Raw genomic sequence first — 72,089 nt, forward strand, 5'->3', positions numbered from 1 at the left:
AGTTCTGCAAAAGAACAGGACAGCATTCGCGACCAACAAACACGACTGTGGACGGATGACTGGTTCCGTACAAATCACAGGACCTGACCCTAGACCCCCAAAACAATATGGATTTCCCCAAGAGGCAGCGGGAGAAATTGCAAAGGTAATAGATATCTTATTAGAGCAGGGCGTACCTAGATCAGTAGCCTCCACTAATAATGCCCCGATTTGGCCAGTGAGAAAGCCCAATGGATCATGGCGACTGACCATCGATTACCGGGAACTCAACAAAATCACCCCCGCAGCAGCCCCCACAGTAGCCACAAGTCCCGAGACCATGCTCAAGCAGGGACTCAATGCCCGATTCTTTACGGTTTGGGATGTCAGTAATGGATTCTGGTCCATTCCATTGGCAAAGGCGTGCCAGTACAAATTTGCCTTCACCTTTAAAAATCAACAGTACACGTGGACATGCCTGCCACAAGGATTCCACAACTCCCCCTCCATTTTCCACTGACAGCTGGCAAATGGTTTAGCCAAATTCTCTCGCCCACATGTCTGGTTCAGTATGTAGACAACCTACTACTGCAGACAGACACCAAGGAAGAGCACATTGAGCTTCTGTCCGAACTCCTGGAACTCTTACACTCAATTGGTTGTAAAGTTAACCCCAAAAAGGCCCAGATTTTGGAAGATAAGGTGATATATTTGGGAACAATTATCACACATGGTAAACGCGAGATCGAGCATAAAAGGATTGACTCGATTGCTAAATTGCCCCTTCCCCAGAACGTTTCCGGTCGTTTTTAGGACTGGTTGGCTACGGCCGAAACCACATTGATGGTTTCGCCAGCAAGGCAGCACCTCTCTCAGACCTCCTAGAGAAAGGAGCCCCCTGGGAATGGCTTCCGCAGCATACGGATGCTGTGGACTCTTTAAAACAGGCACTCATAGCAGCCCCCGCACTACAAGTTCCAGACCCGCTTTCCCCTTACGCTTTCGAGGTAGCAACCACAGATCACACCCTTTCGGCCGTGCTCCTCCAGGAACGGCACGAACAGTTAAGGTCCGTAGCTAACGCCTCCAGAATTATAGATGCTGTGGAGCAGGGATTTTCAGCCTGTGAAAGGCACCTGCTCGCGTATTTTGGGCAGTTCAGTATTTTTCGTTCATTACCGGACTGAACCCCATCACAATTCTCACAGAACACCCCCCCACCCAACTTTTACTGGACGGACGACTCAAGGACGGTACAGTCAGTCAAATAATAGCAGCCAGATGGACCCTTCTTTTGCAGGGACGGGACATCACTGTTAAACGGACAAAGACCCACACTTTTTTAGCCGACAACCTACAGTACCCCGGAACCCCCCCATGAATGTGAAATTATCTCTCCACACCACAACACAGGCCCCTTTATTGCGAAAACACCCCCCAGAAAGATAGGTAGTTCAATCCAGAGCCCCCCGCACACAGACACGTGCGAGCCCATAAAGATATATGTGGATGGATCTTCCACAGTATTGGATGGGAAGCGCATAACAGGTTGCGGTATATATGTCGAGGACGCGCAGGGACGCGCCCTATAAGAAATAGCAATCAAACTTCCAGGACACTTAAGCACGCAGGCAGCAGAGCTTGCGGCCATCGCATATGTAGTGGAACACCTAGATTCCTTCCCCAGCCCAGCAGACTCGGACAGCCTCTCTGTCTGCAACAGCCTTATGGAATTCCTGCCCCTGTGGAAAGCAAGAGGATTTGTTTCCGCAGACGGAAAACCCCTCCCCTCAGCCCCATTGCTCCGTCACATCTCAGAGAGAGCACAGAACAGGACCTTTGGAATAGTCAAGGTTCGAAGACACCATCGTTCCTCCCCCCCTGGAAATGTAAAAGCCGACGCACTGGCTAAAGCAGGTTCCAGGCACGGATATTTTTGGACACCCCCCGAAAGCGCACCAGTGAATGCAGTTCAGGTCTCACAGACTAAGATTGAGGATATAGTGGAGGCCCAGAAGCAGGACAGCAATCTCAGGGAGATTTTAAAAGGAAACTATCCAACACCCTACGAGAGATTTTAAAATGCTCTGACCACACATGACGATGTGGTGTTAAAAGACACCCTTTATGTGGTTCCTGAACAGGACAGGAATCAACTGATTTGTTTGTTCCATGACGGTCATGGACATCAGGGAATCGATCCCACTACAGCCCACCTCAGGCAGCTTTGTTGGTGGCCGAATTTAAAGAACGATGTAAATCACTACATCGAGAATTGTCTTATCCGTGCCCAGAATAATCCGGACAGATATGCCAAAAAGGCTGAGCTTAGTCACACCCGACCCGTTAATGGCCCCTGGACTAACCTCCAGATTGATTTTATAGGACCATTGCCTCCTTGCAGGAATGGTTACAAATATGTACTCGTGCTGATTGACACATTTACGAAATGGGTGGAAGCATTCCCAGCCAGAACAAACAAGGCAAAAACCACAGCCAAAATGTTGACCCACCACATCTTTACAAGATGGGGACTCCCCCGCAGCATTGAATCCGATCATCAAGGCTCCCATTTTACGGGACATGTCATGAAGAACGTCCTCACGATATTTGGCATTACCCAAAAATTCCACATTGCATACCACCCCCAGTAGAGTGGTATCATGGAGCGTATGAATCGGACCCTAAAATCCACCCTCAGAAAAATGGTCCAGCAAAACAGCACCACTTGGGACTCAGTCCTCCCTTTTGCGCTGATGTTTTTGCGTAATACAGTTTCAACTTCTACAGGTTACATCCCACAAACCCTCATGACCGGACGCCCCATGAGAGGCACAGAATTTTTATTAGGTTTAGACTTGACCAGCCCCGAAGTGACGGCCCTCACACACGAGAAAGAAGTAGAGCAATTAGTGGAGAATGTTAAAACGGCTCAGCTCGCAGCCGCAGTGAAATTGGGCACAAGAAAGAAACAGAGCAAGGCTTGTTTCGATAAGACAGTGCATGCGACTGAGTACTGAGTACAGTGGAGTAAGTCATGCTCTCCGTATACAACCCCAGCACATTCCTGTCACCTAAGTACTCAGGTCCGTACTCCATTGCGGACAAAGTAAGCCCTTCCGTCTACAAGATAAAGTATCCCAACGGTAAGACTGCGTGGTTCCATATCAACCAGCTGAAGGCATGTGGAACACAGTCTAACCACGCACACCACGTCATGCTCGACGCAGCACACCACACCCCGCCCACAGCCAACGTAACCCTACCAACCCCCAACACGTCCAGCCCAGCCACGGACTCGACGCCGACTCCACCCCCTAAATATACACTCCGCCCCAGAACGCCCACAGGCTGCAGCAGCAGAGACAGCGACTGTGACTCGGACGATAGCCACAGCACGCCTCCCTACTATCCCCATGCAACAGGACCCACACCCAGCGAATCTGACCACGATTCGAGTGATCCCTTCATGATCACTTTCCTAAACAAACCCCACCACGACCACCGACCCACAATGACGACCCCGATTCCGTCCCCACACAACTAGACATCACCTATTGGCACAGAGACAATTCGTTCAGACTCGTCCGGAATGACGAGAGCGATCCAAAATCATACCAAGCAGCCCTTTCAGCTCTGATACATTCAAGAGTTTGGCATCCGGGAGAAGATGATGACCTTGAGTCTGACTCCCAAAACGAGAACCCCTTTGCGACCCTGTTCACAACCAATAACTGAGGTGTCCAGATGATGTTTTAAAAGGAACCGCTTGGGTGAAAACGGTGTCCTTTCTGATGGAACCTGCAGCATGTTTTATGTTGTTTGTAGTGTTTTGTTAAATGTTGTGTGTCAGACCGGAAAAAATCTATTTTTCACGGCCCCACGCCTTTTCGGCCGAAACCTCTGAGGACTTGCCCACAGAGACTTCTAAATGTCCCAGACGCCAGTTCAGCGGAACTCGTCTGTCGACAGATACCACACACCCGTTCATAACTGCCCTTCTGGTTCGAGGGAAGAACCAATACGGCAACCCCCCACGATGACTACATTTCTTGCCCGTTCTTGTCGGTTGCTCAGGCAGTGGAGAAACGGCTTGGGACCCGCGCCCTGCCTGGGAACCCCCCTCTGGTCAGCTACGCTCGGGTAGGGGAGACACGGCATTGGTCGCCGTCCTACCCGAGGACTCCATCCAACTCTTACCTGTCGCGGCCCATACGTACATCATTTTGGAAAATTTTAGTTCAAAAAGTTTTGTTTTGTTTCAGGTAACCCTTAGGTTGCCAACCACATGCTATTTACATCCTCAAACATTTGGATGGTAAACTGCACAATCTGCGAGACGGCTCGCACTGGTTCATTATTTGTAAGTGTGTCTTGTCCTGAAATTCGGTTTGAAAAAAAAATGAGGGAGTCACACATAGTGACCAATTATAAAGGGAGTAATTGGCACTAAAGGACAGTCAGGCTATCATACGAGATGTTAAACCAAGATAGTAACAGATACTATGCTTGTTTCCACAGAACTCCAGAAGTTCCAGGACCGGAGAAGAGAAGAGAAGAGAAGAGAAGTGAAAGAAGAAGAACCATGAGGACATCCTCCGCGTGGTTCATCGTTATAATGGACATTTGTTTGCGCGCGAACCCCATGACCTCAAGCCCCCCAGCCGTTAATGATTCACTTCCCCACAGTACCCAGAGACCAGTCACAAGCGACACCACACCATCTTGGTGTGCCAGGTTTATAACCTGGTATTCCCTGTCCTACGTGATAGAATCCTTATTGTTATTGGCGATACTCTGCTGCATTGTGCAGCTATGCTTCTGAGAAAATGGACAAGGAGAGCCTACCGCGCTTGCACCCCGGTATATAGGATCAGATCCCCTATTTTCGGATATGACCAGACCCTCGACCCCCACAATCTATAATAAAGAGCATTCGTCTGCGTTCTTGTTGTAAATAAAGAAATGTTCATGAGCAATTGTACGATCCTGAGCTTGACTGCCAAGCCAGAAAACATGTGTATAAACTGCTATGATTTTGTTTGTATGGTTGAGGAAGTTAGAGTGATGAAATGTTTAAGTGAGAGTAGTGTATTAAGGATGGTTAGAGGTGGACTTCTGGTTGCGGCAGGGATGAGCTAGCCGCACGTTTCGGCGGCTCCAGCTCTGACGGATATTCGGGCTCTTTTAAGAGCCCCAACGGGGACTTTGCCGGCCGAAAAACCCGGTGTGAGGTGCGTGGGAAGGGAGTTCCCCCCCGAACAACGGAGGGAAAAACCGGCGGCGGCGGCTGCAGCCCGAAGAATCTTCAACCACAAGGTCAGAGGGAGTGGAGAACAAAATGGCGGCGGAGAAATCGCAGGCGACATGGGGGCCTGAGCAGGACGAGGTTGTGAGACGGTGCGTGGATCTGCAGAAGAAGGAGGTAATGACCCCGATGTTACAGGCAATTGAGGGGCTTAAGGAGACTTTAAAGACCCAGGAGACTGAGCTTCGCGTGGTGGAGTAGAAGGTGTCAGGTATGGAGGACGAGGTCCTGGGCCTGGCGGTTAAGACTCAGACGCACGAGGCACTTCATAAAAAGTGTGCTGACAGGATTGAGGCCCTTGAAAACGGAGCGCGAAGGAAGAACCTTAGGATACTAGGTCTCCCGGAGGGTGTGGAACGAGTGGACTGTGGAGCGTACGCAAGTAAGATGCTGAGCTCACTGATGGGTGCTGAGGCCCCTGCGGGCCCCATGGAGGTGGAGTGGGCAAATCGGATCCCGGGAAGAAGACCAAAAGCGGGAGAACCACCGAGGGCGATAATCGTGTGATTCTACCGCCTTAAGGACAGAGAAGAGGTCCTGAGATGGGCTAAAAAGGTGCAGAGTAGCAGATGGGAGAATGCTGTGGTAAGGATATACCAGGATTGGAGTGCGGAGGTGGCGAGAAGGAGGGCGAGCTTCAACCGAGCCAAAGAGGTTTTGCACAAAAGGAAGGTGAAGTTTGGGATGCTGCAGCCGGCAAGACTATGGGTCACGTATCAGGAGAGACACTATTATTTCGAGACGGCAGAGGAAGCATGGTCCTTCATCAATGAAGAGAAACTGGACCGGAACTGAGGGACTGATGCTGCAGGGAACTGTTATTGTTGTTATTGTTATTGTTTTTGTTAATATGATGGTGAAAGTTAATCGAGAAGTAAACAGGGAAGGGGGGGGACACTGGAGAAATGTGGGCGCCGGTGAGGGGGGAAAGGCAGGACATAGTCGGAGAATGGGGAAGGAGAGGGGGAGGGGAAAGGGAGCTGCGCCATAAGAGGCGGGTCAGGTAAAGGGATGTTCCCGCGCCAGAAAGAATAAGGCGGGAAAACAGGCGCAAGGCGGATGGGAGTTCCCTCACACCGGGGGGGTCGAGGAGCGAGCAGGAGTAGCCGGGGTCAGTTGAAGTCAGCTGACTTACGGAAGTGATATGGGGGGAGCAATCAAGCTAGATAGGGATCTAGCGGGGGGGGGGGGGGGGGGAGGGGGGAGTGGCGGGGGAAGGGGACAACTGGGTTGCTGCTGCGGAAATCCAAAAGGAAATGGCTAAAGAGTGGGTGGTCGGGGGCGGAGTGCGACGCTGGGGGAGCGAGCGGGAGCGCGGAGGCGGGATATGGGACTGGCCTAGAGAAGGTAATGGCTAGTCGACACGGGAGGGGGGCAGGTAGCCCCCCAGTGAGGCTGATCACGTGGAACGTGAGAGGCCTGAATGGACCGATAAAAAGGGCCCGAGCGCTCGCGCATTTGAAAGGACTAAGGGCAGACGTGGTTATGCTCCAAGAGACGCACCTAAAGGTGGCGGACCAAGTTAGGCTAAGGAAAGGATGGGTGGGACAGGTGTTCCACTCAGGACTGGACGCAAAGAACAGAGGGGTGGCCATTTTGGTGGGGAAACGGGTAGCATTTGAAGCAAAGAACATCGTAGCAGATAGTGGAGGTAGATATGTAATGGTGAGTGGTAGGCTGGAGGGAATGGAGGTCGTGTTGGTTAATGTGTATGCCCCAAATTGGGACGATGTGGTGTTCATGAGACGGATGCTGGGGCGTATTCCGGACCTGGAGGCAGGAAATTTGATTTTAGGAGGGGACTTCAATACGGTGCTGGACCCGGGGCTAGATAGATCCAGCTCAAGGACCGGAAGAAGGCCGGCAGCGGCCAAGGGACTTAAGGGGTTTATGGACCAAATGGGGGGAGTGGATCCATGGCGATTTCTTAGACCCAGGGCTAGGGAGTATTCCTTCTTCTCCCACGTCCATAAAGTGTACTCCCGGATAGATTTTTTTGTTTTAGGAAGGTCGTTGATCTCTAGGGTGGAAGAAGCTGAACACTCAGCCATAGCGGTTTCGGACCATGCCCCACATTGGGTGGACCTGGAAGTAGGAGAGGACAGGGAGCAGAGAACACTCTGGCAATTAGATGTGGGACTGATGGCGGATGAGGGAGTGTGTGCAAGAGTGAGGGGGTGTATTGAGAGATACCTGGAGGTCAATGACGACGGCGAGGTCCCTGTGGGAGTGGTCTGGGAAGCACTAAAGGCGGTGGTCAGAGGAGAGCTGATTTCTATTGGGGCCCACAAAAGGAAAACAGAGGCCAAGGAAAGGGATAGATTACTGGGGGAGATTTTAAGGGTGGACAGGGAATTTGCAGAGACCCCGGAGGAGGAGCTGTACAAGGAGAGGAGACGACTCCAGACCGAGTTTGACCTTCTGACCACCAGAAAGGCGGAGGTACTGTGGAGGAAGGCACACGGGAGGAGGTATGAATATGGGGAAAAGGCTAGTCGCCTGTTGGCGCACCAACTGCGAAAGAGGGCAGCAGCGAGGGAGATAGGAGGAATTAGGGATGAAAGGGGAGACACTGTGCGAAGGGCAGGAAAGATAAATGAGGTGTTTAAGACCTTTTATGAGGAACTGTATAGGTCTCAGCCCCCAGAGGGAGAGGAGGGGATGCGGCAGTTCCTGGACCAATTGAGGTTCCCGAAAGTGGAGGAGCAGGCGGGGCAGGCCTGGGGGCGCCGATTGAGGTGGACGAGGTTATTAAGGGACTGGGAAGCATGCAAGCAGGGAAGGCCCCGGGGCCGGACGGGTTCCCGGTGGAATTCTACAGAAAATATGTGGACTTGTTGGCCCCGTTGTTGGCGAGGACGTTCAATGAGGCCAGGGAAGGGGGGACTCTACCCCCGACGATGTCGGAGGCGACGATATCGCTAATTTTGAAGAGGGACAAAGATCCGTTGCAGTGCGGGTCCTATAGACCTATTTCACTATTGAACGTGGACGCCAAATTGCTGGCAAAGGTGCTGGCATCGAGGATAGAGGACTGTGTCCCGGGGGTGGTGCACGAAGACCAGATAGGGTTCGTAAAAGGGAGACAATTGAATGTTAACGTGCGACGACTATTAGGGGTGATAATGATGCCCTCAGTGGAGGGGGAGGCAGAGATAGTGGCGGCAATGGACGCAGAGAAGGCATTTGATAGGGTGGAGTGGGAGTATTTATGGGAAGTGTTAAGGAGGTTTGGGTTTGGGAACGGGTTTATTCGCTGGGTTAGACTACTGTATGGGGCACCAACGGCAAGCGTAGTTACAGGTCGACATAGATCGGAGTATTTCCGATTATATAGGGGAACATGACAGGGATGCCCGCTGTCTCCATTGTTGCTTGCATTGGCAATTGAACCTCTGGCCATGGCGTTGAGAGACTCCAGGAAATGGAGAGGGGTGACTAGAGGGGGAGAAGAACACCGAGTCTCGTTATACGCGGATGACCTATTGTTATACGTGTCGGACCCAGCGGGGGGGATGATAGAGGTTATGCGAATTTTGAGGAGGTTCGGGGAATTTTCGGGGTATAGGTTAAACATGGGGAAGAGTGAATTATTTGTGATACATCCAGGTGACCAGAGTAGAGAGATAGAAGGCTTACCGCTAAGGAAAGTGGAAAGAAACTTCCGATACTTGGGGATTCAGATCGCTAGGAGCTGGGGAACCTTGCACAGACTTAATCTGACACGGCTGGTAGAACAAATGGAGGAGGACTTTAAGAGGTGGGACACGCAGCCTTTATCGCTGGCGGGCAGGGTGCAAGCAATTAAGATGATGGTCCTCCCGAGGTTCTTATTTGTATTTCAATGTCTCCCTATTTTAATCACCAGGACCTTTTTTAATAAAATAGATAGGAGCATTACGAGCTTTGTGTGGGCAGGGAAAGTTCCGAGAGTAAGGAGGGGGTTCCTTCAGCGCAGTAGGGACAGAGGAGGATTGGCACTACCGAACTTGGGAGATTATTATTGGGCCGCCAATGTGGCAATGATACGTAGATGGATGATGGAGGGTGAGGGAGCGGCGTGGAAAAGGCTGGAGAGAAGGTCCTGTAAAGGGACGAGTCTAGAGGCGCTGGTGACGGCACCGCTACCGCTCTCACCTAAAAAGTACACCACGAACCCGGTGGTGGCGGCAACACTGAACATATGGGGACAGTGGAGGCGACAGAGAGGGGTGCGGGGAGCCCTGGTGGGGTCCCCTATCAGGAACAACCATAGGTTCGCCCCAGGAAGAATGGATGAAGGATTTCAGAGCTGGTACCAGTTGGGAATTAGGAAGGTGGGAGATTTATTCATAGATGGGACTTTTGCGAGCTTGGGAGCACTGGAGGAAAAGTATAAGTTACCCTGGGGAAATTTCTTGAGATATATGCAGGTGAGGGCGTTTACTAGACAACAGGTGAGGGAATTTCCGCGGCTCCCGACACAGGGGATACAGGACAGGGTGCTTTCAGGGGTGTGGGTCGGAGAGGGCAAGGTGTCAGAGATTTACAGAGAGATGAGGGAAGAGGGGGAGGAGTCGGTGGGCGAACTAAAAGGAAAGTGGGAAGAAGAACTGGGGGAGGAGATAGAGGAGGGTATGTGGGCTGATGCCCTAAGCAGGGTCAACTCCTTTTCCTCATGCGCCAGGCTTAGCCTGATTCAATTTAAGGTGCTACATAGAGCACACATAACGGGGGCAAGATTGAGCAGGTTCTTTGGAGTGGAGAACAGATGTGGGAGGTGTGGCGGGAGCCCGGCAAACCACGCACATATGTTTTGGGCGTGCCCGGCACTGGTTGGATATTGGAAGGGAGTGACGGGAGTGATCTCGCAGGTGGTGAATGCCCGGGTCAAACCAAGCTGGGGGTTAGCTCTATTTGGAGTTGCGGAAGAGCCGGGAGTGCAGGAGGCGAAAGAGGCCGATGTCGTGGCCTTTGCGTCCCTCGTAGCCCGGTGCAGGATCCTACTCATGTGGAAGGAATCGAAACCCCCCGGACTGGAGGCCTGGGTAAACGATATGGCGGGGTTTATTAAACTGGAGCAGATAAAGTTTGCCCTGAGAGGATCGGCTCAAGGGTTCACCAGATGGTGGCAGCCATTTCTCGACTACCTAGGGGAACGTTAGAGGGAAGACAGATGACCAGCAGCAGCAACCCAGGGGGAGGAGGGGGGAGGGGGGGAGGAGGTTTAGTTGAGTATAGGTCAATAGAGTATGAGGTTTTGTTACTTGTGTATTATTATTATTATTATTATTGTTAAAAAGTTAAAAATTTCTGTTTTGTTATTGTTATCGTTTCGTTTGTTTTGTAAGCGGGAAAAATGTTGCTCAGGGAAAAAAATTTCAATAAAATATATATATATTTTTAAAAAAGGATGGTTAGAGGTTCCCATTTTTTTTGTTTTGTAATGCATGTCCCTGGTTGACATAGCGCCTCTTAGAATTGTCAGTTAAATTTTTTTTGCATAGTTATGGTCAGTGGAGAGGCCATGAAAGAAGTGCTCACCGGGTCAGGGAATGAAAACAATGTAGTGATGTGATCCTTCACACTTCGCGTCAGGATCACAAGGAGGAAGTGTAGCCACCTAAATTGGCCAACTCCCGATTTAAAATGGCGAACGGCAAAGACTGATGGGAAAGTCAGCCAACACAGGCAGAAACCAGCAGGTGCTGGTTTGCTGTGTATTTAACTCTGCAAAAGCCCCGACAGCATCGATACCAATGACCATCAGCATAACAATGTAGCAGCCATCTATATACTGATGAGCAATCCCCGGGAACAATAAGTAACATTTGGGACACACAAAGCAAAGCCAGACTCCCCGGCGCCAGCAGGAGCCAACACAAAAGAGGTAAACGAACACCTCAAGACCGCCCATCGATCAGAGAACCGCTCCAGTATTGGAGAAATCGAACCAAGCGATTGGAACAAAGTCCAATCACCTAGAACCAGGTACAGGGTCCGCCCCGAAAGGCGGGAAGCCCCTGGGGACTATAAGAGTTAAGCCCCAAGTTCAAATCGCTCTCTTCATCTCTTCGTCCTGCCCGGGTCACCCAGCAACGCGAACCAACCTTGACCGTGACCGGTGCGGTGACCGCCGAAAGAAGTAAGTCTTAATTCAATGCTCGCTACGAGACAGGCGCTCCCAGCTACCAATCCGTACCAACTTCGAATCCCGCAGACTCAGAACCCGAACGAAAGGCCATTTGTTCCCCTGACCTGGTGGGCCAGTCTGAAGTTAAGTATAGGCCTGTTAGTTGTAGAAGTAGCTTAGACGTAGAATTTGTGCATGAGTAGCGATTACTGTGGATAATAAATGTGCTTTGATTTGAATCTTACTAATCGGTGTATTGGATTATTGATCATTACTTGGACTTGAACCTCGTGGCGGTATCATAAAGATACCTGGCGACTCGAGAGCAAAGGTAATAAAACAGAGCAATTGAACCAACCGGAAAGTTAGCAACAAGAGTCACCAGTGGAATTTTCTGGTGAGCAGTATCAGCACCACAAGAGTAAGCATAATTTAATTTTTTTTTCCCAAAGGTTTCTTGTGGGTCAGGAAGAGTTGTCTGTGGTCCTCCTCTTCCATGTGCTACCATTATTTTCATAGATGCAATCATGCCCGAACGCCTGCCCACCTTACTTACCTTACCATGGATTGTATTATTCAGATGCAATGGCAGCCTGTGGAAAATCACATTGTGGCCTTCAGACCACCTCATTTCCAACCAGTAGATATTTGTGTTGAAACATGATAACGAGTCTCGGCTGGCAAAATTAATTCCCAACTTTTGAATTCATGATGTGTTTCTGTCCCCACACCCTGATTTAAATCAATCCCAGTGTGTCAGTGCACTTTACAATCTGTTTGTGCAGTCAGCGATGGGTTCATTCCTACTTTGAACTCCAGTGGACTGTCATTTCAATATTTCTTGCAGTTGTGAACAGGAGCGGAAAATGAACGAGCAGCAGATCAGGAAATCGGCTGTAAATTAATAGGAAGGTTTCATCTATTTGTCTATGTGTCATTTTAAAAAGGAGAAAAGGGGGTGAGGTTCATTTTAGGAAGCCAACCTCCTGCACACAAACAACACAGAAACGCGTCTGACACAGTATTTGTTTTTTGGTACTGTAGAGACACCTCTGGCACCAGCCTAAAAGTGTCAAGTCCTTTCAATTTGCTAATAAGGCACCTAATGCCTGTATTCGACCAATTCTGGAAATTAATTTATTCTGGTGAAGCATATGTGGGCCTGCACTACTCGGGTTTACTTTGTCCCCATGTAGTTTAATTAATGACACATAAAGGGACCATTGTAGGCCAGCGCCACAAAATCAACGTATTCTTAATGTGAAGTTGAGAAGCGTAGGAACATTTGACCTCCCTTCAGGTGACCTCTTTACTCTTATAACCCACCTGAGGGCCAAATTTAATGCCCTCCCCTATGGTATGTTTTGTGGCAAAGAACACTTAATCAGGCAGGAGAATGGTGGGTGGAGACAGCGCTCCTCTCCCACCTCAACTGGAATTAAGTCCGTTGCGGGACGGATTGTGGACGGCCTTCTCACCCTGCCACCAATTGAGGCACGTAGGTGGGTAATTTATGTCCATTTAAGGACCTCCTCGCCACTGCTGGGCATACACAATGGCAGGTAGGATAATCACTATGCAGGGAACATGACAATCAAATCCATGCTGGGCTGCTGTGGGCTTTCGAGAGTGGTTCCAAGTCCAAAGACACTGTTTGAGAGGTCCGGCATTGGGAAGGGGGGTGGGGGGGGGGTGCTGATATCTACCTTCCAGTCCTTACTGCCAATAACCTCCCTCCGAACCCCACCCCATGACCTCCATCCCGCCATTTCTCATGTACAGCCTAGGATCCACCCATGATCCTGTATCGGCAGCAGCCACCTCTTCCCAGGTGATGCTACTGGGGAATAGAACTGATGGCTTTTGATTGGCTGACAGCTCTTGGTGGGTGGGACTTCTGCACCCAGCTGCCACTGTCCAGTTAAGTGCCAGAATGATACATGGGTCTCACTAAAAAGAGGAGACATGGGCCCTCACCAACTCTTCACCTAGTGAGCGAGATGCATCACCTCCATTAAATCCAACCAGAGGTTTCCTGCATTTAGTTTTCACTGGTCTGCTTGTGTAAGTCAATTTCTATCCGTTAAGGTGGTATCACTGAACCACTAATTCTGTATTTTGTTTTCCTTTTCTCATACTCTACTCAATCTTGGATGAGCCCTGAGCTATTCTATTTAGCCCTTTTGTCTAGGCTTCATAATAGTATAAAAACAATTGAACCCATTGCAAAATATTCGATGTAATTCTGTGTACAAGAAGCATGACCAAACAAAATGTGCAGCTATTTGTAATACTTTATTACCTGCACAATTTGCAAAACCTCCTCGGCAAATGTAGTACTTCTAAAACACTAAAGGAGAATTTGCCCACATAGTACCTCAGTGTGTTTATTTCAACGTAATTGATGTAATCTTAGGCTTGTTGAAATGTAAACATGAAAGCATAAGTAGTTTTAATCAGTTTTCCATCCATGGGCCTAACAGAATGTTCAGCTGTGCCAGGGAAGGTTCTGCTGAGATAGAAACAAATGAACATCTGCTATGTCCTCATAAATCAGGTAACACTTACCAAACAATCTTAGTTTCATTTGGGAGGTCACTAACTAACGCTATTGAAGTTTTAGAACTAAGCGCTACATTATAACATAAATTATATCCTTAGTGAGATACAGGCCTCCAGTATATGCAAAATCCACTGCTTGGCACCTGCTTTATTGGAAAAAAACATTATTATGATAGAAAATTGACAGTTATTTTTGTACATTTATATGTGAATTCTACAATGACAATGCTAACTTAGCTCTTTGTACTGAAGAAAAACAGTGTTGTTAAATTCTATTCCCAAATCTCTATGTTTCATGCTGATACTGTGCAGCTGAACCATGTTTACAAATCAGCCTGACTCGGTATCACCCACTTTAAAAGAACCCAAAAGAACACATTCAAAATCAAATTAAATGATGTACGTGGCTTTATAATAATGCTGCAGAGACAACACTTTAGCGTGGGCAGTAATATTTAGTGATTCCTCTTTTGACTTCTATGTCCCATTTATTTTCATCTGTTTTAAAAAAGATAATGAAAAATGGTAGATGGCAATTTCCCCAACTCTTTAAACACTCATTGCACTTGCTGTATTCATTCAACACTCTTTGCATCTTTAGAAATACAGCGCAGTGATCATTAGCAGTGGATACACAGGCAAAGATGCTCTGTTGTGAAGCATTGTTATTGGTCTTTGTCCCCTAAACCCGGGAGAGAAAAAATAAGCCAAAATTCTTGCTGTGGATCACTAGTTATTAATTCCCCTTCCAGGAATGTGGATCTGTGTGGATGTTGGATCAGAGTTAGGTGTGATTTCCCCGATTGTAGAATAGCTGCCACCCAGGACTTGGGCATACTGAAGGAAGAATGACTACTTGGGTGAGATAACCAGAGAATGCCAGTACTGTAAACTTGTACCTAAAATTCAAAGTGGGAAAGGGAATAAAATGAGAATCTTTCTATTAAATAGCATATGGAAGCTCTTGGGTATATCGTATGGTTCCTGTTAGTGCATGTAGCAATTTAAATGCCAGCAGCAACCAAGAAGGGAAGTATTGGCAGCAAAACATTCTGACAACGTAAAAAGAACAGACCACCCAGCTGAAGCAACTAATACATTAAGTAAAATGAAATGAATTCTATTAAGAAAGCAAAGAAATTGAACTCACTTGTTTTTCAATTCCATTCGAATTAATGGATTGAGAAATTGGCAGGTTCTATAATGTACAGGTGATGAACCCCCTTAGTTTAGTTTATCAAATAAATTACCCCAAAGTTTCACCAGAAACTGAAACAGCCATTTTGCTTTAACAAACCGTTGTGAGTAAACCAAGCCCCAGGACTTGAACCCAGCTTACTTTAGCAAAGAGCTCATTGTTGAGATCACTACTGAACATGGGTAGATAACCCAGGCTCAATGTATTAACATAAACATTACTGGAGACTTGCCAGTGATTGGGTACAAATGAGTAAGGGTGACATGGGAAATGAGAAGCAGCTACTGGATTTAAACAGTGTAAGCGGAGAATTACAGCATTACTAGATGACCATAAGACCCTAATTTGCAAGTTGGAATGGGCCAGCTGCATAAAACAAGTGGGTACTTTGGGTGCCAGTAAACAGCCCATTTCAAAATACCAGCATCAGCAGGGCCAATGGGGCAATAAGGTTACTGACCCCATTTTGAGGCCTGTTCCTGCCAGGTGATACAAATTAAAATGAACTCTGGTGTCTCTTATAAGCATTTCTAACATTTCTCAGATCAAGCTTAGGAACATTCCTTGGATCTAACTCATTATTATTGAATTTCATTCTTCGCTTCCAGATGCTCTTTCCTCTCCCTTGGAGGTTCCTCCTTCCCTTCCACAGCATGGAATTTAAAATACAACGGAATGCACATAGGTATTGCCATTTTTTAAATCACTTTGGATGGATTACCTTTAAGAGCTGGATTAACTTCCCCTGAATCTCTCCCTAGCAAAACCACGGCTTCAACTCTCAGAAAATAAAGGGGTAAACCTTCATGGGTCCAATTCCATCAGGCAGGAGGCAGATTTGCACAGTGTCAGTGGGTTGTTTGTGCTTGTACATTTTCAGCAGTTCTCACGTAGAGACAGTTTAAAATTCAAAGACTCCACTGCAGTCTGGCCCTGCAATTAAGTGGGGACAGGCAAGTTTTGGGGGAGTCTCTGAAGGGTTGGGCATTCTGAGGGTTGGTTTTAATTCGGTCATCCAGACCTCACAAAAATCATTTCAAAAGTTTAACTTATCTTTGTTTGAGCTGCCTCCTGCTGTCCCTTTAAGGGCGGCTAAATTCCAATAGCAATGGCACGTGTGTAGTCCACTTGCTTTCAACGAGCGTGTTGCCTAGAATGAGATGGCTACTGTTGCTACTACCTTGTCCCTGCTGAAAACAGGGACTCAAATTAGCCACAAGCTATTGAAATTAAAATAAAGCAGTCAAATCAAGACAATGCAGTATAATTACTCTCTACCTGTGGTAAACCACTGTGTTCCTATATTAAGGGTTGTACGGTAGAATCTGCACTACAGGTTCACCTGTGGCCCCTGCATGCTAGCTCCGGCCAGGAGGCGGGTTATAAATATGCGTGGCCTCCAGCTCGCAGCCATTTCGCCAGCTGCTGTGGGAGGCCACACATCAGATACTAATAAAGCCTCAGTTTGGATTCAACTTCGTCTCCAGTCAAATTGATCGTGCCTCAATTTATTAGTATCAGATTCAGGAGATGGACCTCCGGATTAAACCAGATCGCCTGCAGCTGGATCCACACTCAAGCGACGCCAGAAAGGACTTCCAGCACTGACTAGCTTGTTTTGAAGCGTATATCAATGCGGCACCGACTCCTGTTCCAGAGGCTCAGAAGATCCAAATATTGTATTCCAGACTCAGCTCCAAAGTCTTCCCGCTGATCCAGGATGCGCCCAATTACGCTGATGCCACGACTCAACTCAAAGAAAATTATGAACAGAAGACGAACACGCTCTTTGCCTGACACCCACTCGCAACGCGTTCTCAACTACCTGGTGAGTCAGTCGAGGACTTCTGGAGGGCCCTGATCCCACTAGTTCGGGACTGTGACTGCCAGGACGTTACAGCTAAGGAGCACTCAGATCTCCTTAAGCGGGACGCTTTTGTGACTGGGATTGGGTCTGATGTTAACAGGCAGCGGCTCCTAGAAGGGGCCACGCGCGACCTCGCAGAGACTAAAACACTAGCGCTCTCCATGACGGTCGCCCTGCACAATGGCCAGTCCTACGCCCCCAACCGTGTGGCCCACTCATCCTACGCTTCATGGGCCCCACATGCAGCTGCCCCAGCGGGGGCGCTATCCACTCAATACGCCTGCGCTTCGCACCAGCCAGTGATCTCCGGAGGGCCCCGATGCTATTTTTGCGGCCAGCAAAAACACTCCCGCCAATGCTGCCTGGCTCGCGCTGCCCTCTGTAAGGCCTGCGGGAAGAAGGGCCACTTCGCTGCGGTGTGCCAGGCCCCCTCAGCAGCAGCGGTCGCCCCCACCCCCCCCCCCCCCCCCACCCCCCCCGGTAACGGACACAATGGGCGCTGCCATCCTCCTCTCCTCCCCAGGCCATGTGCGACCAATGGGCGCCGCCATCTTGCTCCACCCCCGCAACGTGCGTTCCATGGGCGCCGCCATTTTGTAACCCCCCAGGACCTCTGGGCGCTGCCATCTTGTCCACCCCACAGCACACGGACACCAACGGCGTTCCAGGACCTCAACTGAACGGCCGCCTCACTACCCGACGATCAACCACGGCTCGCCTCCATGGCAATCGACCAGTCCCGACCACATAATCTGACCAACGCATCCACCAGCGTGAAGGTCAACAGCCATGTGACCTCCTGCCTACTGGACTCCGGGAGCACCGAGAGCTTTGTACACCCGAATATGGTAAGGCACTGCTCCCTTAAGGTACACCCTACCAATCAAAGTATCTCCCTGGCATCCGGATTCCATCGCATAGCGATCCGGGGGTACTGCACGGTCACGCTCACAGCCCAAGGCGTGGAGTTCCACGGCTTTCACCTCTATTTCCTCCCTAACCTCTGCGCTGCACTTATCCTCGGCCTGGACTTCCAGTGCAACCTCCAGAGCCTGACCCTTAAATTTGGCGGACCCTTACCACCCCTCACTGTGTGCGGCCCCGCGACCCTAAAGGTCGATCCTCCTTCCCTCCCTGCCAATCTAACTCCAGATTACAAACCCGTCGCCACCAGGAGCAGACGGTACAGCACCCAGGATAAGGCCGTCATAAGGTCCGAGGTCCAGTGGTTGCTTCGGGAAGGCGTTATCGAGTCTAGCAACAGCCCCTGGAGTGCTCAAGTGGTAGTGGTTAAGTCTGGGGAGAAAAAAACGAATGGTCGTGGACTACAGCCAGACCATCAACAGGTACACGCAGCTCAACACGTACCCCCTCCCACGCATATCTGACATGGTTAACCAGATTGCACAGTACCGGGTCTTCTCAACGGTGGACCTGAAATCCGCTTACCACCAGCTCCCCATCCGTAAATCGGAGCGTCCATACACCGCCTTCGAGGCAGACGGCCATCTATATCACTTCCTTAGGATCCCCCTCGGCGTCACCAACAGCGTTTCGGTCTTCCAAAGGGAGATGGACCGAATGGTCAACCGGTACGGTTTGTGGGCCACATTTCCGTACCTAGACAATGTGACCATCTGCGGCCATGACCAGCAGGAGCACGACGCTAACCTCACTAAATTTCTCCGCACCGCCACTCTCCTCAACCTCACGTACAACAAGGAGAGATGTGTGTTCCGCACAAATCGCTTAGCCACCCGCGGCTACGTGGTCCAGAACGGAGTTCTGGGGCCCGATCCCGATCGCATGCGCCCCCTCATGGAGCTCCCCCTCCCCCATGGCCCCAAGGCCCTCAAACGTTGCCTGGGGTTCTTCTCATATTACGTGCAGTAGGTCCCAAGCGGACAAGGCCCGCCCACTCACACAGTCCGCTCATTTCCCCCTGACGGCCGAGGCCCAACAGGCTTTCGCCCAGATCAGAGCTGATATTGCCAAAGCTGGAATGCACGCTGTAGACGAAACACTTCCTTTCCAAGTAGAAAGTGACACATCGGACGTCGCCCTTGCCGCCACCCTCAACCAGGCAGGCTAGGCCCGTGGCATTCTTTTCCCGCACCCTCCATGCCTCTGAAATTCGGCACTCATCTGTCGAAAAAGAGGCCCAGGCTATCGTTGAGGCTGTGCGACATTGGAGGCGTTACTTGGCCGGCAGGAGATTCACTCTCCTCACTGACCAACGGTCGGTAGCCTTCATGTTCAACAACACACAGCGGGGCAAGATCAAAAATGATAAAATCTTGTGTTGAAGTATCAAGCTCTCCACCTATAATTACGGGATTAACTATTGCCCTGGCAAACTCAACGAGCCCCCAGATGCCCTATCCCGAGGTACATGTGCCAGCGCACAAGTAGACCAACTCCGGACCCTGCACGACAGCCTTTGTCACCCAGGGGTCTCTCGGTTGTACCATTTCATTAAGGCACAAAATTTGCCCTACTCCGTCGAGGAAGTAAGGACAATCACCAAGGACTGCCAGGTCTGTGCGGAGTGCAAGCCGCACTTCTACCGGCCGGACCGTGCACGCCTGGTGATGGCCTCCCGCCCCTTTGAATGCCTCAGAGTGGATTTCAAAGCCCCCTCCCCTCCTCCGATCGACACACATATTTCCTCAGTATGATCGATGAATACTCCCGGTTTCCCTTCGCCATCCCATGGCCCGACATGACGTCTGCCACCGTCATTAAAGCCCTTAATTCCATCTTCACTATGTTCGGCTTCCCCGCCTATATCCACAGTGACAGGGGATCCTCATTCATGAGTGATGAGGTACGTCAGTTCCTGCTCAGCAGGGGTATCGCCTCCAGCAGAACGGCAAGCTACAATCCCCGGGGAAACGGACAGGTAGAAAGGGAGAATGGGACAGTATGGAGGGCCGTCCAGCTGGCCCTGCGGTCCAGAAATCTCCCGGCCTCCCGCTGGCAAGAGGTCCTCCCTGATGCACTATATTCCATTCGCTCATTACTTTGCACTGCTACTAACAGTACACCACATGAACGTCTTTTTGCCTTCCCCAGGAAGTCCACATCCGGGGTATCGCTCCCAACTTGGCTCACAGCTCCGGGAACCGTGCTTCTTCATAAACATGTGTGGCTCCACAAGGCAGATCCGTTGGTGGAAACGGTGCACCTGCTCCACGCAAATCCACAGTACGCCTACGTGGCGCTCCCCAACGGCCGCCAGGATACCGTCTCCCTCAGTGACCTGGCACCAGCAGGTTCCACCCCCACACCACCCCCGTCACCCCCGGCGCCACCCTCCCCTCCCCTGTTGCCCCCATCACCCCACCTAGGACCGTCCTTCCTCCCGCTGCCCACCCCCGTTGATAAAGAGGATTTTGGCACGCTCCCGGAGTCAACTTCGACCACGACAACGCCAATATCGCCGTCACCGCTTTGTCGATCTCAAAGAACCATCAAGGCACCGGATGGGCTGAACCTCTGACCGGCCCACCGGATGACCAGAGACATTTTTTTTTTGCTCTGTAAATAGAAAAATTTCTAATTGTATATAGTTATCCACCACCCCCGCCGGACTCAATTTTAACAGGGGGTGAATGTGATAAACCACTGTGTTCTGATATTAGAGGGTGTACGGTAAAACCTGCACTACAGGTTCACCTGTGCCCCCTGCATGCTAGCTCCGCCCAGGAGGCGGGTTATAAATATGCGTGACCTCCAGCTCGCAGCCATTTCACCAGCTGCTGTGGGAGGCCACACATCAGATACTAATAAAGCCTCAGTTTGAATTCAACTTCGTCTCCAGTCAAATTGATCGTGCCTCACTACCCAATCACATCAAATAGTTAGCTGATAGAATTTGAATCTGGTGTCAATGTGTTTATTGTGAATGGTCATGGTTGTTCAGCTGTTGGGTTTGTAAATAAAAGGAATTCTGGTGATGGGACTATACCCCCCTCACTGTCTGCGGCCTCGCGAACCTCACCCCGGATTGCAAACCCGTCGCCACCAGGAGCAGACCGCACAGTGCCCAGGATCGGATTTTTATTAGGTCAGAGGTCCAAAGGCTACTGAGGGAAGGAGTCATTGAAGCTAGCAACAGTCCCTGGAGAGCTCAAGTAGTGGTGGTAAAGACCGGGGAGAAGCATAGGATGGTCACCGACTACAGTCAGACCATCAACGCAGCTGGATGCGTACCCTCTCCCTCGCATATCTGACCTGGTCAACAGGATAGCGCATTACAAGATCTTCTCCACGGTGGATCTTAAGTCCGCCTACCACCAGCTCCCCATCTGCACTAGTGACCGCAAATACACTGCCTTCGAGGCAGATGGGCGGCTCTATCACTTCTTAAGGGTGTCCTTCGGTGTCACCAACGGGGTCTCGGTCTTCCAGCGCGAGATGGACCGAATGGTTGACCGGTACAGCATACAGGCAACATTACCGTATCTCGATAATGTCACCATCTGCGGCCACGACCGGCAGGACCACGACACCAACCATCAGAAAATTCCTCCAGACCGCTAAGATCCTTAACCTTACATATAACAAGGATAAATGCGTGTTTAGCACCGACCGCCTCGCTATCCTCGGCTGCGTAGTGCGAAATGGAGTTATAGGCCCCGACCCTGAATGCATTCGCCCCCTTATGGCGTTCCCCCTCCCTCACTGCTCCAAGGCCCTGAAGCGCTGCCTAGGGTTTTTCTCTTACTATGCCCAGTGGGTCCCCAACTATGTGGACAAGGACCGTCCCCTGATTCAATCCACAGTTTTTCCCCTGTCGATAGAGGCCCATCAGCCGCATCAAAGCATGCATTGCAAAGGCCACGAAGCACGCCATCGACGAGTCCCTTCCAGGTCGAGAGCGACGCGTCTGATGTAGCTCTGGCGGCCACCCTCAACCAAGCGGGCAGACCCGTGGCCTTCTTCTCATGTACCCTCCATGCTTCCGAAATCCGCCACTCCTCAGTCGAAAAGGAGGCCCAGGCCATAGTAGAAGCTGTGCGACATTGGAGGCATTACCTGGCTAGTGATTCACTCTCCTCACTGACCAACGGTCGGTTGCTTTCATGTTCGATAATGCACAGCGGGGCAAGATAAAAAACGACATGATCTTGCGGTGGAGGATCAAACTCTCCACCTACAACTACGAGATCTTCTATCGTCCCGGGAAGCTAAAAGAGCCTCCTGATGCCCTGTCCCGCGGCACATGTGCCAACGCACAAGTGGACCGCCTCCGAGCCCTCCACGAGGAGCTCTGCCACTCGGGGGTCACTCGCTTTTTCCACTTTATCAAGACCCGCAACCTGCCCTACTCCATCGAGGAGGTCAGGACAGCCACCAGGGACTGCCAAATCTGCGCGGATGCAAACCGCACTTCTACCGGCCAGAGAAAGCGCACCTGATAAAGGCTTCCTGTCCCTTTGAACGCCTCAGCATGGACTTCAAAGGCCCCCTCCCCTCCACCAACCGCACGTACTTCCTGAACGTGATTGACGAGTACTCCCGGTTCCCATTCGCCATCCCCTGCTCCGACATGACCGCAACCACCGTCATCAAGGCCCTCCATAACATCTTTGCACTGTTCGGGTTCCCCTCTTACATGCATAGTGATAGGGGGTCCTCCTTTATGAGCGATGAACTGCATCAATTCCTGCTCAGCAAGGGCATCGCCTCGAGCAGGACGACCAGTTACAACCCCCACGGTAATGGACAGGTAGAGAGGGAGAACGGAACGGTCTGGAAGACCGTCCTACTGGCCCTATGATCCAGGAATCTCCCAGTCTCCCGCTGGCAGGAAGTCCTCCCGGATGCCCTCCACTCCATCCGGTCACTGCTTTGTACCACGACCAACCAAACACATCACAAACGTCTCCTTGTCTTCCCCAGGAAGTCCTCCTCTGGGACTTCGCTCCCGACCTGGCTGGCAGCTCCCGGACCCATCCCGCTCTGAAAACACGTGCGGGCGCACAAGTCGGACCCGTTGGTCGAGAGGGTCCATCTATCCCACGCTAACCCACAGTACGCCTACGTGGTGTACCCCGAAGGCCGACAAGATACGGGCTCCCTACGAGACCTGGCACCCGCCGGATCCCCACGCACACCCCAGCCATCAGTCCCACCCTCCCTCCCACCAGTGCACGGTACAGGAGGATCGGTCCTTCCACCGGCCCTGTCTAGGCCCCCCCACGCAGCGACACACCTCGCAGACGCCCCCTTCCCAGGTCAACCGTTTTCCCCACCAGCGCCGTCTAGGGGTGTTGAAACTGCCACAGAGATTAAGTCCACTCTCCCGGAGTCACAGATGCCCGAGCCTCCAGCGGAGTCACCACCGAAGCTTCGACGATCACAGAGGACGACCAGGGCCCCCAATCGACTGATTGTTTCATTTTAAAGTGTATAGTTAATTATGAATCTGTAAATAGTTACTAAACGCTGTACGGAGGTATTACGGTACCTCCATAACTATAATTTCTACCACGTTACCATGTTGTAATATCAAGTCACCACCCCCGCTGGACTCCTTTTTAACAAGGGGTGAATGTGGTAGTCTGTGTAGAGGTATTACGGTACCTGGTAATGCTGGAACACCATTTGTAGATATTGTACGTTTCCTATTGGACAAGCTGTATGGTAGCTCCGCCCTGCAAGGTGGGATATAAGAGCCTGTGCCGCCCCAGCAGCCTTCTTTCTGTTCCTGAGCTGCTGGGGGAAACATCTAGCTTATTAAAGCCTTCAGTTGGACTACAACCTCGCTTTAGTGGTCATTGATCGTGCATCACCGGGGCGATACAAAATCTCGTAATTATAGGTGGAGAGCTCGATTCTCCACCGCAAGATTTTATCATTTCTGATCTTGCCCTGCTGTGTGTTATTGAACATGAAGGCTACCGACCGTTGGTCCGTAAGGAGAGTGAATCTCTTACCGGGCCAGGTAATGCCTCCAATGCCGCACAGCTTCAACGATAGCTTGGGCCTCCTTTTCGACGGATGAGTGTCGAATTTCAAAGGCGTGAAGGGTGCGTGAAAAGAATGCCACGAGTCTGCCTGCCTGGTTTAGAGTGGCGGCAAGGGTGACGTCTGAAGCGTCGCTTTCTACTTGGAAAGGCAGTAACTTGTCTACTGCGCGCATCCCGGCCTTGGCGATGTCTGCTCTGATGCGGGCGAAAGCGTGTTGTGCCTCGGCCGCGAGGGGGAATTGGGTGGACTGAATGAGTGGGCGGGCCTTGTCCGCATAGTTTGGGACCCACTGGGCGTAGTAGGAAAAGAACCCCAGGCAGCGTTTGAGGGCTTTGGGGCAGTGGGGGAGGGGAAGTTCCATGAGGGGGGCGCATGCGCTCGGGGTCGGGCCCAAGAAGTCCGTTTTGGACTATATAGCTGAGAATGGCTAACCGGGTCGTGCTGAACACACACTTCTCTTTGTTATAGGTCAGGTTGAGAAGAGTGGCAGTGCGGAGGAATTTATCGAAGTTGGCATCGTGGTCTTGCTGGTCATGGACGCAGATGGTGACATTATCTAAGTACGGAAAGATGGCCCGCAAACCATACTGGTCGACCATTCGGTTCATCTCTCTTTGGAAAACCGAGACCCCATTTGTGACACCGAAAGGGACCCTAAGGAAGTGGTAGAGGCGACCGTCCGCTTCAAGGCCGTGTATGGCCGGTCCGACTTCCGGATGGGGAGCTGGTGGTAGGCGGATTTCAGGTCAATTGTTGAGAAAACCCGGTACTGTGCAATCTGATTGACCATATCAGATATGCGTGGGAGGGGGTATGCGTCGAGCTGCGTGTACCGATTGATGGTCTGGCTGTAGGCCACGACCATCCTGTGTTTCTCCCCAGTTTTAACCACTATCACTTGGGCTCTCCAGGGGCTGTTGCTGGCCTCGATAATACCCTCCTTAAGCAGCCGCTGGACTTCAGACCTGATGAAGGTCTTGTCCTGGGTGCTGTACCGTCTGCTCCTAATGGCAACAGGCTTGCAATCCGCAGTTAGATTGGCAAAAAGGGAGGGGGGATCGACCTTGAGGGTCGTGAGGCCGCAAACGGTAAGGGGGTAAGGGCCCGCCGAATTTGAGGGTGAGGCTCTGGAGGTTGCACTGGAAGTCCAGGCCCAACAGGAGTGCAGCGCAGAGATTAGGAAGGACATAGAGGCGGAAGTTACTAAATTCTACGCCCTTGACCGTGAGGGTGACTGTACAAAAGCCTTGGATCGGGACGGAGTGGGATACGGAGGCTAGGGATATCCTTTGATTGGCAGGGTGGACCGCGAGGGAGCAGCGCCTTACCGTATCTGGGTGAACAAAGCTTTCGGTGCTCCCGGAGTCCAGCAGGCATGAGGTCACGTGGCCGTTGATTTTCACCGTCGTCGACGCGGTGGCCAGGTTGTGCGGGCGAGATTGGTCCAGCGTCATCGAAGCGAGCTGCGGGTAACCGTCGGATGCTTCGGGTGGCGAGCGTGTGCAGTTCCGATTTCAGGATGTCCGGAGACCCTGTGGGGGACAAGATGGCGGTGCCCATGGTGCGCACATTGCTGGGTCGGGACAAGGTGGCGGCGCCCACGGTGCGCACATTGCGGGGTTGGGGCAAGATGGCGGCGCCCATGGGGCGCACGTGGCCGAAGGGGGACAAGATGGCGGCGCCCATTGGTCGCACATGGCCCCGGGAGGAGAAGATGTCGACTCCCATTGTGCGTCTGGCGTGGGGGAGGGGGCGATCGCGGGCGCGATCGCAGCGACTGCGCGTGCCTGGCACACAGCTGCGAAGTGTCCCTTTATACTGCAGGCTTTACAAACGGCAGTGCGGGCCGGGCAGTTTTGGCAGGGGTGCTTCTGCTGACCGCAGAAGTAGCAGCGGGGACCCCCGGGGTGCGCGGATCGGTGTGCGGCGCAGGCGTATTGGGCAGGCAGGGCCCCGGCTGAGGAGGTCGTAGGCGGGGTCCAGGAGGGGTATGAAAGAGTAGAAGGGTGGGCAGCGTGGCAGGAGGGGTACGAGTGCACGTTACGCGATGCGAGTGTCAGGGAGAGCGCCAAGGTTTTCGTCTCCGCCAGTTCGAGCGTGGCCCCTTCCAGTAATCGTTCTCGGATGCGGTACGACGCAATCCCCGTCACGAAAGCATCGCGCATGAGGAGATTCACGTGTTTGTCGGCCGTAACAGCCTGACAGTCACAGTCCCGGACGAGTGGAATTAGGTCCCGTCAGAAGTCTTCGATGGACTCACCAGGTAGTTGCGAGTGGGTGGCAAGTACATGCCTGGCGAAGAGCGTATTCGCCTTCTGCGCGTAGTGTTCCTCAAGGAGTTCCATTGCTTTTGTGTAATTCGTGGCGTCTTGGATCAACGGGAACACGCTGGAGCTCAGTCTGGAGTACAGGACGTTTATCTTCTGAGCCTCCGTTGGCGCGGGGTCCGCAGCCTTGATGTAGGCCTCAAAACATGCTAGCCAGTGAGTAAAGTCTTTTCTGGCGTCGGGCGAGTGCGGATCCAGCTGCAGGCGATCGGGTTTGATTCTGATATCCATTCTGTGGAAAATCTGACTGCAATAAATTGATGCGCAATCAATTGCACAAAGACTAAAGTTGGGTACAACTGTGGCTTTATTACAGTCAGATGCAAGGCCTCCTGCTGCAGAAGAGCGCAATGGCAGGGCACTGGAGGTCATGCATATTTATACAGTTCTCCGTAGGCGGAGCCAGCCGGCAGGGGCTACCGGCGAACCTGTAGTGCAGGTCCTACCTTACATCCCCCAATACAGTTGTTCACCACATGGACATAGAGGCCGCGGTGCAGGCAGCAATGGCCAAGGCCCTGGCGGAGGTGTAGCTCGTCCTGGGCAGAGCAGAGGAGAAACTGGAAGCCCAAGGGGAGAAACTGGAAGCCCAAGTGGCAACGATCAAGGAGCTGAAGAAAGCCGTGACTGACATGAGCAACCGGATCACGGCCCTGGTGAAGGAGGTGGCAAGACTGGGCACAACACAGGGAAGCCTGAAGGGCAGAGTGCACGATCAGGAAAACTGCTCGAGAAGGCAAAATGTCAGGATAGTGGGCCTACCAGAGGGGATTGAGGGTAGAAACCCCACGGGATATTGTCATGATATTCAAACACACACATCATGATAGACACACCAACAGACAAATCAGAACACACAACACCACAACCAATGACAGAAAGATATAAAAGCACAGACACGACCCCCGGTGGTCAGTATTAGCTGCAGAGGAGAACCAGGACACATCTGTTACCAAACACACTCAGGGAGACAGCACGTGCAGAGTATCCAGAACGAACTGTATTATAAGAGTTAAAATAAAATAGAGTTGTACCACATACAACTGTGTTGGCTCATCTGTGCACCAGAGCACCCAACACCACATGGTACAGGAGTGGATCGATACCTGCCGGCATACCTCAGTGTACACAGACAACCAGCAGTGCCCAGGCAAAATGATAGAGCTCCCGGTTCCGCAGCCGCTCCAGTGCTACGGCGATCTCCGCGAAAACTGGCGGCGATTCCGGCAAATGTTCGAATTGTTCCTGGTGGCAGCTGAACTCCAAGACCTGGATGATAGCGAAAAAATTGAATTTCTCCTCACCATCGCCGGTGCAAGGGCAAGAGAAATATTCACAAGGTTCAGGTTCTTCAGGAGGCAGCAAAGGTACGATTACCAGGCAGTCCTGGACAAATTCTCCAAGTACTGTGAAGAAAACGCAATCCAATCGGCAAATAAAGGTAAGAAAAGCTGCAGTACTCACCTCGTGGCTGGGATCCCGGAGCCCGAATTCCCAGAAGCCAAAATCCCGGGCCTGAGAGAAGGCTGGCTCGAGGTCGGCGGCCATCTTGCTAAAGGTATAACGCTAGCACAGTTGCGCGAGCAGTGCGCAGAACCGGAAGTTTCGTTTGCGCATGCGCGAGATGCTGCGCATGCGCAGTCAAGAAAACGGCCATCGGTAAAGGAACAGCGATCTGAGCATGCGCAGTCGCTTCCTACGTGCTACATACCGAGCGTCAGGATGTCAGAGGCCCCAGACTGCACCAATTTAAAAGGGAAATGTCCCAAATCCAATTTAAAAGGGAAACGTCCCAAATCAAAAAAACAAAAATCTGTTAAAGCTGTAAAACAACCTTCCCTCACCTGGAATGACAGCACAGTGCCGCAAATTGACCCAGGAGATGAATTTGACCTCCGAAGAACCCTCCGACAAGCAGTTACCTACGCACAAGCCGATGATTCCGACCTTGAATACTTCGATGACGATCTTTACAGTGTTTCCGGACCTCGCGAGCCCAATGATAGCTCCGTGGTCCTATATGACTATGACTCGGACGAACCTTTCGTGTTGCACATTGGCGGCCCCCACATTGAATCCGACGCAGATGCGGATTCATTTTTCGGATTTGAGGATCTTCAATCCAGCAGATATGACGTTCCAACTTATCAGTACCGGATGATGCTGCAGCCTGACATTAACAGACAGGGAGCGGTGCAAGCACACGGAGAGTGCCCTGCTGCCACACAGAGCGTGGTCCACGTCCCGCTCAACGTTCCCGACTCTATGAAAGAAGACATGCAAGACTCCAGAGTGCAGTCCTCGCATGAACCAGAAGTGACTCCAGTGTCACAAGCTTCCACAGCAAGCTCGTGGACAGACTCCACAATTGCAGAAATGCAAGACTCCAGAGCGCAGTCCTTGCACGGACAAGAAGTGACTCCAGTGTCACAAGCCTCCACAGAGAGCTCGTGGACAGCCTCCACGATAGAGGCAACGCAAGACTCCAGAGCGCAGTCCTTGCACGAACAAGAAGTGACTCCAGTGTCACAAGCCTCCACAGAGAGCTCGTGGACAGCCTCCACGATAGAAGCAACGCAAGACTCCAGAGCGCAGTCCTTGCACGAACAAGAAGTGACTCCAGTGTCACAAGCCTCCACAGAGAGCTCGTGGACAGCCTCCACGATAGAAGCAACGCAAGACTCCAGAGCGCAGTCCTTGCACGAACAAGAAGTGACTCCAGTGTCACAAGCCTCCACAGAGAGCTCGTGGACGGACTCCACGATGGAAGGAACGCAAGACTCCAGAGCGCAGTCCTTGCAGGAACAAGACCATGAGGGTCTAGCAACCTCTCCTGACCAACCAGCGGCAGACGATGCAAGTCTGCCATGCTCACGTGAACAGCAAGAAGGCTATAACAGCCTACCATGCTCCACTACACAGCAGCATGAACATGACGGTCTCTCATGCTACAATGAAGGGCACAGCGCTGAAGACTGTTCAAGCCCAACTGAAGACAAGCCAAAGGAATCACCTCGTCCAAGCCCGAAGAAAAAAGGTTTATGCGCTGACCTTCAGGATCATTATAGCCGAACAGAGATTAATAATGCTGCACGGCCACAGAAGGATGCTAAGGATTTGCTAACGAAATTAATTGAATGTTTAACTTGCAAGGAGCAGACTGAGAATTGCCAGTGTTTTAGTACGGATCGAAAAAATGGACAAGACATTGATCCTCAGGTAATGGAAATAACACAACCTGAATCATATCTACAGCAGGGACAAATGTCTCCCTTCAACACAACACCGCAAAATCCCAACTTCGGAGACCAGCAGTTAGTCAGTAATGACTCTTCAAACCTTGAGGGGAACATTAATTGCATTGAACCTATACACGCTCCACTGATTATTGAGCAGAACATTGGAGCAAGAATCCTGAGGACACCGACATCGAGTAGCCAGATAACGAATTTAAAACCCACAGCAGTTTCAAGTGAACCAAGTGTGCTTTCCACTAATGGTGAAGATGCAGATAAGGTCGACCCGATTATCCATTGTACCACACTAACCCCAGTGATTAAGCAGTTATGTATGGGGAGTATAATGTGGGCAATTGAGAACAGTAAAAGAGAGACTGTGACCATGCCAGTCCCAGCAAAATCAGACCCAGAGACCATGAAGGCATGTACATTAGACAAAGATACATATGAGGCACCTGAGAAGAAAAGCCCAAATGAAGGACAACGGCAAGACAATGACAGTCCACCGACATGGTGTGCACCACCAGATGAAAACTCTGACAATTTACCCAACCCTAGTGAACAGCAAGCTGCTAATGAGGATCTATCCACGGGATGTGAGACGAGTGACGACAGCATCCCACTTCCCATGCAAAAGGTGCAAGGTGACAGACCTCGCCTAGTGCGTACCGAGGCACTCGACGATCACGGTGGGACCACTGACGACTGCGGTGGCAGCGCACCGCTTCCACCCTCGATGACTCGACCCTCTCCACTGGTTGGTGCATTCCTGCATGTTCCGACTCCAGAAGTGCAGCTTCAGGGAATCTCGGCTGCCTCCAGTGAACCTGTTGGGACTCCGGACGGGGGGCATCGACGGAAGGCAGACCGGACTCCACATGGGGAGCAGCCAAGCGCCGACTCTGATTCGCGCACGCCAGACCTTGCTCCGGACGGGCGGTGTCGCGGCCTCGGTGATGGCACGCTCAGGGTGACGGCGGATGCCACGGCGACAGGGAATGGATCGCGTGGCAGTCCCACTGGGTCGGCAGTGGCAACCAGCACCGGCGGTCCAAGATGGACACACCAATTCGCGCCATCGCCAGACGTTGATGCGAGCAACAATTCTCTCTCCAAGGCGACATGCTTCGACGTTTCTCTGCGGAGTCGCCCTTCCGGCACAGCAGGTGGCCGGAACCAGCGTACACGGTCTCGGCCAACTTCCACATCTGGCACAGTCATCGCCTTGCATGATATTAGTGATGGTGCTACTTCGATGGCAACGACCCATCGGCTACAAGATGCCGTCCACCACAAACATAAAAAGAAAAAGACTCAACCTTGTTCCTGGCATGCAGGGCGGATGGATTGGTGCGTAGGCGCAATCAGCGAGCTTTGCGCCGCCTTCCACGCTCGCAACTGAACCGTACGCACACGCCGGATCCTCCACTGGTTCCCAAGGATGACTTCGTGGAGATGCCACGGATCGTGCCCCTTCCATCGCCACCAGAACCAAACCACAGCCAAGGCACCACTAACAAAGATGTTGAATGTTATATTTGCACGAATGAAAAAACCAAGCACTGCACGAAGTACAACAAATGGTAAAGTAGAGACTTCGGCAACAGCATCACCTCCAACAGTCCAAGGTGAACCAGTGTGACCCCAAATCTCCACAGCTGAACCGGCTTGAGGACCAGCCCATTCTTGAGGCGGTCACCCATTAGACTGGACTTATAACGCTGTTCATACGTTCAAAAAGTCAAACACTTCTGTATTATAACCTGTTGTTGTTTATTGTTCCAGATATCGTCTGACCAGACCAATGTTCAAGTTTTTTTTTTTTTTTCTCTCGCATCCAAGTTTTGTTATGGTACAACCTTGTTAGTGTGACGCACCCGACATCGCCCCATGTAAATAGTTACGTCATATACACACGCTGTACATAACACACACACACACTCTTCGATGCACTCACGACACAATTATATTTATAACCACGTAGGCACATATCTTTGTAAAAAGGGGGGATGTCATGATATTCAAACACACACATCATGATAGACACACCAACAGACAAATCAGAACACACAACACCACAACCAATGACAGAAAGATATAAAAGCACAGACACGACCCCCGGTGGTCAGTATTAGCTGCAGAGGAGAACCAGGACACATCTGTTACCAAACACACTCAGGGAGACAGCACGTGCAGAGTATCCAGAACGAACTGTATTATAAGAGTTAAAATAAAATAGAGTTGTACCACATACAACTGTGTTGGCTCATCTGTGCACCAGAGCACCCAACACCACAGATATGTGGCCATGATGCTGGGCAACTTAGTGGGGAGGAAAACTTTCCCCAACCCACCAAGAATGGACAGAGCACGCCGGTCGCTGCGCCTGAAGCCCAAGGCAGGGGACCACCCGAGAGCAGTTATAGCTAAACTGCAACGATACCAAGACAGGGAAACAATCCTGCGCTGGGCCAGGAAAGACAGAACCTGCAAATGGGAAGGACGCTTCATTAGAATTTACGAGGACATTGGGGCAGACCTAGCCAGGAGACGGGCCAAATTCAGTAAAGCGAAAGCAGCTCTTCACAAGAACGAAGTGAGTTTTGGTTTGCTGTACCCAGCCAAACTCTGGGTCACATACCAAGACAGAGAATACTTCTTCACAGCCCCGCCGAAGCAAACAAGTTTGTCGAGGAACACGGGCTGGAAAATCAACAACAAAGGAGGGGTATACGGGAGAGGGGGGAAAAAGGGGGGAAAGGGAGAGACCGGGGGGGGAGACACAGGGAGGGAGAGACCGGGGTGGGGTGGGGGGGGGGGGGGGTTGGTACACAGGGAAGGAGGGACAAACAAGGCTAGAAAAGGAATAGCAATAGGGCTACAAAGTGACACAACCAAGGGCTCGAAACAAGGAATCGCTGCAAGCATCCACCCAGTACGGTCTCTGGGCAAAGGGAGACCCCAGAGTGCAGGCGACTACCCGCGTTGCGGACACACAGTAGGCGGCCATGTCAGGTGCCCCCTGGACAAAGGGAAACCCCAGAGCGCAGGGACCCGACCGCATGGGGAGACCAGTGACAGCGGCCATCCTGGGCAGCCCCCTAACAAAGGGAAACCCCGGAGGGCAGGGGGGCATCCACCAGGTAAGTATGGTTAATCCCACAGGAGCGAGGGGACAGAAGCCCCCTACCAGGATAGTCACCTGGAATGTAAGGGGACTCAACAGCCCAGAGAAAAGATCCAGAATCCTCACCCACCGAAGAAATATGAAGGCCGACATAATCTTATGTGAGCGTGGTCTGATACCCCTCCTTTGTCCCTCTATGAACTATGAAGGCCGACATGCCGACACTATAGTTCAGAAAGCCCACCAACGACTCTACTTTCCCAGAAGACTAAGTAAATTTGGCATGTCAGCTATGACCCTCACCAACTTCTACAGATGCACCATAGAAAGCATTCTTTCTGGTTGTATCACAGCTTGGTATGGAGCCTGCTCTGCCCAAGACCGCAGGAAACTAGAAAAGGTTGTGAATGTAGCTCAATCCATCACACAAACCAGCCTCCCATCCATTGACTCTGTCTATAATTCCTGCTGCCTCAGAAAGGCAGCCAGCAGATAATTAAAGACCCCACGCACCCCGGACATACTTCTTCCGTCAGGAAAAAGATACCAAAGTTTGAGGTCACGTACCAACCGACTCAAGAACATCTTCTTCCCTACTGCCATCAGACTTTTGAATGGACCTACCTCGTATTAAGTTGATCTTTTCTCTACACCTTGCTAGAACTGTAACATTACATTCTGCAGTCTCTCCTTCCTTCCCTATGTACGGTATGCATTGTTTGTACAGAATGCAAGAAATAATACTTTCACTGTATACTAATACATGTGGCAATAATAAATCAAATCAAATTCTCCAAGAGACACACCTGAGAGAGCAGGACAGACTGCGGGTAAGAAAGGGCTGGGTGGGACAAACCTATCATTCCTGCTATGGGACGAGGGCCAGGGAGGTGGCAATATTGATCAGCAAATGGACGATGTTTCGGGCAACAAAGGCGGTTACGGACCCAGGGGGATGGTACGTCATGGTCAGCAGGGCCCTGGATGGGGCACCGGTAGTACTTGTTAACGTGTACGCACCCAACTGGGACGACACGAGTTTCATCAAGAAGACCATGGCAGAATTCTCTGACATAGCAACACACCGACTAATTATGGGGGGGGGCTTCAACTATGTACAGGATCCAACGACTGACAGATCAAACCCCAAAATGGGGGAAACCTCAAGCATGTCAAGGGAACTCGGTCACTTGATGGAACAATTGGGAGCGGTGGACCCCTGGAGGTTCGCCCACCCAGGGGAGAAGGAGTTCTCCTGCTTCTCCCCAGTACACAACGTATACCTTAGAATTGACTTCTTTGTGGTGGGGAAAACGGTGCTTCCGGCGCTAGACAAAGTGGAATACTCTGCAATTGTGATATCAGACCACGCTCCACATTACATGGACGTGAGGCTGGAGACGGACGGGGCCCAACGCCCCACATGGAGGTTGGACATTGCCCTACTGGCTGACAAGGCCTTCAACAAAAAGATATCGTGGGCCACAGCAGAGTGCACGGAGAACAACCAGAACGGGGAGGTCTCACCCTCTACGGTCTGGGAAGCGCTAAAGGCCGTACTAAGAGGGGAAATCATTGCTTTCAAAGCGCGAAGAGATAGGGAAGAAAGGGCGGTTAGGCAGCAGCTGGTCGACTCCATACTGGAGGTAGACCGTGAATACTCTGAGGCCCCGACCGTAGAACCCCTGGCGGAGAGGAAAGAACTACAAAGGAACTTTGATCTGCTCTTCACCAGGAAAGTAGTGCACCAACTCCGCCAGGCACGTGGGACCCTATACGGACACGGAAACAAAGCACATCAGCTGAAAAAGCAGGCAGCCACCAGAGAAATTGTACCAATCAGGGATACCAGAGGAACATTAGAAACAGAACCAGAAAAGATCAACAAAACCTTCAAGGCCTTCTACCAAGGGCTGTACACCTCAGAGCCCCCAATGGGGGTGTCCGGGATGAAACGGTTCCTTGATGGACTGGACATACTTCCTCAGGAAACTAAGGAAATTCGGCATGTCCACATTAATCCTCACCAACTTTTACAGATGCACCATAGAAAACATCCTATCGGGCTGCATCACAGCCTGGTATGGCAACTGCTCGGCCCAGGACCGCAAGAAACTTCAGAGAGTCGTGAACACAGTGCAGTCCATCACACGAACCTGCCTCCCATCCATTGACTCCATTTACACCTCCCGCTGCCTGGGGAAAGCGGGCAGCATAATCAAAGATCCCTCCCACCCGGCTTACTCACTCTTCCAACTTATTCCATCGGGCAGGAGATACAGAAGTCTGAGAACGCACGAACAGACTCAAAAACAGCTTCTTCCCCACTGTCACTGGACTCCTAAATGACCCTCTTATGGACTGACCTCATTAACACCACACCCTGTATGCTTCATCCGATGCCAGTGCTTATGTAATTACGTTGTATATGTTGTGTTGCCCTATTATGTATTTTCTTGTATTTCCTTTTCATGTATTTAGTGATCTGTTGAGCTGCTCGCAGAAAAATACTTTTCACTGTACCTCGGTACACGTGACAATAAACAAATCCAATCCAATACAATCCATACCAGTCATGGGGGAGGCAGAAAACAGGGCCTGGAAGCACCACTAGCACTGGGAGAGATCATGGACAGCATTAGCGCCTTGCAGGTGGGGAAGGCACCGGAACCAGTCAGGTTCCCGGCGGACTTCTACAAAAAATTTGCGACTGCACTGGCCCCGCACCTGTGGGAGATGTTCACAGACTCGCTAGCTAGGGACACACTGCCACCCACGCTAGCGCAGGCCTCAATCTCGCTGATACCTAACAAAGACAAAGACCCAACGGAATGTGGGTCATACAGACCCATCTCGCTGCTGAACGCAGATGCCAAAATACTGGCCAAGGTTCTAGCCAAAAGGCTAGAAGACTGTGTACCAGAGGACCAGACGGGTTTTGTCAAAGGTAGACAACTTACCTCGAACATCAGGCGCCTACTGAACATGATAATGACCCCCTCCGGGGAGAGAACACCAGAGGGGATCGTCTCCCTAGACACAGAAAAGGCCTTCGACAGAGTCGTATTGAAATACCTCATCGAGGTACTGAAGCGGTTCGGGCTTGGAACAGGGTTCACCTCCTGGGTAAAACTCCTGTACAACGCTCCCATGGCGAGCGTACGGACCAACAACACCAACCAGACAAGGATGCCCACTGTCCCCGCTGCTGTTCGCTCTAGCGATCGAACCACTAGTAATCGCGCTCAGAGCAACAAAAAGCTGGAGGGGGATCCAAAGGGGCGGCAGAGAGCACAGAGTCTCACTCTATGCAGATGACCTGCACCTCTACATTTCGGACCCACAAAGCAGCATGGACGGAATCATCGCACTCCTGAAAGAGTTTGGCGCTTTCTCGGGCTACAAACTCAACATGAGCAAAAGCGAGATCGTCCCGGTACACCCACAAGTAGGTGGGGAAGCACTAACGGGACTGCCGTTTAAACAAGCCCGACACAAATTCCACTACCTGGGGATCCAAATAGCCCATGACTGGAAAGGGATCCACAAATGGAACCTCACCAGTCTGATGGAGGAAGTAAAAAAGGACCTGCAAAGATGGAACACACTCCCATTCTCCCTCGCGGGGAGAGTCCACACGATCAAAATGAACGTACTGCCCAGGTACCTCTTCCTACTTAGATCCATTCCGATCTACATCTCCAAGGCCTTTTTCAAAGCACTAGACAAACTAATCATGGCGTTCGCATTGGGGGGAAAGAATGCTAGGATCTCAAAAAAGATCCTACAAAAAACAAAATCCAGGGGGTTTAGCCCTCCCAAATCTACAATTCTACCACTGGGCGGCGACAGCCGAGCGAATAAGGGGATGGGTCAAGGAGCCAGAAATCGAGTGGGTGCATGCGGAAGAGGCCTCCTGCATGGGGACCTCCCTCCGGGCCCTCACCATGGCAGCACTCCCATCCCCACCCAAAAAACACTCCAGCAGCCTGGTGGTGATAGCCACCCTCCAATCCTGGAACCAACTACGGCAGCAATTTGGCCTGACCAAAATGTCGGACAAAGCTCCCATCTGCAGCAACCATAGATTCACACCAGCGCTGACTGACGCCACCTTCAAAAGGTGGGGACAGGACGGAGGGACACTGACAGTCAGGGACCTATACACAGACGGCAGGATCGCAACACTGGACGAACTGACAGAGAAATTCCAGCTAGCCAGGGGGGACAAGCTAAAGTACCTGCAACGCAAAAACTTCCTACAAAAGGAGACAAGGACGTACCCACAACCACCACGACAGACGTTACTGGAAGAGTTACTGGACGCAAGCATACTAGATAAAGGAAACTGTAGTGACATGTACTGGTAGAAAGGGCCAACACCGTACTGGACGCAACAAGACAGAAATGGGAGGAGAACCTGGGGATTGAAATAGGATGGGGACTCTGGAGCGGAGCACTGCACAGGGTCAACGCCACCTCCACGTGCGCAAGGCTCAGCCTGATGCAACTAAAAGTGGTGCATAGAGCCCACTTAACAAGAACCCGTATGAGTAGGTTCTTCCCGGAGGTGGAGGATAGATGTGAACGGTGCCAAGAAGGCCCGGCCAACCACGCCCACATGTTCTGGTCTTGCCCCAGACTTGCGGGGTACTGGACAGCCTTCTTCGAGGCAATGTCCAAAGTGGTGGGGATGAGGGTGGAGCCATGCCTGACAGTGGCGGTCTTCGGGGTTTCAGACCAGCCAGATCTATTCCTGGGGAGTAGGGCGGACGCCCTTTCCTATGCCTCCCTGTTCGCCTGCCGTAGAATCCTGTTTGACTGGCGGTCAGCAGCACCACCCAAAGCTGCAATATGATAACAAACTTGCCATCTCCAGGAACAGAGGACAAGGAGAATACAGGCGAAAGCCAGGAGGAACGGCTGAAGCGGAGGTGAACGCCAGACGACAACGGCAGCAAGATCCGTCGGGAGAAGCAAGTGACAACACCAACACCAAACCCATTCGAGTATTGCCCGCTGTAATTGTTTCTCCGGCACCCAAATGTATATTTATCGCCCCAGTCTCCCTCCCTCCCACCCCCACAAACAGTTGCCTACTTATGTGTTGTAAATAATTTTGCCAGTTGTACAGAGTTGCTGCTGTTGAGCTGGTGCATAATACCCAACAAGTTATTCTATTTTATTTTGTCTTTAATTTTTTATTATTAAATTTTTTGGTGGGATGTTTGGGTGGGCCCTTCTCTTCTATATATGTGTGTGTATATATTTCTTATTCTGTGTACATAATGGTAAATATACTTTGTTCAAAAACCCAATAAAAAAACATTTATAAAAAAAAGAGTTGCAGGATGGAATATACAAGAATGTTGTTCTGTTAAAAGTCTAAGAAACACGGTCAGAATTTGTTAGATTTCAGAAAACAGATGATCATTCCATGGAAGAATATGTCATTGCTGTTAACAGATTTTATAAATGATTGACAAAATTAATTTTGGTTCCTTAGATCTGTATGGACGTTTAAATTATTGAATTGTGGCAAACTGCCTCATATGGACAGGCAATTGGTTCTAATAGTGTTATAATCAGCAAAGGAGCCTCCATTAGAGCAAATGCCTGGGGCGAAATTCTCCGGAAACGGCGCGATGTCCGCCGACTGGCGTCCAAAATGGCGCAAATCAGTCGGGCATCGCGCCGCCCCAAAGCTGCGGAATGCTCAGCATCTTTGGGGGCCGAGCCCCAACCTTCCGCCAGTTGGCGGGAAAGGCCTTTGGTGCCCCGCCAGTTGGCACGGAAATGACATCTCCGGGCGGCTCATGCGCATTGGAGGGAGTCTCTTCTGCCTCCGCCATGGTGGAGACCGTGGCGGAGGTGGAAGGTAAAGAGTGCCCCCAGGGCACAGGCCCGCCCGCAGATCGGTGGGCCCCGATCGCGGGCCAGGGCACTGTGGGGGCACCCCCAGGGGCCAGATCGCCCCGCGCCCCCCTCAGGACCCCGGAGACTTCCCGCGCCGCCTTGTCCCGCCGGTAAGGTAGGTGGTTTAATCTACGCCGGCGGGACAGGCGTTTTAGCGGCGGGACTTCGGCCCATCCGGGCCGGAGAATCGCGCGGGGGGGCCCGCCAACCCACGCGGCGCGATTCCCGCCCCCGCCGAATATCCGGTGCCGGAGACTTCGGCAACCGGCGGGAGCGGGATTCATGCCAGCCCCCGGCGATTCTCCGACCCGGCGGGGGGGTCGGAGAATCTCGCCCCTGGTGTCTTAGAAAGATTACAGGGAAAACAGAAATTTCCTTTGGCCTTCATTGTTGAACTGAGACATTCTACAATGACAGAAAGAATAGAAGACTTGAAGATTGCCACATGGAAACATCACCACCTGAAAGTTCCCCTCCAAGTCACTCACCATACTGACTTGGAAATGTATCATTTTTCCTTCACTGTCACTGGGTCAAAATCTTGGAACTCCCTCCCGAACAGCACTGATGATGTATCGGCACCACATGGACTGCAAAAGTCCAGCATCTCCCAACTCAAGGGCAATTAGGGATAGGCAATGAATGCTGGCATAATTAGAAATGGCCACAAATGAAAAAAATGACAGCACAAGATAAAATTGGATTGAAAATAATGGTTAAATGAATCCCAGAATGTCCAAGGAACAGTTTTGGCGTGATTCAAAGTATCATTATGTGGTGAACTGGCCAAAACAAAGAGGCTGGGTTCTCAAACTAACAGAGAATTTTGATGAGTGAAGGTATTGATAATTATGAATCTAAATAAAATGGAGGAGGGTGGTCCGAGGGGGAGAAGAGCATCGGGTGTCGCAAAATGCGGATGACCTGTTGCTGTACGTGGCGGATCCAATGGAGGGGATGGTGGAGGTCATGCAGACTCTAAGGGAGTTTGGGGAGTTTTCGGGCTATAAGCTCAATGTAGGGAAGAGTGAGCTCTTTGTATTACAGGCGGGGGACCAAGAAAGAGGGATAGGGGACCTACCGCTGAGGAGGGCGGAGGGGAGCTTTCGGTATCTGGGGATCCAGATAGCCAGGAGTTGGGGGACCCTACATAAACTGAATCTGACGAGGTTGGTGGAGCAAATGGAGGAGGATTTCAAAAGATGGGACATGTTACCGCTCTCGCTGGCGGGTAGAGTGCAGTCGGTCAAAATGGTGGTCCTTCCGAGGTTTCTGTTTGTGCTTCAGTGCCTTCCCATCGTGATCACTAAGGCCTTTTTTAAGAGAGTAGGCAGGAGTATTATGGGGTTTGTGTGGGCGAATAAGACCCCGAGAGTAAGGAGAGGGTTCCTGGAACGCAGTAGGGACCGAGGAGGTTTGGCGCTGCCAAACCTGGGGAGCTACTACTGGGCAGCAAATGTGGCGATGATCCGCAAGTGGGTTATGGAGGGAGAGGGGGCGGCATGGAAGAGGATGGAAATGGCGTCCTGTAAAGGAACGAGCCTGGGGGCGTTGATGACGGCACCGCTGCCGCTCTCGCCGACAAAGTATACCACGAGCCCGGTGGTGGCGGCAACGCTAAGGATCTGGGGCCAGTGGAGACGGCACCGGGGTGCAATGGGAGCATTGGTGTGGTCCCCGATCAGGGGTAACCACCGGTTTGTCCCGGGGAAGATGTTCCAGAGCTGGCATCGGGCGGGGTTTGGAAGAATGGGGAACCTGTTCATCGACGGGACGTTTGCGAGCCTAGGGGCACTGGAGGAGAAGTTTGAGTTACCCCCGGGAAATGCCTTTAGATAAATGCAGGTGAGGGCTTTTGTGAGGCAACAGGTGAGGGAATTCCCGTTGCTCCCGGCACAAGAAGTTCAAGATAGGGTGATCTTGGATGTATGGGTCAGGGAGTGCAAGGTTTCGGCAATACACCAGGAGTTGAAAGAAGAGGGGGAAGCGCTGGTAGAAGAGTTGAAGGGTAAATGGGAGGAGGAGCTGGGGGACGAGATCGAGGAAGGTCTGTGGGCTGATGCCCTAGGTAGGGTTAATTCCTCCTCCTCGTGTGCCAGGCTCAGCCTGATACAATTTAAGGTGGTCCACAGAGCGCACATGACGGGGGCGAGGTTGAGTAGGTTCTTTGGGGTAGAGGACAGATGTGGAAGGTGCTCAGGGAGCCCGGCGAACCATGTCCATATGTTTTGGTCATGCCCGGCACTGGAGGGGTTCTGGAGAGGAGTGGCGGGAGCAATATCTCAGGTGGTGAAAGTCCGGGTCAAGCCAAGCTGGGGGCTAGCAATATTTGGAGTAGTGGACGAACCGGGAGTGCAGGAGGCGAAAGAGGCCGGCATTCTGGCCTTTGCGTCCCTAGTAGCCCGGCGAAGGATCTTGCTAATGTGGAAGGAGGCAAAGCCCCCCAGCCTGGAGGCCTGGATAAATGATATGGCTGGGTTCATAAAGTTGGAGAGGATTAAGTTCGCCTTGAGAGGGTCTGCGCAGGGGTTCTACAGGCGGTGGCAACCGTTCCTAGACTATCTCGCGGAGCGTTAGAGGAAGGTCGGTCAGCAGCAGCAACCTTGGGGGTTGGGGTGGGGGTGGAGGGGACGTCCTTTGGGGGGGGGGGAAGGGGGGACTGCCTGGGAGGGTGGATGAGCAAGAGATAACATGAAGGGTTGGGGAAACTGGCACGTACGGGTGAGGGCCAGTGTACAAAGCTGTGTAAATATATCATTTTGCCATGTATATATATCTTGCTCTGCGCGATTTCACTTTTTTGTTTTGTTGCGAGGGGGGGTGTTATTGTTTGTAAGGGAGAAAAATTGTGTTAAAAAACTTTAATAAATATATATTTTTTTAAAATGAATCCAAATAAATTATATTGGTCACAAGGAATTTTAAACCTGTGATTGACATGTTAGTGACAGGCTCCTTTCACAGTGCCTTGCTAGACAGCACTGTACTGCAACAATATGTGTGTTAGATTGCTTAGAGTATAACCTTAATTCAACAAGTAGTGAGTATGAATGTAAGGTTAAGAATATAAAAGTATGAGTTGCTTGATGGTTTGGTGGTTCCAACACATTAAGACCAATGAAGAGAGTTGTAATTTCATGTAAAATATCTGGAATAAGGCTTTTTATAAATATTGATGTAATCTTTGAGATACTGTTGATTAAGATTTCTTTGAAAAAGTCACAAATAAAGATTGACATGGAGCACGATAAGGCAATTATTTTTGGAAGTTACAGTCACATGCAATGTTATGTGTTCCTTTTTATTTCCTATGATCAATATGTTTGATTGTAAAAGGCATGTGTTTTCTTACCTTTAGAGTGATTGTCCCAATGTAAATAACCACAATAGCAAGCTATTTGTGACTTCCACAAGGGAAGATTACTTTTTATCACACACTTGCACCGGACATTTGAAACACGTTGTCCCACTCACTCGACCTACTCACACAAAGATTAGATACAAATGAAGGTAAAACAATGCAATTACAATTTATGATTGTCTCAGTCTCGTTCATGGGAGGATTGTCATTTCTTAGATGAGTTGATGCTTTAGTTGAAGTGAAGGCCCTGTACATCTGAGGATTTTCCTTAAGTTGGAGGTTCCTTTTATTTGAATTTACAGGAGATTAGGGGCGGGATTCTCCACTCACGTGCCGAAGTGCCCACGCCGTCGTGAACACCGTCGAGGTTCACGACGGCGCGAAACGGCCCTGTCCCGACCGATTCAGGCCCCGACAATGGGCTAGGATCGGGGCCGCGTCATCTACACGCGCCAGGCCTTGTCGCCGCATAAAGGCGGCGCCGCATACATGACGTGGCCGGCGCCGCATAACGGGCGTCACCCGCGCATGCGTGGTTGCCGTCCTCTCTGAGTCCGCCCCACAAGAAGATGGCGGACGGATCTTGCGGGGCCACGGAAGGAAGGGGGTCCTCCTTCAGAGAGGACGGCCCGACGATCGGTGGGCACCGATCGCGGGCCATGCCACATTTGAGGTACCCCCCGGTGCAGGATCCCCCCTCCCCCCCCCCACCCCCGCAGGCCGCCTCCCCCAGCGTTCCCGCACTGTTCCCGATGGCAGCGACCAGGTGTGGACGGCGCCGGGGAGAACCCGCCGCTTTGGCCTGGCCCCTCGGCCCATCCAGGCCCGAGAATAGCGGGGGTGCCGGAGAATTGCTATTTTGGGTGTCTCCGGCGATTCTTTGGCCTGCGGCCTGCGGAACTCGACGGGGCCGTTCCAGCCACTTGGGAGAATCGCGGGAGGGCGTCGGACCGGCGGCCCGGGAAATGTTGGCGGCCAAGGCGATTCTCCCAACTGGCGCGGGAGTGGAGAATCTCGCCCTAGGTTCCCGGGTGAGCTTTTGGTTGGAATGGATTGGGGGGAGTCCGTCCCTCACTTTCAAGTTAATGTTGTTTATTTGCTTGGATGACTGGCTATTGATTTGATGGCTTTCTGATGGAACTCTGCCCTGAGGAACAGTTTCTTGCTATTGTTTTCAAAGCGGACAATAAAATGGCTCCCTCCCATGTGATGTGTACACATTCAAAGTTCCTTCTTCCAAAAAAGGGTGGTGTGCTGATTACAAACATATGTTGTGGCTTAAATACAATGAGAGTTTGAGGCAGCCAATGTCTTTGTATCTGAATAACCCATTCGATTTAAAGTTACCCTTTTGAATTAATTTCAGGGAAGGACATTGAGTCAACATCAGTCTGAAAGATTTATTTTGTTCCCTTTTGAGACAGGGATTGATTTCAATCTACAAAAGAAGTCAGGTGATCCTCAGGCAGCCAACGTTTTGTGACCTTCTGGAGTCAGCTTTTAAAATATAAAAAATAGTTTGAAGTTCCAAATTTCCTGGGACATTCCATTACTCTGGAGTCCTGCCGCATCCAATTGTGAATGGTGGTGGTAATTAAACAATGAACCGGAAGAAGAGGCTCCAAACATTCGCCATCCTCGATAATAGAGTCAGCACGTCAATGTAAAAAACCATGCTAAAGCATTTATAAACATCTTTCGCCACAAGTGCAATTGAATGATAAATCTCAGCCTTCCCCTGAGGTCCCAGTGATCGTAAATGCCAGTCTTCAGCTAATTCAAGTTGTTCTACGCAATGCCAAGATATGGCTGCAGGCATTGGATACAGTGAAGACTATAGGCCATGACAACATCACAGCTATGGTACAGAAGGCTCGTGCTCCAGAAGTAGCTGTGTCCTTAGCCACGCTGCTCCAGCTGATCCTACAATACAGACATCTATCTGATAATGTGCAAAATTGGTAAGATAGGTCAACACCACAAAAAGCAGAGCAAAGCCAATTGCCGCCCCATGGGTCTACTCGTGATCATCAGCAAAGTAATGGAAGGTATTGTTGACAGTTCTCTTAAGCAGCACTTATTCAGCTGCAATCTACTTACAGGTGCTCAGTTTGTTTCTGCCAAGGCCACTGGGCTCCTGACCTTGGTCCAAACATGGACAAAAGAGCTGAATTCTGGAGGTAAGGTGAATGACTGCCCTTGACTTTAAGGCAGCATTTGACTCAGTGTGACACCAAGGAGCCCTAGAAAAATTGAAACTGATGGGAATCGGGGGGGGGGGGGACCTCTCCACTGGGTTGGATTCATACCTAGTTCAAAGGAAGGTGGTTGCAGGTGTTGGAGACTAATCATTTCAACCACAATAATTCACAGCAGGATTTCCTCAGGATTGTGTTCCAGGCCGCAGTCTTCAATTGCATTATCGCTTAACTTCCTTCCATAACAAGGCCAGGGGTCAGGACGATTGCTGATGATTATACAATGGACAGTTCCATTTGCAAGTCCTCAGATTCTGAAGTAGTCTGTGCTCACCTGCAACTTGACCTAGACAATATTCTGGCTTGGGCTGTTAAGCAGCAAGTAACATTCGTGCCAGGCAAGTACCAGGCACTGACCATCCTTTTGACAAGAAAGAATCTAACCATCTACCCTCGATATTCAATGGCTTTTCCATTGCTGAATCCTCCAACAACAACATCCTCAGGATTATCATTGACCAGAGACTTAATTGGACCAGTTAGAATAGGTCAGAGGCTAGGAATTTTAGTAACTCATCTCCTGTCTCCTGAAAACCCGTCCGGCATCTACAAGGCACAAGTCAGGAATTTGATGGAATAATCTCCGCTTGCTTAGATGAAAAAGCAGCCCGCTTGATTGGCATCCCATCCACAACTTAAATATTCACTCCCTCCACCAGCAGCATACTGTGCCAGCCATGTGTGTAACATCCACAAGATGCATTGCAGCAATATGTTGAGGATTCTTCAAGAGCATCTTTCAAACTGGCAAACTTTAATAACTAGAAGGCAAAACACGGGGATCGAAATCGTTGGAGATAGTTTGGAGTTTATTGTGATGTACCAGATAATCGTCAACCAACTTTGTTGTGCGGTGATATGTATATAGGCTGGTATATGAAGGGTTAACAACTGCATCATAGAGTAAGGCGACCGCTAAATGGTAGCATTATGTGAACCTGGAAGATCCTTCCTCTCTTCGAACCAGGAGTGACTAGACAGCAGTTAGAGAGATGTAGCTTAGTTAATTCTCATTGTTAAATACAGTTAATCCATTATCAGTGATAGTTCTGAAGAGCGAACAAACTCATTATTATTTAACTCGTTACTCATTAAACCTATTCTGCTTTGAATTGAAGATTCGTAGTTTCTGTGAAATCTAATCATCAGTTCATTCTGGAAGTAAAGCAAAAAGTAACAACATATTGCAAACAAGTAATATAACATGTTGCATTTATTTGTATTAAAAAGGGACCAGCTGGCATTGATGTTAGAATGGATTCTCTCAGAGCTGGAAAAGCAATCTTGTAAATCTATTTCACGCTTATGGTCGATTGACATAAAAGCAACATTTCTGCAAGGAGATACTTTTCAGAGAGAAGTGTTTGTGAACCCATCCAAAGAGGCATCTGATGCAAAGGGAAAACTATGGAAACTAAACAAACGCATTAATGGTCCTGGACATGCATGGGGATCCTGGAAGCCAAAAGGCATGGGGTCAGATCTAGGGAGATGATAGACTCACTTGACTCATTAGACCCCCCAATTGCTTTAGCAAGAACCCTCCTCCTACCCACAAAGACATCTGTCCCGGTCCTGCCCCAGGTGTAAGCCCTTCCAGTTAGTACAGATCCACCTCCAGTAGAATCGGCCCCAATGCCGCAGAAATCTGAAGTCCTCTCCCTCAACATCGTCTCTTCAGCCACGTATTCTTCCAGTGCATCCTACTATTTATACTCTGACTAGCACATGGCACTGGTATTAATGCTGAGATCACTATCTGAGGTCCAACTTCTTAACTTTCTTCCTAACTCCCTGTATTCTACTTTCAGGGCCTTGTGCCTTTTTTTTACCTATGGAATTGGTGCCGATGTGCACCACGACCACTGGATGTGCACCCTCCTCCTCCAGAATGTCCTGTAACCGTTCCGAGACTTCCTTGACCCTAGCACCAGGGAAGCAACATACCATTCCGGAGTCTCGTTTGCAGTCACAGAAACACCTCTCTATTCCCCTTACAATCAAATCCCCTATAACTATTGCATTCTCACACTTTTTACTCCTCCTCTCTGCAGCAGAACCAACCATGGTACAAAGAATTTAGCTGTTGCTGTTTTTACCTGAGAGGTCATTCCCCTCAACAGTATCCAAAATGGTACATCTGTTTTATAGAGGGATGGCCACAGGAGATTCCTGCATTGCCTGCCTAGCTCTCTTGCTCTGCCTGGTAGTCACCCATTCCCTTCCTGCCTGTGCAGTCTGGGCCTGTGGTGTGACCACCTCTCTATAAATGCTATCCATGACACTCTCCACCTCATGGATGCTTCACAGTGTCCCTGGCAACCGTTCCAGCGGGCTTCTAGGAGCTGTAGCTGGAGACACTGCCTGCACACATGCTTGCCCTGGGCACTGGAAATGTTCCCGGCCTCCCACGTGGAGCAAGAGGAGCAAATCAAGGCTTTGAGTTCTCCTGCCATGACTTAAACTTTTAAATTAAAGCTTTACAAGATGCTTGATATTAGATTTAATCCAATTCTCTATGGCTCGTCCTTGTTTGTCCTCATTACTATCAATTATATTCCTTACAGATTATAAACCACAAAATGTATTTTCAAACTATAATTTCTGAAAGTTGTAAAGACTTACCTTGCCCACTACTTACCAATCAGCTCTCTCCCTTTTAGCCTCAGCTGCAACAGGGCAAGACCACTCACTCTGAAGATTTAAAAGTGAGAAAGCAAGGAGAAAAAGCAAAGAGCACCTCTTCCTGCTCTGCACTCAATTTCCATTCCTCTGCTTCAAACTGCCAAGTTTAAAGTTCATTCTGTCTGTGGCCTCATTCCGGATGTGGCCTCTCTCCCACTGCTCATGCGCAAAGCTCACTGTGAGAGCAGAGATTGGCTGAGCTGACTCACATACCAGTTAAACTTCAAATGATGTACTCAACACCCCTTGCCTACTAATCAGGTTTCAGGAGAGTGACAGATTACTGCCGCTCAGCTATATGGGCAGCTCCTTATTAAAACCTTATTAATCTTTTAACTGGACAACCAAACTTCTGGAAAAGGAATAGACTTACCAATTGAAACCCCACTCTGCTTCAAATCCCCAAATTTAAAGTTCACTCTGTCTGTGACCTCACTCCGGATGTGGCCTCTTTCCCACTGCTCGTGCGCAAAGCTCACTGTGAGCTTAGGTTCCTAAGGGTGAGTTCTGAGGGATATGCTGGAAGGTTGGGTGTCATTGGCATCTAGGGGATTGGGAGCACATATGAGGAGTCAGGTACGGGAGCGATGCCAGGGACACACAGGTGGTTGTTCACCCCATCTGCTCGATAGAGGTCATTCATCTTTTTGCGATATTACATGCCGGTCCTCTCGGTAAGGCTGGCAACACTTACTACCTCTACCACCACCCCCCAGGCTCTGGTTATCACCACTGGCTGCTGCCTCCGCCCACCCTTGGGAAGAGGGCATTTCTCCTCTTTTCCACGGCGTCCAGCATCCTGGTGATATCTGTGTCCATGAATCTGGGAGCAGGGGCTGGATCCTCCATCCCGCCGTGCCAGATTTATGGTTCAGCACGTCGGGGGGACGCTCTGTTTCACCGGCTGGTCAATGGGGTTTCCCATTGTGGTACAGCCCTACGCTGTCGGGAAACCCCCCGGGCTGCTGGCAAAATGGAACATCCTGATGGCGGAGAATCCAGTCCCAGGTCTTTTCCCAGACATCCTGGGCAGGATTCTCTCAGTCTGGGGCCGGGCCGGAGAATCCCCGCGACCGGTGCGAATCGTGCCACGCCGCCCCGTCGCCGGGACGGGATTCTCTGCAGTTGGCGCGGCGCGGCGCCGGTTGGGGGGTTTCATTAGCAGCGCTAGGGACCCATTCAATTCCTGCTTCAGGTGACGGGGAGTTTGTATGTTCTCCCCGTGTCTGCGTGGGTTTCCTCCCACAGTCCAAAGATGTGCAGGTTAGGCAGATTGGACCTGATCAATTGCCCCTTAGTATCCAGGGATGTGTAGATTCAGTTAAGAGATAGGGTGGAGTGCACCTCAGAGGGTCAATGCAGACTTGATGGGCCGAATGGCCTCCTTGTGTACTGTAGGGATTCTATGATTCTATGATTCTAAACTTCCTGATGGTTATTCTAGTGCAACTGATTTCATAGTATTTCTGGTGGGGAGAATGGGAAATGTCCTTCAGCTTGAGAAGCTAAGAAATAAAAAAGGGTTATTAAAACTTCTCCGGCTGCTGAAACACTGGCCCTTGTGGTAGCATGGATATAGGATTCTATTTGCCAAATATTTTAAGGGAGGTTGTATTCAATAGGCATACTGATGATAGTATACCCACTGAGTCAACTGAATGTCACGTGGATAATGATTCATTTATGGGATATTATATATCCTGTGGAAAGTGTGTGTGAGAAAATGTTAATGGCTGGAAACAAATCCTGGAAAGAAAGAAATCTCTAAAATTAAATGGATAAATTCAACTCATCAACTGTCGGATTGTTTAAAAGAAGTAATGCATGCACAAAGAAATTGTTAGCTATGGAGGAAGGGTGCCTTGCAATCTAATGCTTTGTATGGAATAGGGGGGTCTTTGATTTGATTTTTTTTGAAATTTTGTTTATATATATGAACTCAAATTTTCTTAAAGAGAGAGAAGGAAATGTTCAATTATATATTTTGCTTAATCGTATGCAGGTAGTCACTTGTACTCTTCTAAATAGGAACAGATTAAAACTGTGGAGGCTTGGTTAGGAGGTAAATGTTTCTAATGTACATCCCTATAAATAAAAGCTTATAAAAGTGTAAATATTGACTCCAGTTCTATTCTTCATCACCTGGTTTTTCAGAATAAAATAGACATGGGGCAGGATTCTTTCAATGGTGATGCAATGCAGAATCCGTGGACTTTTACCACAGAAAAACTGGTGCCGCACCTGGACCGATTCCACTACCGTTGAAGGGCTAGCACCGGTGCCATGTGGAACACACTCGATTCTAATGGAAAACGGTGTGGGATTCGGCGGGTCTATGATTGACACTCGGGGGGCTGACAAGCTGGCGCCACACATACACATTACACTCCCCACATACACTTATCCCAGCCAACAAGATGGCACTGGTTGTGCTGGAGTGTGAACATACAACTGATGGGTCGGCTGGGGCCAGAGAGCCCCCGAGGGGTGCCCTGGGGGGGACACCTATACGACCCATGGCACTTGGTTCAAAGTGGGCTGTTCGCGGAGTGATAAGTTGCATGGCGGCCTTGCCGGCTGCGGCAATGGTGTTCCGTGCTCGTCCATCCCGACCCCACAGCCCACCTCTTGGCCACCTCCCACTGCTCCTCCCGTCCCTGGAAGAAGCCCCCCTCCCCCCACCCGGCCAGCAGCACAGCTGTCAGCAGCACAACTGTCAGCAAACAATGGCGATGTTGGACACCTTCTGCACCCCCTCTCTCTCCCTCTGCAGCCGCCATGGCAGTTTTAGGGGGCGAAATTCTCCTACCCGCCCCGCCACATTTCTGCGCCGACCGGCCGGCGGGAGTCTCCGTAACACCGGCCGGTCAATGGGGTTTCCCATTGTGGGGCACCCCCACGCCGTCGGGAAACCCCCGGGCGCCGGCAGAACGGAGACTTCCGCCGGCGGAGAATGACGCCCAGGATTTTTCAAAGCACAAGTGAACAACACCGTCAGGAACTCAGCCCATCGGAGGAGGAGAATCGCGGAGGCCACAGAGAATACCTGGTCGGGCCTGCAAATGATATGCAAACAGTGTCTACTGTATGTGCGTTCTGGAATGCATTGAGGCCACTGTTGAGGTGCTGGAGAATTGCGATTTGGCGTCAAATGGGCGCCTGCTGCGATTTCGGTGTTGGAACCGATTCTCCGCCCGATTGCCTTTCCTGATTTCAGCGTCAGCTAATCCTGCCCTTGATCTTAAAATTGGAGTTGACAGTTTGAGTCATCTGATTGAGACAAGTATAATTCAACAAAGTTATCTCTGTGTAACAATCTGCCTTTATTCAGATCTGTTATACATAAGAACATAAGAACTAGGAACAGGAGTAGGCCATCTGGCCTGCTCTGCCATTCAATAAGGTCAAGGCTGATCTTTTTGTGGACTCAGCTCCACTTACCCGCCAGCTTACCATAATCCTTAATTCCTTTACTATTCAAAAATGTATCTATCTTTGCCTTAAAAACATTCAACGAGGTAGTCTCAACTGCTTCACTGGGCAGGGAATTCCACAGTTTTAGAACGCTTTGGCTGAAGAAGTTCCTCCTCAACTCAGTCCTAAATCTGCTCTCCCTTATTTTGAGGTTATGCCCCCTAGTTCTAGTTTCACCTCCCTGCTTCTAACTTCATTATTTCCTTCATAATTTTATATGTTTCTAAAGATCCCTCCTCATTCTTCTAACTTCCAATGAGTATAGTCCCAGTCTACTCAGTCTCTCCTCATAAACCAATCCTCTGAACTCCAGAATCAACCTGGTGAATCTCCTCTGCACCCTCTCCAGTGCCTGTATATCCTACCTCAAGTAAGGACACCAAAACTGTATGCAGTACTCCAGGTGTGGCCTCACCAGCACACTATACAACTGCAACATAACCTCCCTGTTTTTAAACTCCAGCCCCCTAGCAATGAAGCGCAAATTTCCATTTGCCTTCTTAATTACCTTCAGCACCTGCAAACCAACTTTTTGCTATTCAGATATATCTTTTGGGTAGAGGTCATCTGTGGCCACTGGTCTGTCTAATTCTGCCTGCTGCATGGCTAGATGTCTTTGTTGTGCAAAGTTGTGTAAGATACAAGAGATAACGGTCAGTTTGGACACCTTGGTTTGGTTGTACTGTAACTCCCCAATGATCAATACTGAATATTTGTTTGATGTAATGATAATGTGCTCTACTGAATTTCTGTTAGATGTGTGTATCCCAATATCTGTACTTCTGAGTGTTATCCTTGGCTATCTCACTATGGTAAGGAGCTTTGGTTGTATTGAACACCAGCAGATAACAGAGCTTCCATTCACAGGAAATAACATGCATGATTTCTAAACCCTTCCCCCACCATATCAAAGTGCTACTTTGAGGGCATATCTGAAGACATTCCCAGTGGGCCTACCAGTTTCCTGGCAAAGATAATTTAGGAGGGTCTCGATCCCTTAAAATTAATGACCATGTTTTCCTTCAGGGTAGATGACAAAAAGATTGCTCTCCTTTCCATCCCTGTAAAGGCCTTATGCATTGTCAACTGAATGTATAGTGCTGCTCTAACCTCTGCAGCAGTCAGTCATCGGCCAACAGATTTGATAATGGAAATACCTCATCACCTATATTTAGGAACATGGCACAAATAGTTGTTTCGAGGCAGGCAGAACATTACCACCGGAGGAGCAGGGACTCTAGAATTTGGGGGCATGAGCATACAACGTATGTGCAGGTTCTCAGTGCCAGAGGTACGTTTGTTTGGAAGTTTGAAGACAATGGGCATTTAACTTTGGGCAGCACGGTAGCACAAGTGGCCATCACCGTGGCTTCACAGCGCCATGGTCCGAGGTTCGATTCCCCACTGGGTCACTGTATGTGCGGAGTCTGCATGTTCTCCCCATGTCTGCGTGGGTTTCCTGCGGGTGCTGCAGTTTCCTCTGACAGTCCAAAGACGTGCAGGAATGGCCATGCAAAATTGCCCTTAGTGATCAAAGGTTAAGAGGGGTTATTGGGTTACGGGGAGGGTGGAAGTGAGGGCTTAAGTGGGTCGGTGCAGACTCGATGGGCTGAATGGCTTCCCTCTGCACTGTATGTTCTATGTTCAACAGGCCTTCGGCATCAACAAGAGATTTCACAAATATTGGGTATTTCCAGTATTTTCTATTTCTCCCTATTCGGTGACATTGCGAACCATATGAAGAGTAAACTCCTGATTGGAACCTCATCAAGGTAGTATAAAAGTTCCAGTATTCTGCATTTTTCACCTGTTTTCCTCATCAATTTTATTTGATTTATTTTGCCTCAAATCAGAATATCCCCTTAGTTTAATCCCACAGCATTATCTTCATTGATTTGGATTGTCCTTTTCTCACAAGTGATCTATCCATCTACTATAATTAATTCTGATCAAACATCCCGCTCTTCCCTTTCTTCAATTTGCCTTCATTTATTATCATTGGACATTCCTGTGATATGCAATAGTCCTACTTCATTGTTTGGAATACATTACTACTATATAATCAGCAAAGAACAGCCCTGGTATTCTCAGATCACCCACGTTTGTCCCTGACTTGATTTTATCAGTTCTTTTCCTTGTTTTTTTTAAGTATAGGGCATAGGGCAAGCATAATTGTTGACACTGGACTGTTCTGCTTTAAATCAGTGTCCCTGGCTGGCACCTTTCCCCTATGAGACTGCAGCTGGTGTCGTTGCAAGAATAGTGGACTGTCAACAATTCCAATTCATCTCCTGGTTTCCATTTTCTTCCACCCCCTCAGTCTTCCAGTCAGTCTGTCATGCCGCCTTGTTACACAGGATACCGCCAAATAATGAAGTCTTTGGGCAGGATTCTCTGAACCCCGCCGGGTCGGAGAATCGCCGGGGGGGCGGCATGAATCCCGCCCCACCGCTCCGACGCCGGCTGCCGAATTCTCCGGTGCCAGTTTTTTGGCGGGGCGGGGTTCTCATCGTGCCGGTCGGGGGCCGTTGGCAGTGGCCCCCCGGCGATTCTCCGGGCCCCGATGGGCCGAGCGGCCACCCGATTTCGGCCGGTCCCGCCGGCGTGATATACACCAGGGGCGAAATTCTCCGGAAACGGTGCGATGTCCGCCAACTGGCGCCCAAAACGGCGCCAATCAGACGGGCATCGCACCGCCCCAAAGGTGCGGAATGCTCCGCATCTTTGGGGGCTGAGCCCCAACATTGAGGGGCTAGGCCGACGCCGGAGGAATTTCCGCCCCGCCAGCTGGTGGAAACGGCCTTTGTTGCCCCGCCAGCAGGCGCGGAAATGCCATCTCCGGGCGGCGCATGAGCGGGAGCGTCAGCGGCCGCTGACAGTTTCCCACGCATGCGCAGTGGAGGGAGTCTCTTCCGCCTCCGCCATGGTGGAGACCGTGGCGGAGGCGGAAGGGAAAGAGTGCCCCCACGCCACAGGCCCGCCCGCGGATCGGTGGGCCCCGATCGCGGGCCAGGCCATCGTGGGGGCACCCCCCGGGGTCAGATCGCCCCGCGCCCCCCCCAGGACCCCGGAGCCCGCCCACGCCACCTTGTCCCGCCGGTAAGGTAGGTGCTTTAATTTACGCCGGCGGGACAGGCAATTTATCGGCGGGATTTCGGCCCATCCGGGCTGGAGAATCGAGCGGGGGGGCCCGCCAACCGGCGCGGCGCGATTCCCGCCCCCACCGAATATCCGGTGCCGGAGACTTCGGATTGGGATTCACGCCAGTCCCCGGCGATTCTCCGACCCGGCGGGGGGTTAGAGAATGTCGCCCCAGGTCTATACCGGTGGGACCTGGCTCTGAAGGCGGCCTGCGGAGTCCTCGGGGGGGCCCCCCATGGTGGCCTGACCTGTGATCGGGGCCCACCGATCTGCAGGCGGGCCTGAGCGGTGGGGGCACTCTTTCCCTCCGCGCCGGCCTCTGTAAAGCTCCGCCATGGCCTGTGGGGAGAAGAAACGCCCTGCGCATGCGCAGGGATCACACTAGCGGTTCTGCGCCTGTGCCAGAACACGCTGGCGCTCCCGCGCATGCGCCAACTCGCGCTGGCCAGCGGAGGTCCTTTGACGTCGATTGGTTCGGCCACTCCAGCGCCGGCCTAGCCACCGGAAGTGCGGAGGATTCCGCAACTTCCGGGCGGCCTGACGCCGGAGTGGTTCACGTCATTCTTTGGCGCAGATACGGCCCACCTGCCGGTTGGGGGAGAATCCCGGCCTTTATTTCTAAACTAGTATATTTACTTGAACAAAAGACAGAATGTGGTCGTTCATACTTTTTCCTTAGCATAGCATAATTGAATTGTCCCAGTACTCCTACCAAACCTTTTGTAAATTGTGCTCCCACCTATCCCTTTCATACTGGAAACAATTAGTAAAGGACATCGAGTCACAGAACCTTACAGCACAGAAAAGAGGTCCTTTGACCCATTGTGGCTGTGCCGGCCTTGAAGCACCTAAATATTTTAATCTTATTTTTCACCACTTAGTCCATAGCCTTGTATGCTGTGACTTTTCAAATGCTCATCTAAATGCTACTTAAATGTTGTGAGGGTTGCTGCCTCGGCCACCCTTTCAGGCAGCGAGTTCCAGATTCCCACCACCCTCTGGGTGAAAAAGGTTTCCCTCAAATCCCCTCTGAATTCCCAGCCCCGACCTTAAATCTATGCCCCCTGGTTATTGAACCCTCTACTAAGGGGACATGTTCCTTCCAACCTACCCTATTAATGTCCCTCAAAATTTTCTCTGCTCTACGGAGAGCAACCTCAGCCTAACCAGCCTCTCCTCATAGCTGAAACGCACTAACCCAAGCAACATCTTGGTGAATCCCCTCTGCACCCTTTCTAGTGTAATCACATCCTTCCTGGAGTGTGGTGGCCAGAACTGTACACAGTACTCTACCTATGGCCTAATGAGCATTTCATACAGCTCCATCATAACTTAAATTCTGTGTCGTCTTTTGTTTTTAGAAAATATTTTATTGAAGCATTTGTAATTTTCACAGTTTTAACACTTTAGCATTTCTTTAACAACCGCGCGGGCCGGCACATGCAAAAAACATAAAAACAACATCCCCTAAAACCCCCGCCCTACCCGTATACTAAGTTCCCTGTCCTTGTCTTACACTACACATGCCTTCTTAAGCACCTTATTTACCTGTCCTGCTACCTTCAGGCATCTTTGGACATGCACGCTCAGATCCTTCTGGTCCAAGCGCCTGCCACTCATTGTGTATCCCTTTGCCTCGTTAGTCCTCCCAAAATGCATCACTTCACACTTTCAGGGTTAAATTCCATTTGCCACCTGTACACAATCTTTTCTCAGTTTTACAACATGAGAAAGGCTGCCATACTGCATTCAGTACGCCAGAACTGTATTCAGCCTTTGTCTGTGCTTATGTCAGTGTTAGGAATAATACGGCCAAACCTATATTGCCCCACCAGGAAGGAATGGGGTGATAGTGATCTGAGAATCACAGTTATGTACTTGCCATTTACATTCGCTGCCTTTTACTTGGGGCCCTTCATCTGCTTACCAACTGACGACTTACCAGTGAGTTTCCTGTGAGCTCCCAAACTGTGCTTCCAGATTTGTGGGATTATGGAGCTATATGGCAAAAAATTCCACCTTATTTTGGTGGGGGGAATGAAAGCATGCATGTGTGTAATCTTGCACAACCAACCGTCCTGCTGGTTTCCTACACTGTTACGACATTTGTGATTTTTCGCAGGAGGGGGGAATAGCGGGATTTGGTTTCAGAGATCAATATCCAATTAGTCTTGTTAGCGAGCTTATTGTCAGCTCGTGAAGGGCTAGTCTGCAATTTTGGGGAGAAGACATAGGATCCAGATTGGATTTGGGACATTCCAATTAGAAGGAGGGGACATCCTGTTGAGATCATGGAGGTGTCATCTAATGAGATGCACTCATATAAGGATGCCTAAGGGGCAGAATGGTGGTGCAGTGGTTAGCACTGCTGCCTCATGGTGCCAAGGTCCCAGATTTGATCCCGGCCCTGGGTCACTGCCTGTGTGGAGTTTGCACATTCTCCCCGTGTCTGCGTGGTTCTCACCCACATAACTCAAAAAGACGTGCATGATAGGTGAATTGGCCACGCTAAATTGGCCCTTAATTGGAAAAAAAGAATTGGGTACTCTAAACCTATTTTTTTTTAAATTTAAAAACATATATAAGGATGCAGGGCTGAGAATGACCCTCTCCCATTGGCACATAATTTGTTGTTGGGTGAGTAGAGTTAGCAGAGTGCTCAGCCTGTTGGGGAGGTTCCAGGCACCGTGGGGTTATAAGTACAGAATCACTGTCAGTGCAGATGACTTCCAGCAAGACAACAGCTGGACATGGCTGAAGGTACTCAGAGATGGAGATGAGAAAGCGATGACGATCAACATCCTCAAAGGCAGATGCAGAGCTTTGAGCAGGAAGAGGGCAATTGAGAAGAACAAAGAGCAGCAAGGCAACAAAGGTCATCGGCATTGACTGTACCACTGAACAAAAAGATACCTGGAAACACAAAGAAACAGTGCCACAGGAGAATGTATTTATCTATTTCGCTGGTTTCTGAGATTTGCACCCTCATTTAGGACGATCTCAGACCTTGCATTGCTGCTCACTTTGCTATTCCAGTAGCCATTAACGTCACTATGGTCATGAACTTCTTCATCTCTGGCTCATTCCAAGGGTTAGCAGTTGACTTTGATGTGACCTGGTAAGCAGCATAGACCATTGTATAAGGCAGGACACCAATGCTCTATTTGCAAAATTTAATGTCAAACAGATGTGACTGCACAGGCACAAAGAGCAACGGGATTTATCTCCATCTTTGGATTGTAGGGCATCATCGATCGCACCCATGTGGTCATCAAGGTCCCAGGTGAGCAGCCAATGAGATTCATCAACAAGAAGACCTTCCACTCCTTAAGCACTTAGCTGGTCCGCCAACATAACAAGTGTTTGATGCATGTGTGCTCTTGCTATCCTGTGGCTGTCCAGGGTGCTGTAACTTATCATGTCACAGCTAAAACTCCGAGGATGGATTCTAGGGAGAAGGGGTATCCCTTTGGGAAATAACTTCTCAAACCTCAAACCTTTACGTGACTCTGATTGGAACCGCAGAGGTGCTCCAACTGAAACCATCTGCTCAAGAGGACAACAACTGGGCAGGCCATTGGTGTTCTAAAGATGTGCTTCTGGTGGCTAAACCAGTTGGGCGGTGTCCTGCTAGGATCTTGCACATTGTCGTTGCCTGTGGCAATCTCTATAACCTGGCCCTCTCAAGTGTAATAGACCTGAAGAGGGTGAAGTGTTGGATTTTACAGTTCATCGAAGGAGGAGGAGGCAGAGGATAATGGTACACATGCTGCCCAGGGAAGTGACCAAGACAATCTCAAATCAAAGTGAGCATCTGGATGTCATGGACATAAGGGGACATCTGATCCAAGCACATCTCACCGGAACACAACTCATCTAGCAGGACCGAGACTCTGGCACTCACTTTGCACACATCCATATAGTTGCTTGGTAGTACAGAACTTGCTTTGCAACTAGAACTCAGCAGGACTGACAGAAGAATGATACATTTCAAAAGGAGCTTAATTTTTGCTTCATGAGAAAAAGACCTTAAGCCCTGCATCACATAGAGACTACAATCTTTATGATTATTCTGACTACAATCTTCCAATCCTCCTTAGATATGGCAATGGTACCAGGGGACTGGAGGATTGCTAGTGCTGCAGACGCAATCGGCCGAATGGCCTACTTATGCTCCTGTGTCTTTTCTCTTTTTCCTGTTCAATAAAGGGGGAGAAGGATGAACTTGACAATGACAGGCCAGTCACCCTAAAGTCGATGGGGAAACTTTTAGATTCAATAATTTGGAGCAATTTTATTTGGACTCGGAAAAAATATGGATTAATACCTAAATTGCTTAAGCCAATTCACTGAAACTCCTGCCATTGATGGGACGTTGGCAGGAGTGGTTGCTCATGCGCTCTTGGCTCACAGAGCCATTGCCAACTCATGCACAATTGCTCCTGCACCTTCCGAAAAAATCCCCCAAACCAACCCCCCCCATCTATCACAGTGCCAGCCAGAATGAATAGAAATCGGACTTCCGGGTGCGGCGATGACAAGCTGAGTCGCACGTTTCGGCAGCTCCCGGTGTAACGGACTTTTGGGCTCTTAATAAGAGCCCCAACGGCAATTTTAACGGCTAAAAGTACTGTGCGGTGAACCAGAAGGGAATCCCCCTTGGATACGGATGGAAAAAGGAGAGGAAGGTGGCCGGATTGCGGTGGATCCTTTAGAGCAGCGGCAAGGAAGGCAAGCAAAAACCAAGATGGCGTCGGAAGGTGGCAGTTTAATATGGGACCCTGAACAACACGAGTTTTTGAAACGCTGCGTGGAAGAACTCAAAAAGGAAATGAAGAAGGAGCTGTTAGCCCCGATATTACAGGCGATCGAAGGGCTAAAGGAGGAGCAAAAGACCCAGGAGCGGGAGCTTCGGGTCGTGAAGGCAAAGGCTGCCGAGAATGAGGACGACATACAGGGCCTGGTGGTGAAGACGGAGATGCACGAGGCACACCATAAACGATGTGTGGAAAGGCTGGAGGCGCTGGAGAACAACGCGAGGAGGAACAACCTAAGGATTCTTGGCCTTCCTGAAGGTGCGGAGGGAGCGGACGTCGGGGCATATGTGAGCACGATGCTGCACTCGTTAATGGGAGCGGAGGCCCCGGCGGGTCCGCTGGAGGTGGAGGGAGCATACCGAGTGATGGCGCGAGGACCGAGAGCAGGAGAAATTCCTAGAGCCATAGTGGTGAGATTCCTCCGTTTTAAGGACAGAGAGATGGTCCTTAGATGGGCAAAGAAAACTCGGAGCAGTAAGTGGGAGAACGCGGTGATCCGCGTATACCAAGACTGGAGTGCGGAGGTGGCGAGAAGGAGGGCGAGCTTTAATCGGGCCAAGGCGGTGCTTCACAAAAAGAAGATAAAATTCGGAATGCTGCAACCTGCAAGACTGTGGGCCAAATATCAAGGGAGGCACCACTACTTTGAGACGGCGGATGAGGCGTGGACTTTTATCGTGGAAGAAAAATTGGAATGAGTGGGTTATTAAAAAAAGAACGTTTGAAACAAAGTGATGGGGCGAGTATGGGGGGCGAAGAAGGGGGGAAAGAGGAGTTTTATGTTATTAATCCTGCGATGTGGTAACTTTTCTCTCTTCCACAGGAGGTGGTGGGGGGAGGAAAGGAGGTGGAAGAGATGGGGCGTTGGCCATTGGGGGCGGGGCCAAGGGGGAAGCGCGGGCTCGGTTCCCGCGCTATGATAATCATGGCGGGAATAGGGAAGCAGGAAGGAGGGGGCATCACACGGTGCGAGCCGAGGTCACGGGGGGAAGCCGAGGTCGGCCAGAGTTTGCTGACTTCTGGGAGCAACATGGGGGGTGTAACTACGCTAGTGGGGGATCTAGCGGGGGGGGTGGGAGGGGGGAATTATTGGGCTGCGGCTGCTGGGGAGAGGGGGGAGCTGGTATGGGGTGGGATGGGCGGGGGGGCACCGCCTGGGGGGGGGACACAGCTGCGTGGGAACCGGGTGAGGAGCTGGAAAAAGGGGATGGCTAATCGACAAGGGGGGGGGTAAAAAGCCCCCCAACCCGGCTGATCACGTGGAATGTGAGAGGGCTGAACGGGGCGATAAAGAGGGCACGGGTACTCGCACACCTAAAGAAACTTAAGGCAGACGTGGTTATGTTACAGGAAACGCACTTGAAACTGATAGACCAGGTGAGACTACGCAAAGGTTGGGTGGGGCAGGTGTTCCATTCGGGGCTAGATGCGAAAAACAGGGGGGTGGCTATATTAGTGGGGAAGCGGGTAATGTTTGAGGCAAAGACTATAGTGGCGGATAGCGGGGGCAGATACGTGATGGTGAGTGGCAAACTACAGGGGGAGACGGTGGTTTTGGTAAACGTATATGCCCCGAACTGGGATGATGCCAATTTTATGAGGCGTATGCTAGGACGCATCCCGGACCTAGAGGTGGGAAAGTTGGTAATGGGGGGAGATTTCAATACGGTGTTGGAACCAGGGCTGGACAGGTCGAGGTCCAGGACTGGAAGGAGGCCGGCAGCAGCCAAGGTGCTTAAAGATTTTATGGAGCAGATGGGAGGAGTAGACCCGTGGAGATTTAGCAGACCTAGGAGTAAGGAGTTTTCGTTTTTCTCCCATGTCCACAAAGTCTATTCACGAATAGACTTTTTTGTTTTGGGAAGGGCGTTGATCCCGAAGGTGAGGGGAACGGAGTATACGGCTATAGCCATTTCGGATCACGCTCCACATTGGGTGGACTTAGAGATAGGGGAGGAAACAGAAGGGCGCCCACCCTGGAGAATGGACATGGGACTAATGGCAGATGAGGGGGTGTGTCTAAGGGTGAGGGGGTGCATTGAAAAGTACTTGGAACTCAATGACAATGGGGAGGTCCAGGTGGGAGTGGTCTGGGAGGCGCTGAAGGCAGTGGTTAGAGGGGAGCTGATATCAATAAGGGCACATAAAGGAAAGCAGGAGAGTAGGGAACGGGAGCGGTTGCTGCAAGAACTTCTGAGGGTGGACAGGCAATATGCGGAGGCACCGGAGGAGGGACTGTACAGGGAAAGGCAAAGGCTACACGTAGAATTTGACTTGCTGACAACGGGTACTGCAGAGGCACAGTGGAGGAAGGCACAGGGTGTACAGTACGAATATGGGGAGAAGGCGAGCAGGTTGCTGGCCCACCAATTGAGGAAAAGGGGAGCAGCGAGGGAACTAGGGGGAGTGAGGGATGAGGAAGGAGAGATGGAGCGGGGAGCGGAGAGAGTGAATGGAGTGTTCAAGGCATTTTATAAAAAATTATACGAAGCTCAACCCCCGGATGGGAGGGAGAGAATGATGGGCTTTCTGGACCGGCTGGAATTTCCCAAGGTGGAGGAGCAGGAAAGGGTGGGACTGGGAGCACAGATTGAAATAGAGGAAGTAGTGAAAGGAGCATGCAGGCGGGGAAGGCTCCGGGACCGGATGGATTCCCAGTTGAATTTTACAGGATATATGTGGACTTGCTCGCCCCGCTACTGATGAGGACATTTAATGAGGCAAAGGAAAGGGGACAGCTGCCCCCGACTATGTCTGAGGCAACGATATCGCTTCTCCTAAAGAAGGAAAAGGACCCGCTGCAATGCAGGTCCTATAGACCTATTTCCCTCCTAAATGTAGACGCTAAGATTCTGGCCAAGGTAATGGCAATGAGGATAGAGGATTGTGTCCCGAGGGTGGTCCATGAGGACCAAACTGGGTTTGTGAAGGGGAGACAGCTGAATACGAATATACGGAGGCTGCTAGGGGTAATGATGATGCCCCCACCAGAGGGGGAAGCGGAGATAGTGGTGGCGATGGATGCCGAGAAAGCATTTGATAGAGTGGAGTGGGATTATTTGTGGGAGGTGCTGAGGAGATTTGGTTTTGGAGATGAGTATGTTGGATGGGTGCAGCTGTTGTATAGGGCCCCAGTGGCGAGTGTGGTCACGAATGGACGGGGATCTGCATACTTTCGGCTCCATAGAGGGACAAGGCAGGGATGCCCTCTGTCCCCATTACTGTTTGCACTGGCGATTGAGCCCCTGGCAATAGCATTGAGGGGTTCCAAGAAGTGGAGGGGAGTACTTAGAGGAGGAGAAGAACACCGGGTATCTCTGTATGCGGAGGATTTGTTGTTATATGTAGCGGACCCGGCGGAGGGGATGCCAGAGATAATGCGGACACTTCGGGAGTTTGGAGAATTCTCAGGATATAAACTGAACATGGGGAAAAGTGAGTTGTTTGTGGTGCATCCAGGGGAGCAGAGCAGAGAAATAGAGGACTTTCCGCTGAGGAAGGTAACAAGAGACTTTCGTTACTTGGGGATCCAGATAGCCAAGAATTGGGGTACATTGCATAGGTTAAATTTAACGCGATTGGTGGAACAAATGGAGGAGGACTTCAAGAGATGGGACATGGTATCCCTGTCACTGGCAGGGAGGGTGCAGGCAGTTAAAATGGTAGTCCTCCCGAGATTCCTCTTTGTGTTTCAGTGCCTCCCGGTGGTGATCACGAAGGCTTTTTTCAAAAGGATCGAAAAGAGTATCATGAGTTTTGTGTGGGCCGGGAAGACCCCGAGAGTGAGGAAGGGATTCTTACAGCGTAGTAGGGATAGGGGGTGCTGGCACTACCGAGCCTAAGTGAGTACTACTGGGCCGCCAATATCTCAATGGTGAGTAAGTGGATGGGGGATGAGGAGGGAGCGGCGTGGAAGAGATTGGAGAGGGCGTCCTGTAGGGGGACTAGCCTACAAGCTATGGTGACGGCCCCATTGCTGTTCTCACCGAAGAAATACACCACAAGCCCGGTGGTGGTGGCGACTTTGAAAATTTGGGGACAGTGGAGACGGCATAGGGGAAAGACGGGAGCCTTGATGGGGTCCCCGATAAGAAACAACCATAGGTTTGCCCCGGGGAGAATGGATGGGGGATTTGGAATATGGCAAAGAGCAGGAGTAACGCAACTGAAAGATCTGTTTGTGGATGGGAAGTTCGCAAGTCTGGGAGCGCTGACCGAGAAATATGGGTTGCCCCAAGGGAATGCATTCCGGTATATGCAACTGAGGGCTTTTGCGAGGCAGCAGGTGAGGGAATTCCCGCAGCTCCCGACGCATGAGGTGCAGGACAGAGTAATCTCAAAGACATGGGTGGGGGACGGTAAGGTGTCAGATATATATAGGGAAATGAGGGACGAGGGGGAGATTATGGTAGATGAGCTGAAAGGGAAATGGGAAGAAGAGCTGGGGGAGGAGATTGAGGAGGGGCTGTGGGCGTATGCCCTAAGTAGGGCAAACTCATCGTCCTCGTGTGCCAGGCTAAGCCTGATTCAATTTAAGGTGTTACACAGGGCGCATATGACTGGAGCACGGCTCAGTAAATTTTTGGGGGTAGAGGATAGGTGCGCGAGATGCTCGAGAAGCCCAGCGAATCACACCCACATGTTCTGGTCATGTCCGGCACTACAGGGGTTCTGGGTGGGGGTGACAAAGGTGCTTTCGAAAGTAGTGGGGGTCCAGGTCGAACCAAGCTGGGGGTTGGCTATATTTGGGGTTGCACAAGAGCCGGGAGTGCAGGAGGCGAGAGAGGCCGATGTTTTGGCCTTTGCGTCCCTAGTAGCCCAGCGCAGGATACTGTTGATGTGGAAGGAAGCCAAGCCCCCGGGGGTGGAGACCTGGATAAATGACATGGCAGGGTTTATAAAGCTGGAACGGATTAAGTTCGTCCTAAGAGGATCGGCTCAAGGGTTCACCAGGCGATGGCAACCGTTCGTCGAATACCTCACAGAAAGATAGAGGGAATGGAAAAGAAGAAGGCAGCAGCAGCAGCCCAGGGGGGAGGGGGGGGGGGGGGGGAGGAACCAGAAGGAGTCTCAGGGTTATTAATATATATGTATAATATGTATAGGTCGTTGCTATAAATAATTGTATGTTGGATTGTTAAACCATATTTTTGGAGAGTGTTTATCTGAAACAAGGCAGTTGCCATTTAGTTTTAGTTTTCGTTTTTGTTATATATTATTTATTCTTTGTTTATAAAACAGGTCATTGTTATTTATACTGTTATATTATTGTGTAAAGGATACACAATGTACTGTGATGGTTGACCAAAAATTTTCAATAAAATATTCTTAAAAAAAAAAGAATGAATAGAAATCAACAACCCAGCTGTAAAAGCGGCAGAAGTGAGGAGAATCAAATCTCAGCTTCGGAGCGGTGAAGCCCGCATGGCGACATGGAACCAGCGATGGCCGACCTCACAGAATTTCCAACACAGACCCAAGCGCTGATGGAGGAAATGATGGGTTTCATCACCTCCAAGCTCCAGAAATACAAAGAGACAATGAAGGAAGATCTCATAGCGGCCGTGAGGGTGGCAGTCAAGGCCGTGACAGCCCCCATGAAGGAGGCTATGGGCAAAATGGAGTGGGGGCTTAGGCAATAATACGAGATTTTAAAAATCCACCATGGACCAGGGGGACCGAATTATGACACTCAAAAGCTGAGGTGACAAGGCTGATCAAGACTCAGAAAGGCCTGAGAGAAAAGGTTGGCAACCAGGGGGATAGATCATGCTGGCATGTGCGGATTGTGGGGATGCCTGAGGGCATGGAGGGAAGGATCCTCACAGAGTACGTGGCAGCGATGCTCAGGAAGCTGGTCAGTGAGAAGGGCTTCGCCAAGCCCCCGGAGGTAGACTGTGCACACAGGATGCTGCAACAGCGGCCCAAGGCGGGGGAACACCCACAGGCTTATGATTGTAAGGCTCTGCAGGTACTGAGACAAAGAACGGATCCTGAGGTGGGCGAAAAACACAAAGGCGTGCAAGTAGGAAGGACATTCCATCAGTTTGTGTCAGGACATTGGAGCAGACTTGGCTAAGCACGGACAGAATTTAGTGGTACCAAATCCGCACTGTTCAAGAGCGAGGTGTGGTTTGGCATGCTCTAACCTGCCAAACAATGGGTCATTTATCAGAGCAAGGAGTACTACTTCGATTCACCGGAGGAGGCCAACAAGTGTGTTCAGAAAAATGAACTGGGGAAACGGCAGTAAAAGGCAATGGCTTAACAGCAGGCTTCAAGGATTTGGTAAGGGCAAGGGCAACCACACCAGGGACTGTGGGGTGGGGGGAGAGCGGGGGGGGGGGAACTGGAGGGAAGAGGGATAGAATTAGACGGGGTTACGAAGGGGAAATCAGATTTTCGGGAAGAGCCGCTACACTATTTAACAGGCTGGTGTAGGGAGGTACGTGTGATGTTCTTTGCTTTCTGAATGAGGATGGCTTCGAAGTGTAGTGTCTCACAAAGAACATCAAGCTAGGTTTTGAACAAAGCTAATTTATTTACACTGCAACTAAATAGATTTGACTTGCTTGCTCAGATACAAAAGATTACACATTCACTAAAACTATGATTCTAATTACAGAGCTCCTGATAACACTACTATTCTCTATCTCGCCTAACAACCTTCTCCACCGAATCAAGAGTATCATGTGATTCACATGTATGTGCTTGATCGTGGTTGGATGCAGTTACGGTAAATTTTTAACCCTTCATTAGTCTTACAATATATATAATGTCACATCACCCTTTCTTTGAAGTTGTTTGGATAGGCATTCAAACGTATTTACAGCACATGATGCTTGTTCAGGTTATACATGGTTTCACCACATTATCGTTCAGTAATTAACAATTTTTTTGGATTCTTTAATATTTTCATGTGCGTTTTCTATGCTTTGCACTGTTACAAAAAAGAAGGAATCTTCTTAGTCAAATTCATCTTCCTCCAAGGTTTGCTTGCTTGCTTAACATTTTCTTTAATGCTTACGTATAGCTCTTCCTTTGTTCACTGTACCAAGCTTTTTAAACTGCTGTGAATTTGTTCCCGATCTACACTGATTTACAGAACAGGAAAAGGCGGATAGAAGACATTTCTCTGACAAAGCCTTCATCTAACCATAACCGTTCTAATTCCTTTATCATTCCTGTGGTCATATAGTTTCCCCTTAAATGTGCCTGTGTTATTTGCCTAAACTATCCATGTTTCCTATTTTTACAGTCTTTGGGTAAAGACATTACTCTTGAATTTCCGATTGAATTTATTAGTGACCACCTTGCATTTTTGACATCTTGTTTTGCACTGCCCCACAAATGGAAATACTCTGTGTGTCTACCCTATCAAATGTTTCCAGGTTAGTCAGTCAAACATCAGCGAGCCATAGAATTCCTACAGTGCAGAAGGAGGCCATTTGGCCCATCGAGTCGACACTGACCTCCTGAAAAAGCACCCTTCCTAGACCCGCTCCCCCCGCCCTACCCTGCACATCTTTTGTGACACTAAGGGTAATTTAGCATGGTAACCTGCACATCTTTGGACTGTGCGCGGAAACCGAAACACCCGGAGGAAACGTACACCGCTACGGGGAGTGCAAACTCCACACAGCCAGTAACCCAAGGCCGGAATTGAACCCGGGTCCCTGTGCTGTGAGGCAGCAATGCTAATCACTGTGCCACCGTGCCACCCCAGTGATTGAAAACCGTTATGAGGGACTGGTTGTTAGGATCTGGGTTACTCTATCTGAAAAGGTGCTGGAAGCTCATTGCAACAATTAATTTTCAAAGGAAGATGTATTAGCGAACTGAGGTTGCTGCAGTTGCTGATCCTCCACACCTCATTCCACCCAGAACAAAGAGGCAATGGCGCCCGTAATAAGCAGTGAAAACTGACTAATGTGTTAAAAAAACAACAAAACGGTGGAAGTAGTGACCTGGGAGTTGGAGGCTCTCCTGAAAAACATGGATCCTGTGATCCACTGAGGAGCAAATCATTTTTATACCATTCAAGCAGCTCTAACACCAAATCTGTTTGATTTTGCTGGCTGTTTTGAGGCTGGTCAGGACACCTGCAACTTGGACTGAAATGCAGTGGGCCTGTTAACATCCAAGGGTGACTACGACCCCCGTTTCTTGGGCTAGATGCAGCCAGAAATAGGATTAAAATGGTGAGGACTGCAGGAAGAATACGGGACGTGATTTTAACTCTTCTGTCCACGCCATACTGTCAAATCAACCCTGTAATATCTGGCTGGTGAATGTTTCTTTTTTCAATCCTTTGCTTTCTGCTGGTTGTCTAAGTATTTAAAGAAGAGTTCAATGAAACTGGCAGGGTTTCAGTTACTAAAATAAATTATGTAGGATTTATTTTCAGTAGATAAGAGTTCTGTCATACAAATCCAGTGAAGACAAAGAACAGAATAAAATTACTGGCAGGGGGCACGGCCAAATTTGTGGACTATTTAAATTAAAGTTAACTTTAATTTTCATTCAGAAGTTGGCATGCCAGATAACACGATAATCTTTCAAAGTAACAGTTCTAATATTAGAATATTATCATGATCGTCCTAACAGTTGATAGCAGTTTGTTAGGCTAAAGATGTAGTTGGAGCTAAGGAGAGCTGTATACCATCATAAAATGTTCCCATTATCAACAGCATATAAACAGAAGAAACACAACCCATCAAATAAAATAAACATTTTACACTGTTTACGTTGATTTGAAATAACTACGTCAAGTTTAATATCACATAACGGATCTGTTAGTTGCAAGTTTAACTTATCATATAGCTTGTTCCAGACTATCACATTGGGCTTCAGGGGCGGGATTCTCCGATATCGGCACGATGTCCGCCGACCGGCGCCAAAAACGGCGCGAATCAGTCCGGCATCGCGCCGCCCCAAAGGTGCGAACGTCTCCGCATCTTGAGCGGCCGAGCCCTCACATTGAGGGGCTAGGCCCGCGCCGGACTGATTTCCGCCCCGCCGGCTGGCGGGAAAGGTCTTTGGTGCCCCGCCAGCTGGCGCGGAAATGACTTTGCCCGACGGTGCATGCGCGGGAGCGTCAGCGGCCGCTCACGGCATCCCCGCGCATGCGCAGTGGAGGGGGTCTCTTCCGCCTCCGCCATGGTGGAAACCATGGTGATGGCGGAAGGAAAAGAGTGCCCCCACGGCACAGGCCCGCCCGCGGATCGGTGGGCCCCGATCGCGGGCCAGGCCACTGTGGGGGCACGCCCCGGGGCCCGATTGCCCCGCGCCCCCCCCCAGGACCCCGGAGCCCGCCCGCGCCGCTGTGTCCCGCCATCCCAAAGGTGGTTCAACCCACGCCGGCTGGCGTTGATTGACAGCGGCGGGACTTTGGCCCATCGCGGGCTGGAGAATCACCGGGGGGGGCCGCCAACCGGCGCGGCACGATTCCCGCCCCCGCCGAATATCCGGTGCCGGAGAATTCGGCAACCGGCGGGGGTGGGATTCACGCCAGCCCCCGGCGATTCTCTGACCCGGCGGGGGGTCGGAGAATCCCGCCCCAGTTTCCTTGGATCTTTTACCATTACACCAGTGTAACCACCTCAGCTCTGCGTCAGAAACCCCACTTACACAAAGAAAAAGCGTTTCCAATGCATTTCATTATGATTAAGTTACATAATGTGGACCTTTACAGCCCTCCCACTGGCGAAAGCTGCCAGTTCCGCCGAAATCAATGGACTTTTGAAAGGCTCGCAGCATTTTCTGGCCCCACCCCTCTGTCCCAACAGAGCCTTGAAATTCCACCCATCGGCTCAGTGGCCAAAAACTGGGAGGAAATTCAGGGCACTAACTTGTTCACCTTTAAATTTAATATTGTAACTTGATCTGTGATTAAATATAATAATTTCCTCAATGGGGCTGGTTTAGCACAGTGGGCTAAATAGCTGGCTTGTGATGCAGAACAATGCCAGCAGCGTGGGTTCAATTCCCGTACCGGCCTCCCCGAACAGGCGCCGGAATGTGGCGACTAGGGGCTTTTCACAGTAACTTCATTGAAGCCTACTTGTGACAATAAGTGATTATTATTATTATTATTTTTGATTAATACTTATAACTGCTGGTAGTGGTTTAGCAGCATGATTTTTCACTCCGTAATAAATAAACAATAATTCTATCAAGCTCAAGAATTGATCTGATTCTCACAATATTTTTGGCGGTAACGCACATCATTGGGGTAATTGTGCCATTAGTCTGTCAACACATCCATCCTTGTGACGTACTGTCTCCCTACACCAAATGAAAAGCAAAAAAACGAATTCTCCGAATGGATGATGCTTGACTGTCAGTCAGCCAAACAGCCTTTTCTCCATCTTCAACATTTTTATATTTGTTAAAGAGAAATGTTCAAAGAAAATGACAAATAAAGCTCTTCTAATATCCCAATGGGTTTTCTCCAGGATCGCACCCAGCAGATTGATCTTCAATTTCTGGAGACTCCAGGCCAATTCTGGAGGTTTGGGAACCCTTGAATGTTTCCCAGGTGTCAGGGATTCTGAGAGGGTAGACCATTGTGGATGACATGGAAGAACATAAGCAGAGAAGACCGTATGGACCCTCGAGCCTGCTCCGCCTTTTAATATGATCATGGTTGATCTTGGGCTTCAACTCCAATTTTCCACTAACCCCCACTAAAAAGGGTGTAGAGAGATTGGTTAGGCTGGGGTTGATCTCCTTGTAGCAGAGAAGGCTGAGGGGGGACATGATTGAGGTGTACAAAATTATGAAGGAGATAGATAGGGTCGATAGGAAGAAAGTTTTCCCTTGTTAGAGTGGCCAATAACCAGGGACAAAAATGTCAAAATGGTGGCTCGATCTCTAAAGAGCCGATCTGCCCGATGAGCTCAGCTCCCCAGTGAGAAAAAAAAATTCTAAATGTGGGCTAGCCTGGATAGAAACTCCCCAGGGCCCAGAAAAATGACTAAGGGTGTGATCTATCAGCCTTGTCACACCTGACTTGGGACGTGACAAGGCTGGTACATCTTGCGGGATTTACCGGCCTCTTCATACCTCGTGAAAGGTGTCGCGATCTGGACCCTGCTCATTGAGATTGGGACCCCCCCCCCCCCACCCATTGGGACGGGGGTCTGCCGCCATGGAGACCAGGCCGGGCGTGGGGCGCGGGCGCATGGCTGGCCGAGGAGGGGTTATGGCTAGTCGGCGGGGGAGGGGGGTGGGTAACCCCCTAATCCGGCTGATAACCTGGAACGTAAGGGGACTGAATGGGCCGGTGAAGCAGGCCCGGGTGTTCACGTACCTGAAGGGGCTGAAGTAGGATGTGGTCATGCTCCAGGAGACACACCTGAAGGTGGCAGACCAGGTAAGATTGAGGAAGGGGTGGCTAGGACAGGAGTTTCATTCGGGGCTGGATGCCAAAAATCGGGGGGGGGTGGCGATCTTGGTGGGAAAGAGGGTGTCGTTCGAGGCGTCGAGCATTGTGACAGACAATGGCGGCAGGTACGTAATGGTAAGTGGTAAGCTGCAAGGAGAGAGGGTGCTGCTGGTCAATGTGTACGTCCCGAACTGGGACGATGCGGGTTTTATGAGGCGCATGTTGGGTCGGATCCCGGACTTGGAAGTGGGGGGCCTGATAATGGAGGGGGACTTTAACACGGTGTTGGATCCGGCACTGGATCGCTCCAGGCCTAGGATGGGTAGGAGGCCGGTGGCGGCTAAAGTGCTGAGGGGGTTTATGGACCAGATGGGAGGGGTGGACCCATGGAGATTTGCAAGGCCAGGGGCTAGGGAATTTTCATTCTTCTCGCACGTTCATAAGGCCTATTCCCGGATCAACATTTTTGTTATGAGCAGGGTGCTGATTGCGAGAGTAGAGGATACCGAGTACTCGGCGATAGCCATTTCGGATCACGCCCCGCATTGGGTAGACCTAGAGCTGGGGGAGGAGAGGGACCAGCGCCCGTTGTGGCGCTTTGAGGTCCGAGTGGGGATGGTCTGGGAGGCGCTGAAGGCAGTGGTTAGGGGAGACTGATCTCCATTAGGGCCCACAAGGAGAGGAAAGAGCAGAGGGAGAGGGAGAGGCTGGTGGGGGAGATGGTGAGGGTAGACAGGACGTATGCGGAGGTGCCGGAGGAGGGACTGTTGAGGGAGAGGCGTAGCCTCCAGGCCGAATTCGACCTGGTGACCACCAGGAACGCGGAGGTGCAGTGGAGGAAGGCACAGGGGGCGATATATGAATAGGGGAAAAGGCAAGTCGGATGCTGGCGCATCAGCTTCGGAAGCGGGACGCAGCTAGGGAGATCGGGGGAGTTAAGGATATTGGGGGGGGTGTGGTGCGGAGTGGGGTTGGCATCAATGGGGTCTTCAGGGACTTTTATGAGGAACTGTATCGGTCCGAGCCCCCACTGGAGGAGGGAGGAATGGGCCACTTTCTGGACCAACTGAGGTTCCCGAAGGTGGAGGAGGGACTGGTGGCGGGATTAGGGGCACCAATTGGGCTGGAGGAGCTGGCCAAAGGAATAGGGGGCATGCAGGCGGCGAAGGCACCGGAACCGGACGGTTTCCCAGTCAAATTTTACTAGAGATATGTGGACCTTTGCTGGTTAGGACCTTCAATGAGGCAAGGGAGTTGGGGACTTTGCCCCCGACAATGTCCCGGGCACTGATCTCCTTGATCCTGAAGCGGGACAAGGATCCCCTGCAGTGTGGGTCTTACAGTCCGATTTTGTTGTTAAATGTAGATGCCAAGGTGCTGGCGAAGGACTTAGCCATGAGGATTGGGTGCCACAGGTCATCCACGATGACCAGACGGGGTTCGTGAAGGGGAGGCAGTTGAACGCGAATGTGCGGAGGCTCCTGAACGTTATTATGATGCCGGTGAGGGAGGGGGAGGCGGAGATAGTGGCGCCGATGGACGCTGAGAAGGCCTTCGAAAGGGTAGATTGGGGGTACTTGTGGGAGGTGCTGAAGAAGTTCGGGTTTGGGGAGGGGTTCGCCAGGTGGGTTAGGCTGTTGTACGACGTCCCGATGGCGAGTGTGGCCATGAACGAGAGGAGGTCTGAGTACTTTCGGTTGCATCGAGGGACGAGGCAGGGGTGTCCCCTGCCCCCCCTGCTCTTCGCACTGGTGATTGAACCCCTGGCTATGGCACTGAGGGAGTCGAGGAATTGGAGGGGGCTGGTGTGGGGTGGGAGGAGCATAGGGTGTCGCTCTATGCGGACGACCTGCTGCTATATGTGGCGGACACGGTGGGGGGGAATGCCGGAGGTAATGAGGATCCTCAGGGAGTTCAGGGATTTCTCAGGTTACAAGCTCAACATGGGGAAGAGTGAGTTGTTCGTGGTTCACCCAAGGGACCAGGAGAGGGGGATTGGCGAGCTCCCACTAAAAATGGTGGAGAGGAGCTTCAGGTATTTGGGGGTCCAGGTGGCCAGGAGCTCGGGGGCCCTGCATAGACTTAATTTCACGAGGCTGGTGGAGCAAAGGGAGGAGGTGTTTAAGAGGTGGGACGCGTTGCCGCTGTCCCTGGCGGGTTGGGTGCAGTCAGTCAAGATGACGGTGCTCCCAAGGTTTTTGTTCCTGTTCCAGTGCCTCCCCATTCTTATCCCGAAGGCCTTCTTTAGGCGGGTCAGCAGGAGCATAACGGGGTTTGTGTGGGCGCGAGGGACTCCGAGGGTGAGAAGGGTGTTCCTGGAGCAGAGTAGGGATGGGGGGGAGCTGGCGCTG

Source organism: Scyliorhinus torazame, chromosome 9 (genome assembly GCF_047496885.1).
Source record: "Scyliorhinus torazame isolate Kashiwa2021f chromosome 9, sScyTor2.1, whole genome shotgun sequence".
Lineage (NCBI taxonomy): Eukaryota > Metazoa > Chordata > Chondrichthyes > Carcharhiniformes > Scyliorhinidae > Scyliorhinus > Scyliorhinus torazame.